This window comes from Ambystoma mexicanum, chromosome 7p, assembly GCF_040938575.1.
Source record: "Ambystoma mexicanum isolate Mex_15411 chromosome 7p, UKY_AmexF1_1, whole genome shotgun sequence".
NCBI lineage: Eukaryota > Metazoa > Chordata > Amphibia > Caudata > Ambystomatidae > Ambystoma > Ambystoma mexicanum.
The window spans coordinates 70,017,696-70,089,784 of NC_090939.1; positions in this window are offsets into that span (position 1 = coordinate 70,017,696).

Below are 72,089 nucleotides of genomic sequence, written 5' to 3' on the forward strand. Positions count from 1 at the left end.
GATAATAATAAGAAGGCAGCCCAGACTAATGTTATCACAGGCCCTCCCATTAAAGGATTCTATAAATGCTCACACTGCAACATGTGCAGGCATGCGCTTAATACTATTCAGTCGTAGGCTACCAGGAAGGGCAAAGTGGTCAAAATTGATGATTTTATGAACTGTAGAACCACATTTGTTAATTACATTATTGTATGTATTTGCAACAAATTATACGTGGGTAGCACCATTAGAGAACTCGGAGTGAGAATCAGAGAGCACCACGACAGCCTAACTGCCTCAGATCAGAAGACACTGCTGGCTGGACACAGGTTCAAAGAACATTACATAGAAAAAAGCTTGGACTTAAGATATTTTGCCATCAAGCATTTTCAAGTTGCTCCTGGTTGGGGGGTGGAGGGGGGTTTGGGGGGGATCGAGGAGCCATTCTCGTTAGGTGGAAGCCAGAATTATTGGCAAATTAAGAACCACCACAGAAGGACTAAACAGTGACCAGGAGATGCATGTTTTTCTTTAGGATCAAAAATAGAGCAATGGCCCGTGCATTTTTATTACTATATCCACGTTAAAAATTGAAGAGTGAATATTGTAGATAAAGCTAACAATTGGAGCTAATATCCTGGAGTAAACTCTAACCACAATCTTACCAGTGTTTGATGTTGGCTTATGTACAGAGGCTAAATATGCAGACATATAAGGCTTCTTGTGCAACACAGTGGGGTGCAGGTATCAATAGTGAGGTAATAGGTTCACCTGATGCTAACAAATATTCATGTATATTTCAAGCATTCAATGCAAAAGTTTGAATACAATTTTTTGATTTTTCTTTCCTATTGTGAGCGTAACAGTATGTTTTGACTGGGGTTATTTATAATGAATATGCATGCAGATATTTAATTGGTTTCATTGCAACATAATATGACGAGCTGTACATATTGAGAGATCCAATTTAGGAGTTATCAGCAACATTTTCTACGTCACAAATCATTATTCTATTGACGGTGTACGTCATGATGGTAAGGATACATGACGTCATCAAATAAGACTGTTTTAGTAGGATAATTTCTCAAGAGACCTGATGTTTACTGATTAACTTCAAATAAGAATATATACTGATGATGTAAAACAATAAAATCCAGGTACTATATTTTTGTAATTTCAGTCAAATCATTTGGGAATAACAAATAGCGGGAGTCCTTATTAGTAGAAATACTATTAAATATCTTCTCTCTATATACAATTGGTCTCACGTTCACCGATTCCAGGGACAAGTATTCAATGTGAACTATAAAGTTATTGAAGACGAATACAGATATTGTCAAGATCCTTCAAAATCTTCACTGTACACAATATTTATTGGACAAAGATCATGACTGTAAACTTATCGTGGTCTCTTTTTGTTTCCTTTATTCTTTCCCCGCTGTTTCTCTTGGTACAATCATGGACAGTGATTGATGTTGATATTCATATATTGATGATTTATGTAAACTAATTCATCTAACACGATTAGCATGTACAAAAACATTTAATTGGCTGGTTCGTATGAGCTAGTGCCTTGATAAAGCCTGCACTTGGATGAAACATATGTGCGTGCCTCATTTGGTTCATGTTTGCACCATGAGACAATGATACATTGTATATGGTATTTTTTGATGGTTGCAATATAACACATGTATTACTTGTGTGAGTGACACATGAAACTTAGGCTCAAATTAAATCGAGTTTGGATCTTTCTTACTTGCCTGATTTGAATTATTCTTGCCAATAAGTGAAATCCAGCGCACATTGCTTAATTAATTGCAGTATATTCTGAACTTACTGTCTAGTGGATAACAGTCTTTATTATGCATCTGCAGCAGGACTTAGATGCTTTCTTAGGGAAAAATGTCATTAAAAGATTGTACATTTGGATCATGGGTAGGCGCCCTGCTTAATATTCACTTGTACATTGAATTGCCTGCTCTCACCTTGCCTTACATACCTTGTATTTCGGGTAACAATGTGTGGTGATTATTTTATATAAAGTATTGCAGTATTATAGTGTTTCTGATGCCCCACACACCTCCCTAAGCGGTGAGCCTTGGCTGTTTGACCACACCTACCCTAGGTGAGTGGAGCGCACTTAAGGGAGGCCACCCCTTGCAGTGGGGGCTCGCAGCCATACAGTAGCGCGCTCAGCGTCACGTCATTTATGTTTTACCATGTTGCAGGCAGAAGAGATGGTCACCTGCATCAGCCGTTATCCGCATTTACACTCGGCTCAAATACATCCTTCCTCCATTTTGTTTTACCCTAAAGAAATTCCTGAGCTCCATCCATCTATGAATCAATCTATCTACCTACCTATCTACCTGTCAACCAATTTACCCATTCCAACACCGTACCTTCTAAACAATCTACCTACCCATCTAGTCTGTCAAGCTACCTACCTACCTGTCAACCTATCTACCCATTCCAACACCGTACCTTCTAAACAATCTACCTACCTATCTAGTCTGTCAAGCTACCTACCTACCTGTCAGCCTATCTACCCATTCTAACACCGTACCTTCTAAACAATCTACCTACCTATCTAGTCTGTCAAGCTACCTACCTACCTGTCAGCCTATCTACCCATTTTAACACCCTACCTTCCAATCATTCTACCTACCTATCTAGTCTGTCAAGCTACCTACCTACCTGTCAGCCTATCTACCAATTCTAACATCCCACCTTCCAATCAATCAATCTACCTACCTACATAGTCTGCCAAGCTACCTACCTGCCAGCCTATCTACCCATTCTAACACACTACCTTCTAATCAATCTACCTACGTATCTAGTCTGTCAAGCTACCTACCTACCTGTCAGTCTATCTGCCTATTCTAACACCCTACCTTCCAATCAATCTACCTACCTATCTAGTCTGTCAAGCTACCTACCTACTTGTCAACCTATCTACCCATTCCAACACTGTATCTTCTAAACAATCTACCTACCTAGTCTGTTAAGCTACCTACCTACCTGTCAGCCTATCTACCCATTCTAACACTGTACCTTCTAAACAATCTACCTACCTATCTAGTCTGTCAAGCTACCTACCTACCTGTCAGCCTATCTACCCATTTTAACACCCTACCTTCCAATCATTCTACCTACCTATCTAGTCTGTCAAGCTACCTACCTACCTGTCAGCCCATCTACCCATTCTAACATCCCACCTTCCAATCAATCAATCTACCTACCTACATAGTCTGCCAAGCTACCTACCTGCCAGCCTATCTACCCATTCTAACACACTACCTTCTAATCAATCTACCTACCTATCTAGTCTGTCAAGCTACCTACCTACCTGTCAGCCTATCTACCCATTCTAACACCGTACCTTCTAAACAATCTACCTACCTATCTAGTCTGTCAAGCTACCTACCTACCTGTCAGCCTATCTACCCATTTTAACACCCTACCTTCCAATCATTCTACCTACCTATCTAGTCTGTCAAGCTACCTACCTACCTGTCAGCCTATCTACCCATTCTAACATCCCACCTTCCAATCAATCAATCTACCTACCTACATAGTCTGCCAAGCTACCTACCTGCCAGCCTATCTACCCATTCTAACACACTACCTTCTAATCAATCTACCTACCTATCTAGTCTGTCAAGCTACCTACCTACCTGTCAGTCTATCTGCCTATTCTAACACCCTACCTTCCAATCAATCTACCTACCTATCTAGTCTGTCAAGCTACCTACCTACCTGTCAACCTATCTACCCATTCCAACACTGTACCTTCTAAACAATCTACCTACCTATCTAGTCTGTCAATCTACCTACCTACCTGTCAGCCTATCTACCCATTCTAACACCGTACCTTCTAAACAATCTACCTACCTATCTAGTCTGTCAAGCTACCTACCTACCTGTCAGCCTATCTACCCATTTTAACACCCTACCTTCCAATCATTCTACCTACCTATCTAGTCTGTCAAGCTACCTACCTACCTGTCAGCCTATCTACCCATTCTAACATCCCACCTTCCAATCAATCAATCTACCTACCTACATAGTCTGCCAAGCTACCTACCTGCCAGCCTATCTACCCATTCTAACACACTACCTTCTAATCAATCTACCTACCTATCTAGTCTGTCAAGCTACCTACCTACCTGTCAGCCTATCTACCAATTCTAACATCCCACCTTCCAATCAATCAATCTACCTACCTACATAGTCTGCCAAGCTACCTACCTGCCAGCCTATCTACCCATTCTAACACACTACCTTCTAATCAATCTACCTACGTATCTAGTCTGTCAAGCTACCTGCCTACCTGTCAGTCTATCTGCCTATTCTAACACCCTACCTTCCAATCAATCTACCTACCTATCTAGTCTGTCAAGCTACCTACCTACTTGTCAACCTATCTACCCATTCCAACACTGTATCTTCTAAACAATCTACCTACCTATCTAGTCTGTTAAGCTACCTACCTACCTGTCAGCCTATCTACCCATTCTAACACCGTACCTTCTAAACAATCTACCTACCTATCTAGTCTGTCAAGCTACCTACCTACCTGTCAGCCTATCTACCCAGTTTAACAGCCTACCTTCCAATCATTCTACCTACCTATCTAGTCTGTCAAGCTACCTACCTACCTGTCAGCCTATCTACCCATTCTAACATCCCACCTTCCAATCAATCTACCTACCTACATAGTCTGCCAAGCTACCTACCTGCCAGCCTATCTACCCATTCTAACACACTACCTTCTAATCAATCTACCTACCTACCTAGTCTGTCAAGCTACCTACCTACCTGTCAGTCTATCTGCCTATTCTAACACCCTACCTTCCAATCAATCTACCTACCTATCTAGCCTGTCAAGCTACCTACCTACCTGTCAACCTATCTACCCATTCCAACACCGTACCTTCTAAACAATATACCTACCTATCTAGTCTGTCAAGCTACCTACCTACCTGTCAGCCTATCTACCCAATCTAACACCGTACCTTCTAAACAATCTACCTACCTATCTAATCTGTCAAGCTACCTACCTACCTGTCAGCCTATCTACCCATTTTAACACCCTACCTTCCAATCATTCTACCTACCTATCTAGTCTGTCAAGCTACCTACCTACCTGTCAGTCTATCTACCCATTCTAACATCCCACCTTCCAATCAATCTACCTACCTACATAGTCTGCCAAGCTACCTACCTGCCAGCCTATCTACCCATTCCAACACACTACCTTCTAATCAATCTACCTACCTATCCAGTCTGTCAAGCTACCTACCTACCTGTCAGTCTATCTGCCTATTCTTACACCCTACCTTCCAATCAATCTACCTACCTATCTAGTCTGTCAAGCTACCTACCTACCTGTCAACCTATCTACCCATTCCAACACTGTACCTTCTAAACAATCTACCTACCTATCTAGTCTGTCAATCTACCTACCTACCTGTCAGCCTATCTACCCATTCTAACACCGTACCTTCTAAACAATCTACCTACCTATCTAGTCTGTCAAGCTACCTACCTACCTGTCAGCCTATCTACCCATTTTAACACCCTACCTTCCAATCATTCTACCTACCTATCTAGTCTGTCAAGCTACCTACCTACCTGTCAGCCTATCTACCCATTCTAACATCCCACCTTCCAATCAATCAATCTACCTACCTACATAGTCTGCAAGCTACCTACCTGCCAGCCTATCTACCCATTCTAACACACTACCTTCTAATCAATCTACCTACCTATCTAGTCTGTCAAGCTACCTACCTACCTGTCAGCCTATCTACCCATTCCAACACCGTACCTTCTAAACAATCTACCTACCTATCTAGTCTGTCAAGCTACCTACCTACCTGTCAGCCTATCTACCCATTCTAACACCGTACCTTCTAAACAATCTACCTACCTATCTAGTCTGTCAAGCTACCTACCTACCTGTCAGCCTATCTACTCATTCCAACACCGTACCTTCTAAACAATCTACCTACCTATCTAGTCTGTCAAGCTACCTACCTACCTGTCAGCCTATCTACCCATTCCAACACCGTACCTTCTAAACAATCTACCTACCTATCTAGTCTGTCAAGCTACCTACCTACCTGTCAGCCTATCTACCCATTCTAACACCGTACCTTCTAAACAATCTACCTACCTATCTAGTCTGTCAAGCTACCTACCTACCTGTCAGCCTATCTACCCATTCTAACACTGTACCTTCTAAACAATCTACCTACCTATCTAGTCTGTCAAGCTACCTACCTACCTGTCAGCCTATCTACCCATTTTAACACCCTACCTTCCAATCATTCTACCTACCTATCTAGTCTGTCAAGCTACCTACCTACCTGTCAGCCCATCTACCCATTCTAACATCCCACCTTCCAATCAATCAATCTACCTACCTACATAGTCTGCCAAGCTACCTACCTGCCAGCCTATCTACCCATTCTAACACACTACCTTCTAATCAATCTACCTACCTATCTAGTCTGTCAAGCTACCTACCTACCTGTCAGCCTATCTACCCATTCTAACACCGTACCTTCTAAACAATCTACCTACCTATCTAGTCTGTCAAGCTACCTACCTACCTGTCAGCCTATCTACCCATTTTAACACCCTACCTTCCAATCATTCTACCTACCTATCTAGTCTGTCAAGCTACCTACCTACCTGTCAGTCTATCTACCCATTCTAACATCCCACCTTCCAATCAATCTACCTACCTACATAGTCTGCCAAGCTACCTACCTGCCAGCCTATCTACCCATTCTAACACACTACCTTCTAATCAATCTACCTACCTATCCAGTCTGTCAAGCTACCTACCTACCTGTCAGTCTATCTGCCTATTCTTACACCCTACCTTCCAATCAATCTACCTACCTATCTAGTCTGTCAAGCTACCTACCTACCTGTCAACCTATCTACCCATTCCAACACTGTACCTTCTAAACAATCTACCTACCTATCTAGTCTGTCAATCTACCTACCTACCTGTCAGCCTATCTACCCATTCTAACACCGTATCTTCTAAACAATCTACCTACCTATCTAGTCTGTCAAGCTACCTACCTACCTGTCAGCCTATCTACCCATTTTAACACCCTACCTTCCAATCATTCTACCTACCTATCTAGTCTGTCAAGCTACCTACCTACCTGTCAGCCTATCTACCCATTCTAACATCCCACCTTCCAATCAATCAATCTACCTACCTACATAGTCTGCAAGCTACCTACCTGCCAGCCTATCTACCCATTCTAACACACTACCTTCTAATCAATCTACCTACCTATCTAGTCTGTCAAGCTACCTACCTGTCAGCCTATCTACCCATTCCAACACCACACCTTCTAAACAATCTATCTACCTATCTAGTCTGTCAAGCTACCTACCTACCTGTCAGCCTATCTACCCATTCTAACACCGTACCTTCTAAACAATCTACCTACCTATCTAGTCTGTCAAGCTACCTACCTACCTGTCAGCCTATCTACTCATTCCAACACCGTACCTTCTAAACAATCTACCTACCTATCTAGTCTGTCAAGCTACCTACCTACCTGTCAGCCTATCTACCCATTCCAACACCGTACCTTCTAAACAATCTACCTACCTATCTAGTCTGTCAAGCTACCTACCTACCTGTCAGCCTATCTACCCATTCTAACACCGTACCTTCTAAACAATCTACCTACCTATCTAGTCTGTCAAGCTACCTACCTACCTGTCAGCCTATCTACCCATTCTAACACTGTACCTTCTAAACAATCTACCTACCTATCTAGTCTGTCAAGCTACCTACCTACCTGTCAGCCTATCTACCCATTTTAACACCCTACCTTCCAATCATTCTACCTACCTATCTAGTCTGTCAAGCTACCTACCTACCTGTCAGCCCATCTACCCATTCTAACATCCCACCTTCCAATCAATCAATCTACCTACCTACATAGTCTGCCAAGCTACCTACCTGCCAGCCTATCTACCCATTCTAACACACTACCTTCTAATCAATCTACCTACCTATCTAGTCTGTCAAGCTACCTACCTACCTGTCAGCCTATCTACCCATTCTAACACCGTACCTTCTAAACAATCTACCTACCTATCTAGTCTGTCAAGCTACCTACCTACCTGTCAGCCTATCTACCCATTTTAACACCCTACCTTCCAATCATTCTACCTACCTATCTAGTCTGTCAAGCTACCTACCTACCTGTCAGCCTATCTACCCATTCTAACATCCCACCTTCCAATCAATCAATCTACCTACCTACATAGTCTGCCAAGCTACCTACCTGCCAGCCTATCTACCCATTCTAACACACTACCTTCTAATCAATCTACCTACCTATCTAGTCTGTCAAGCTACCTACCTACCTGTCAGTCTATCTGCCTATTCTAACACCCTACCTTCCAATCAATCTACCTACCTATCTAGTCTGTCAAGCTACCTACCTACCTGTCAACCTATCTACCCATTCCAACACTGTACCTTCTAAACAATCTACCTACCTATCTAGTCTGTCAATCTACCTACCTACCTGTCAGCCTATCTACCCATTCTAACACCGTACCTTCTAAACAATCTACCTACCTATCTAGTCTGTCAAGCTACCTACCTACCTGTCAGCCTATCTATCCATTTTAACACCCTACCTTCCAATCATTCTACCTACCTATCTAGTCTGTCAAGCTACCTACCTACCTGTCAGCCTATCTACCCATTCTAACATCCCACCTTCCAATCAATCAATCTACCTACCTACATAGTCTGCCAAGCTACCTACCTGCCAGCCTATCTACCCATTCTAACACACTACCTTCTAATCAATCTACCTACCTATCTAGTCTGTCAAGGTACCTACCTACCTGTCAGTCTATCTGCCTATTCTAACACCCTACCTTCCAATCAATCTACCTACCTATCTAGTCTGTCAAGCTACCTACCTACCTGTCAACCTATCTACCCATTCCAACACTGTACCTTCTAAACAATCTACCTACCTATCTAGTCTGTCAATCTACCTACCTATCTGTCAGCCTATCTACCCATTCTAACACCGTACCTTCTAAACAATCTACCTACCTATCTAGTCTGTCAAGCTACCTACCTACCTGTCAGCCTATCTACCCATTTTAACACCCTACCTTCCAATCATTCTACCTACCTATCTAGTCTGTCAAGCTACCTACCTACCTGTCAGCCTATCTACCCATTCTAACATCCCACCTTCCAATCAATCAATCTACCTACCTACATAGTCTGCCAAGCTACCTACCTGCCAGCCTATCTACCCATTCTAACACACTACCTTCTAATCAATCTACCTACCTATCTAGTCTGTCAAGCTACCTACCTACCTGTCAGCCTATCTACCAATTCTAACATCCCACCTTCCAATCAATCAATCTACCTACCTACATAGTCTGCCAAGCTACCTACCTGCCAGCCTATCTACCCATTCTAACACACTACCTTCTAATCAATCTACCTACGTATCTAGTCTGTCAAGCTACCTGCCTACCTGTCAGTCTATCTGCCTATTCTAACACCTTACCTTCCAATCAATCTACCTACCTATCTAGTCTGTCAAGCTACCTACCTACTTGTCAACCTATCTACCCATTCCAACACAGTATCTTCTAAACAATCTACCTACCTATCTAGTCTGTTAAGCTACCTACCTACCTGTCAGCCTATCTACCCATTCTAACACCGTACCTTCTAAACAATCTACCTACCTATCTAGTCTGTCAAGCTACCTACCTACCTGTCAGCCTATCTACCCAGTTTAACAGCCTACCTTCCAATCATTCTACCTACCTATCTAGTCTGTCAAGCTACCTACCTACCTGTCAGCCTATCTACCCATTCTAACATCCCACCTTCCAATCAATCTACCTACCTACATAGTCTGCCAAGCTACCTACCTGCCAGCCTATCTACCCATTCTAACACACTACCTTCTAATCAATCTACCTACCTACCTAGTCTGTCAAGCTACCTACCTACCTGTCAGTCTATCTGCCTATTCTAACACCCTACCTTCCAATCAATCTACCTACCTATCTAGTCTGTCAAGCTACCTACCTACCTGTCAACCTATCTACCCATTGCAACACCGTACCTTCTAAACAATCTACCTACCTATCTAGTCTGTCAAGCTACCTACCTACCTGTCAGCCTATCTACCCATTCTAACACCGTACCTTCTAAACAATCTACCTACCTATCTAATCTGTCAAGCTACCTACCTACCTGTCAGCCTATCTACCCATTTTAACACCCTACCTTCCAATCATTCTACCTACCTATCTAGTCTGTCAAGCTACCTACCTACCTGTCAGCCTATCTACCCATTCTAACATCCCACCTTACAATCAATCTACCTACCTACATAGTCTGCCAAGCTACCTACCTGCCAGCCTATCTACCCATTCTAACACACTACCTTCTAATCAATCTACCTACCTATCCAGTCTGTCAAGCTACCTACCTACCTGTCAGTCTATCTGCCTATTCTAACACCCTACCTTCCAATCAATCTACCTACCTATCTAGTCTGTCAAGCTACCTACCTACCTGTCAACCTATCTACCCATTCCAACACTGTACCTTCTAAACAATCTACCTACCTATCTAGTCTGTCAATCTACCTACCTACCTGTCAGCCTATCTACCCATTCTAACACCGTACCTTCTAAACAATCTACCTACCTATCTAGTCTGTCAAGCTACCTACCTACCTGTCAGCCTATCTACCCATTTTAACACCCTACCTTCCAATCATTCTACCTACCTATCTAGTCTGTCAAGCTACCTACCTACCTGTCAGCCTATCTACCCATTCTAACATCCCACCTTCCAATCAATCAATCTACCTACCTACATAGTCTGCAAGCTACCTACCTGCCAGCCTATCTACCCATTCTAACACACTACCTTCTAATCAATCTACCTACCTATCTAGTCTGTCAAGCTACCGACCTACCTGTCAGCCTATCTACCCATTCCAACACCGTAACTTCTAAACAATCTACCTACCTATCTAGTCTGTCAAGCTACCTACCTACCTGTCAGCCTATCTACCCATTCTAACACCGTACCTTCTAAACAATCTACCTACCTATCTAGTCTGTCAAGCTACCTACCTACCTGTCAGCCTATCTACTCATTCCAACACCGTACCTTCTAAACAATATACCTACCTATCTAGTCTGTCAAGCTACCTACCTACCTGTCAGCCTATCTACCCATTCCAACACCGTACCTTCTAAACAATCTACCTACCTATCTAGTCTGTCAAGCTACCTACCTACCTGTCAGCCTATCTACCCATTCTAACACCGTACCTTCTAAACAATCTACCTACCTATCTAGTCTGTCAAGCTACCTACCTACCTGTCAGCCTATCTACCCATTTTAACACCCTACCTTCCAATCATTCTACCTACCTATCTAGTCTGTCAAGCTACCTACCTACCTGTCAGCCCATCTACCCATTCTAACATCCCACCTTCCAATCAATCAATCTACCTACCTACATAGTCTGCCAAGCTACCTACCTGCCAGCCTATCTACCCATTCTAACACACTACCTTCTAATCAATCTACCTACCTATCTAGTCTGTCAAGCTACCTACCTACCTGTCAGCCTATCTACCCATTCTAACACCGTACCTTCTAAACAATCTACCTACCTATCTAGTCTGTCAAGCTACCTACCTACCTGTCAGCCTATCTACCCATTTTAACACCCTACCTTCCAATCATTCTACCTACCTATCTAGTCTGTCAAGCTACCTACCTACCTGTCAGCCTATCTACCCATTCTAACATCCCACCTTCCAATCAATCAATCTACCTACCTACATAGTCTGCCAAGCTACCTACCTGCCAGCCTATCTACCCATTCTAACACACTACCTTCTAATCAATCTACCTACCTATCTAGTCTGTCAAGCTACCTACCTACCTGTCAGTCTATCTGCCTATTCTAACACCCTACCTTCCAATCAATCTACCTACCTATCTAGTCTGTCAAGCTACCTACCTACCTGTCAACCTATCTACCCATTCCAACACTGTACCTTCTAAACAATCTACCTACCTATCTAGTCTGTCAATCTACCTACCTACCTGTCAGCCTATCTACCCATTCTAACACCGTACCTTCTAAACAATCTACCTACCTATCTAGTCTGTCAAGCTACCTACCTACCTGTCAGCCTATCTACCCATTTTAACACCCTACCTTCCAATCATTCTACCTACCTATCTAGTCTGTCAAGCTACCTACCTACCTGTCAGCCTATCTACCCATTCTAACATCCCACCTTCCAATCAATCAATCTACCTACCTACATAGTCTGCCAAGCTACCTACCTGCCAGCCTATCTACCCATTCTAACACACTACCTTCTAATCAATCTACCTACCTATCTAGTCTGTCAAGCTACCTACCTACCTGTCAGCCTATCTACCAATTCTAACATCCCACCTTCCAATCAATCAATCTACCTACCTACATAGTCTGCCAAGCTACCTACCTGCCAGCCTATCTACCCATTCTAACACACTACCTTCTAATCAATCTACCTACGTATCTAGTCTGTCAAGCTACCTGCCTACCTGTCAGTCTATCTGCCTATTCTAACACCCTACCTTCCAATCAATCTACCTACCTATCTAGTCTGTCAAGCTACCTACCTACTTGTCAACCTATCTACCCATTCCAACACTGTATCTTCTAAACAATCTACCTACCTATCTAGTCTGTTAAGCTACCTACCTACCTGTCAGCCTATCTACCCATTCTAACACCGTACCTTCTAAACAATCTACCTACCTATCTAGTCTGTCAAGCTACCTACCTACCTGTCAGCCTATCTACCCAGTTTAACAGCCTACCTTCCAATCATTCTACCTACCTATCTAGTCTGTCAAGCTACCTACCTACCTGTCAGCCTATCTACCCATTCTAACATCCCACCTTCCAATCAATCTACCTACCTACATAGTCTGCCAAGCTACCTACCTGCCAGCCTATCTACCCATTCTAACACACTACCTTCTAATCAATCTACCTACCTACCTAGTCTGTCAAGCTACCTACCTACCTGTCAGTCTATCTGCCTATTCTAACACCCTACCTTCCAATCAATCTACCTACCTATCTAGCCTGTCAAGCTACCTACCTACCTGTCAACCTATCTACCCATTCCAACACCGTACCTTCTAAACAATATACCTACCTATCTAGTCTGTCAAGCTACCTACCTACCTGTCAGCCTATCTACCCAATCTAACACCGTACCTTCTAAACAATCTACCTACCTATCTAATCTGTCAAGCTACCTACCTACCTGTCAGCCTATCTACCCATTTTAACACCCTACCTTCCAATCATTCTACCTACCTATCTAGTCTGTCAAGCTACCTACCTACCTGTCAGTCTATCTACCCATTCTAACATCCCACCTTCCAATCAATCTACCTACCTACATAGTCTGCCAAGCTACCTACCTGCCAGCCTATCTACCCATTCCAACACACTACCTTCTAATCAATCTACCTACCTATCCAGTCTGTCAAGCTACCTACCTACCTGTCAGTCTATCTGCCTATTCTTACACCCTACCTTCCAATCAATCTACCTACCTATCTAGTCTGTCAAGCTACCTACCTACCTGTCAACCTATCTACCCATTCCAACACTGTACCTTCTAAACAATCTACCTACCTATCTAGTCTGTCAATCTACCTACCTACCTGTCAGCCTATCTACCCATTCTAACACCGTACCTTCTAAACAATCTACCTACCTATCTAGTCTGTCAAGCTACCTACCTACCTGTCAGCCTATCTACCCATTTTAACACCCTACCTTCCAATCATTCTACCTACCTATCTAGTCTGTCAAGCTACCTACCTACCTGTCAGCCTATCTACCCATTCTAACATCCCACCTTCCAATCAATCAATCTACCTACCTACATAGTCTGCAAGCTACCTACCTGCCAGCCTATCTACCCATTCTAACACACTACCTTCTAATCAATCTACCTACCTATCTAGTCTGTCAAGCTACCTACCTACCTGTCAGCCTATCTACCCATTCCAACACCGTACCTTCTAAACAATCTACCTACCTATCTAGTCTGTCAAGCTACCTACCTACCTGTCAGCCTATCTACCCATTCTAACACCGTACCTTCTAAACAATCTACCTACCTATCTAGTCTGTCAAGCTACCTACCTACCTGTCAGCCTATCTACTCATTCCAACACCGTACCTTCTAAACAATCTACCTACCTATCTAGTCTGTCAAGCTACCTACCTACCTGTCAGCCTATCTACCCATTCCAACACCGTACCTTCTAAACAATCTACCTACCTATCTAGTCTGTCAAGCTACCTACCTACCTGTCAGCCTATCTACCCATTCTAACACCGTACCTTCTAAACAATCTACCTACCTATCTAGTCTGTCAAGCTACCTACCTACCTGTCAGCCTATCTACCCATTCTAACACTGTACCTTCTAAACAATCTACCTACCTATCTAGTCTGTCAAGCTACCTACCTACCTGTCAGCCTATCTACCCATTTTAACACCCTACCTTCCAATCATTCTACCTACCTATCTAGTCTGTCAAGCTACCTACCTACCTGTCAGCCCATCTACCCATTCTAACATCCCACCTTCCAATCAATCAATCTACCTACCTACATAGTCTGCCAAGCTACCTACCTGCCAGCCTATCTACCCATTCTAACACACTACCTTCTAATCAATCTACCTACCTATCTAGTCTGTCAAGCTACCTACCTACCTGTCAGCCTATCTACCCATTCTAACACCGTACCTTCTAAACAATCTACCTACCTATCTAGTCTGTCAAGCTACCTACCTACCTGTCAGCCTATCTACCCATTTTAACACCCTACCTTCCAATCATTCTACCTACCTATCTAGTCTGTCAAGCTACCTACCTACCTGTCAGTCTATCTACCCATTCTAACATCCCACCTTCCAATCAATCTACCTACCTACATAGTCTGCCAAGCTACCTACCTGCCAGCCTATCTACCCATTCTAACACACTACCTTCTAATCAATCTACCTACCTATCCAGTCTGTCAAGCTACCTACCTACCTGTCAGTCTATCTGCCTATTCTTACACCCTACCTTCCAATCAATCTACCTACCTATCTAGTCTGTCAAGCTACCTACCTACCTGTCAACCTATCTACCCATTCCAACACTGTACCTTCTAAACAATCTACCTACCTATCTAGTCTGTCAATCTACCTACCTACCTGTCAGCCTATCTACCCATTCTAACACCGTATCTTCTAAACAATCTACCTACCTATCTAGTCTGTCAAGCTACCTACCTACCTGTCAGCCTATCTACCCATTTTAACACCCTACCTTCCAATCATTCTACCTACCTATCTAGTCTGTCAAGCTACCTACCTACCTGTCAGCCTATCTACCCATTCTAACATCCCACCTTCCAATCAATCAATCTACCTACCTACATAGTCTGCAAGCTACCTACCTGCCAGCCTATCTACCCATTCTAACACACTACCTTCTAATCAATCTACCTACCTATCTAGTCTGTCAAGCTACCTACCTGTCAGCCTATCTACCCATTCCAACACCACACCTTCTAAACAATCTATCTACCTATCTAGTCTGTCAAGCTACCTACCTACCTGTCAGCCTATCTACCCATTCTAACACCGTACCTTCTAAACAATCTACCTACCTATCTAGTCTGTCAAGCTACCTACCTACCTGTCAGCCTATCTACTCATTCCAACACCGTACCTTCTAAACAATCTACCTACCTATCTAGTCTGTCAAGCTACCTACCTACCTGTCAGCCTATCTACCCATTCCAACACCGTACCTTCTAAACAATCTACCTACCTATCTAGTCTGTCAAGCTACCTACCTACCTGTCAGCCTATCTACCCATTCTAACACCGTACCTTCTAAACAATCTACCTACCTATCTAGTCTGTCAAGCTACCTACCTACCTGTCAGCCTATCTACCCATTCTAACACTGTACCTTCTAAACAATCTACCTACCTATCTAGTCTGTCAAGCTACCTACCTACCTGTCAGCCTATCTACCCATTTTAACACCCTACCTTCCAATCATTCTACCTACCTATCTAGTCTGTCAAGCTACCTACCTACCTGTCAGCCCATCTACCCATTCTAACATCCCACCTTCCAATCAATCAATCTACCTACCTACATAGTCTGCCAAGCTACCTACCTGCCAGCCTATCTACCCATTCTAACACACTACCTTCTAATCAATCTACCTACCTATCTAGTCTGTCAAGCTACCTACCTACCTGTCAGCCTATCTACCCATTCTAACACCGTACCTTCTAAACAATCTACCTACCTATCTAGTCTGTCAAGCTACCTACCTACCTGTCAGCCTATCTACCCATTTTAACACCCTACCTTCCAATCATTCTACCTACCTATCTAGTCTGTCAAGCTACCTACCTACCTGTCAGCCTATCTACCCATTCTAACATCCCACCTTCCAATCAATCAATCTACCTACCTACATAGTCTGCCAAGCTACCTACCTGCCAGCCTATCTACCCATTCTAACACACTACCTTCTAATCAATCTACCTACCTATCTAGTCTGTCAAGCTACCTACCTACCTGTCAGTCTATCTGCCTATTCTAACACCCTACCTTCCAATCAATCTACCTACCTATCTAGTCTGTCAAGCTACCTACCTACCTGTCAACCTATCTACCCATTCCAACACTGTACCTTCTAAACAATCTACCTACCTATCTAGTCTGTCAATCTACCTACCTACCTGTCAGCCTATCTACCCATTCTAACACCGTACCTTCTAAACAATCTACCTACCTATCTAGTCTGTCAAGCTACCTACCTACCTGTCAGCCTATCTATCCATTTTAACACCCTACCTTCCAATCATTCTACCTACCTATCTAGTCTGTCAAGCTACCTACCTACCTGTCAGCCTATCTACCCATTCTAACATCCCACCTTCCAATCAATCAATCTACCTACCTACATAGTCTGCCAAGCTACCTACCTGCCAGCCTATCTACCCATTCTAACACACTACCTTCTAATCAATCTACCTACCTATCTAGTCTGTCAAGGTACCTACCTACCTGTCAGTCTATCTGCCTATTCTAACACCCTACCTTCCAATCAATCTACCTACCTATCTAGTCTGTCAAGCTACCTACCTACCTGTCAACCTATCTACCCATTCCAACACTGTACCTTCTAAACAATCTACCTACCTATCTAGTCTGTCAATCTACCTACCTATCTGTCAGCCTATCTACCCATTCTAACACCGTACCTTCTAAACAATCTACCTACCTATCTAGTCTGTCAAGCTACCTACCTACCTGTCAGCCTATCTACCCATTTTAACACCCTACCTTCCAATCATTCTACCTACCTATCTAGTCTGTCAAGCTACCTACCTACCTGTCAGCCTATCTACCCATTCTAACATCCCACCTTCCAATCAATCAATCTACCTACCTACATAGTCTGCCAAGCTACCTACCTGCCAGCCTATCTACCCATTCTAACACACTACCTTCTAATCAATCTACCTACCTATCTAGTCTGTCAAGCTACCTACCTACCTGTCAGCCTATCTACCAATTCTAACATCCCACCTTCCAATCAATCAATCTACCTACCTACATAGTCTGCCAAGCTACCTACCTGCCAGCCTATCTACCCATTCTAACACACTACCTTCTAATCAATCTACCTACGTATCTAGTCTGTCAAGCTACCTGCCTACCTGTCAGTCTATCTGCCTATTCTAACACCTTACCTTCCAATCAATCTACCTACCTATCTAGTCTGTCAAGCTACCTACCTACTTGTCAACCTATCTACCCATTCCAACACAGTATCTTCTAAACAATCTACCTACCTATCTAGTCTGTTAAGCTACCTACCTACCTGTCAGCCTATCTACCCATTCTAACACCGTACCTTCTAAACAATCTACCTACCTATCTAGTCTGTCAAGCTACCTACCTACCTGTCAGCCTATCTACCCAGTTTAACAGCCTACCTTCCAATCATTCTACCTACCTATCTAGTCTGTCAAGCTACCTACCTACCTGTCAGCCTATCTACCCATTCTAACATCCCACCTTCCAATCAATCTACCTACCTACATAGTCTGCCAAGCTACCTACCTGCCAGCCTATCTACCCATTCTAACACACTACCTTCTAATCAATCTACCTACCTACCTAGTCTGTCAAGCTACCTACCTACCTGTCAGTCTATCTGCCTATTCTAACACCCTACCTTCCAATCAATCTACCTACCTATCTAGTCTGTCAAGCTACCTACCTACCTGTCAACCTATCTACCCATTGCAACACCGTACCTTCTAAACAATCTACCTACCTATCTAGTCTGTCAAGCTACCTACCTACCTGTCAGCCTATCTACCCATTCTAACACCGTACCTTCTAAACAATCTACCTACCTATCTAATCTGTCAAGCTACCTACCTACCTGTCAGCCTATCTACCCATTTTAACACCCTACCTTCCAATCATTCTACCTACCTATCTAGTCTGTCAAGCTACCTACCTACCTGTCAGCCTATCTACCCATTCTAACATCCCACCTTACAATCAATCTACCTACCTACATAGTCTGCCAAGCTACCTACCTGCCAGCCTATCTACCCATTCTAACACACTACCTTCTAATCAATCTACCTACCTATCCAGTCTGTCAAGCTACCTACCTACCTGTCAGTCTATCTGCCTATTCTAACACCCTACCTTCCAATCAATCTACCTACCTATCTAGTCTGTCAAGCTACCTACCTACCTGTCAACCTATCTACCCATTCCAACACTGTACCTTCTAAACAATCTACCTACCTATCTAGTCTGTCAATCTACCTACCTACCTGTCAGCCTATCTACCCATTCTAACACCGTACCTTCTAAACAATCTACCTACCTATCTAGTCTGTCAAGCTACCTACCTACCTGTCAGCCTATCTACCCATTTTAACACCCTACCTTCCAATCATTCTACCTACCTATCTAGTCTGTCAAGCTACCTACCTACCTGTCAGCCTATCTACCCATTCTAACATCCCACCTTCCAATCAATCAATCTACCTACCTACATAGTCTGCAAGCTACCTACCTGCCAGCCTATCTACCCATTCTAACACACTACCTTCTAATCAATCTACCTACCTATCTAGTCTGTCAAGCTACCGACCTACCTGTCAGCCTATCTACCCATTCCAACACCGTAACTTCTAAACAATCTACCTACCTATCTAGTCTGTCAAGCTACCTACCTACCTGTCAGCCTATCTACCCATTCTAACACCGTACCTTCTAAACAATCTACCTACCTATCTAGTCTGTCAAGCTACCTACCTACCTGTCAGCCTATCTACTCATTCCAACACCGTACCTTCTAAACAATATACCTACCTATCTAGTCTGTCAAGCTACCTACCTACCTGTCAGCCTATCTACCCATTCCAACACCGTACCTTCTAAACAATCTACCTACCTATCTAGTCTGTCAAGCTACCTACCTACCTGTCAGCCTATCTACCCATTCTAACACCGTACCTTCTAAACAATCTACCTACCTATCTAGTCTGTCAAGCTACCTACCTACCTGTCAGCCTATCTACTCATTCCAACACCGTACCTTCTAAACAATCTACCTACCTATCTAGTCTGCAAGCTACCTACCTACCTGTCAGCCTATCTACCCATTCCAACACCGTACCTTCTAAACAATCTACCTACCTATCTAGTCTGTCAAGCTACCTACCTACCTGTCAGCCTATCTACCCATTCCAACACCGTACCTTCTAAACAATCTACCTACCTATCTAGTCTGTCAAGCTACCTACCTGTCAGCCTATCTTACCTGTCAGCCTATTTACCTATCTGCCCATCTACTTCTTCACACGACCTACCTATTCTTTCTACTTACTTACAAATCTATCGTCTCATTCACCATTCAAATATATGTATTTTTCCGGATATTCTGTATTTCCTTAACAGTCCTCTGTAACAGGCATATTAGGTAACAGAAACGGGAAGCACGGCTGAGCTGAGATCAAAATAATGCCTTCATCCATATGTGTGCGCGTATTCTACCCACTGCCTGTAATGGTGAGCAAGCCCAACTGGGCTGCGTCGTCTAAAAGTGTTTCAAACAGGTCACAGCGCCGAGCCACAACATAGCGCTGTCCGCTTCTGCTATAAGCATTACGTGTACATAGAAAGCGCACATTTCCCCCAGCTGCACGACTCAATGGTGCTCACTTGAGGTCCTTTACATGCAGCTCCTGTAATAACGTGGTGAAAGCAATGCACACACGCCTTCTGTGTGTTGATAGCCCGCGTTGTTGTGAGAGCTGGGAGTTTCCTGTAGGTTCCTATGGGCACAAGCAGCTGTCCTTTTGTGGCCACTGGGGGGCGCCAGTGCACCAGAGACGGGCTCTGCAGCTTGTCTGGGAATGCTGCCGCTGGCGCCAGAGAGCCTTTCCCGCCTTCGCCTCACCTTGACTGATGGCCTGCTGCTGGCGTGAGCTTAAAAGGAACTGACAGTTTTAAAGGGGCAAAGCCCCTATCCCCACGGCGTCTCGTTTCTCAGATTCCACCCATCTCCCACGGCGCGTCTGCTTTAAGAGGCGAACACGTTATACTTTGTGGAACCCCCAGGGAGAGTTCTGATAACGTTTTAAACATGCAACCTTTTCCAAGGCCTCTCCAAGATGGATGACGGCTCCAGTGCCCAATAAAGGGAATGGGAGCGGGCAGATCCCAGGTTTAGCATGCTGGCTGGAATCCTGCGCGTGGCAATATGTGTGTCTCCACGCTCAACAGGCGAGAGTCTTGCAGTGCAGAGAGGGCACAAGCCTGAGCTCAGACTAGAAGGCCGCACTCATGTCATCCGTGCCACCCTCCAGAACGCAGGTCGTGTTTCCACATGGAGATTCGAGCGTGGCCAACACTTGACCCAATATTGTAAAACCTCATGGAACTGTGACACTGGAAGTGATTTGCCCAAGACCACACAATTTAGCGAAGTGGTGAGAATTCTCCCTCCATACCTCCTGATTTCAAAGTGCACTTTACCTCCAGTCACCACTTGGGTATTTCCTCTTGGGCATCAGGGTGCCTCCTTTTTCACCAAACAGAAATGCCTGGGCTCTCTGGAATTCCTTTGCTCTTCCCAGAGACTGAGTTGCACCCCTCTTTGTACTTTTGATCGCTGTGACCCTTCACTTGTGATAGTGACCCTTCACTTGTGATAGTGCTCCCTCGCCAGCAGAACCCCTTCCCCAATGTCAGAGTAATGTAGCTGTCTCAGCCATCGGCGACTCTGTCATCCGCCACGTGTCTTTGGACACCCCTCTTTAGTGAAGTGGCACAGTCACTGGAGGAGTCCAGCTGAGTGAGATCATTATTTGCCCATACTCAACCGAGGGAGCAGCGGTGCTTCCACAGTGGGCTCTTCCCCCCCCTCTCCATGCATGCACTGCTCTCTGCAGGCATTACTACACTTTTGTCCATGGGCTGTATATGTAGCATAGCCATAGTAAAAATACTCCATCACCCTACTCCAAGAGTCCATCTCTCTCCAATTCCACCAGAGTTCCACCGTGTGAAGGAGGGAAACACTGCAAGCGAACAACCCCAAGTAATGTCTGGGCTGTTGGAATTCCTTTGCTCTTCCCAGAGATCGACTGAGTTGCACCCCTCGTTGTACTTTTGATCACTGTGACCCTTAATTTATGATAGTCTCCCCCCCTCGCCGCCCGACCCCCCCTGCCCTACTTCCCCAATGTCACGCTAGCCACTGCAGACGACCAATAAACGGGGTATCCATCTGGCTGCCGAACTTCACTGCCACAAGACACTGGCCAGGCCTCATTCTACCAAACCAAGGAAGCGATTGAGCCCTTACCTTACCCTTTCCTCCCACCCCGTCATCTCTCACTAACTCCTCACTTTTAAAATCTGGCAAGTTTACTCCACTCTCACTCCCCATCAGACGACCCACTAGGCCTTAGGTACTAAAGAAACTCCTACCCTGTCCATCTTCTATCAACAATCCCACCAAACCCATCACTGCTTTCTAAACCAATGGGCCTACCTTACAAGTAACCCGGCGGGTGTATACCCCACCATAGAAGAAAGAGTTTCCATGCTGGCACACAGCTAATGGGTACTTCCAATCAGCACTAGGCAGACCACAGAAGGCCTTTCCTTAAATGTGATTGTGCAGCAATGCTTTGCCTCTTACTGCGAGTCAATTTCCTGTGGGAGCAACCCGCTTTAGAAAGCTAGCGCGCTCTTCATGAGGGCAGACATCTTTAAGGATTTCCGAGGGATGTTGATTTGGTGATGTCACTGCGAGGGCTCCTTAATTAACACACTGCCACAACAGGGCAATCCTTTTTCCTACCTGGAATACAGGGGTGCATTTCTTGGCGTACAGGCGGGGAGGTTCTGGAACACTGGCACACCAGAGGTGACCTCCCAGCATAAGCACCAACTTTTCTGAAACTTCTGGTAAACTGATTAATCTGCCGGACCACGTCCGCTTACTCCTCCCGCCACCAGATATTGCAGCATTCATGTCCAAATGTTGCGGCAACGAAAAGGAAATATTGGCAGTGGCACATAAATAGCTGGGGGACCTGCCCCCGTAATTTGGGGCGTTTTCCTAGCTTCCAGGATAGAATGACTTTTTTGCGTTTTCATTTTAATTGGCTGGATACAAGAGATGTATTGATTGATTGGTTATTTATAACGCGCCTATACCCAAGCATTTCAAGGCGCAACCATGAGAGGGAGGGGGGAACAAAGGGAGGACAAGACAAACGATCTTACTAGGCCTCGTGTCGCTGAGATCGTGCAAGTGCGCAACAAGAAGTACAGGGGGCGGGTACAGAGCAGCAGAGCCCTGAGTTAAGTGCAAGGAAGCTGGGACTACAGGGGGAGATCCCAGCCCGGTAGTGCAAGGGTAGCCAGGCGGCAAGTGCAGGGGGACTGGTCAGAGGGTGGCCTGGTGTCCTGTAAGACTCAGACGACACTGAGCGACCAGTCAGCAGATGGAGCAGGAGCAAGGGAAGTTTAGCAGGGGAGAGAGAGCGAGAAAGAAGTGGGGGAAAGGTAAGTCTTGAGCTTTGGGAATTTAAGGAGATCTGGCTGAAGGCAGAGAGCGGCACAGAGGCCCTTCCAGAGGGAGGCACCTGCGTAGGAGAGAGATATACCCCCTGTTCTCTGCTTGGAGAAGCGACTCGCCCGCAGAAAATTACAAGTAGACGAGCAGAGTTCTCCAGGAGGAAGGTACTTAGGAAGAGAGAGTTGAAGGCAGTGAGGGCCACAGCCCCAGAAAGCCTTGTGGATGATACAGAGGGTCTTAAACTTGATCTGTGCCGCCACCGGGAGTCAGTAGGGGGATTTCAGGGTCGGAGAGATGCTGTCCCTGGGCTTGAGGCCAAGGATACGTTTTGCGGTCCTGTTCTGGATGAGCTGAAGAGGGCGAAGAGTAGAGTCAGGCTGATTGAGAAAGAGGCTGCTGCAGTAGTCCAGCCTAGAGAGGGCCAGAGCTCTGGCGACAGTGAGCTTCCGGGGGAAAGTGAGAAAAGGGAGAATACCTCTGAGGAGGTGCAGCTGGAAATGGGCCTTCCTGGCAAGGTCCGTGATGTGTGTAGAGAAGGAGAGAGTGGAGTCAAAGATGGCCCCAAGGTTTTCTGCCTCACAAGAGAGGAAAAGCGGGTGCAGGGGTCCCAATGAGAAGGATCTCCGTCTTGCTGGCATTAAGGCAGAGATTGTTAGAGGCACACCATGCCTGAATAGCGGATAGACGGTCAGGGATAAGAGAGGAGGAGGCCGAGGGTGGCTAAGTGTCATCCACATAACACTGAATGTGACGTTGCACTGCAAAAGTACACTTTGCATCGCTCAAATCAAATTTGAATCAGGGTGTTTGTTGGCAGTGCAAAGTGACTTTGCACTGCTCAAAGAAATTCCATGAATCAGGCCCTAAGAGTTCAAAAATTGAGGCAGGGATGGAAAGCTCACCTGGGATTTAATCTTTCTTTCATTGTATGTGTGTGACGGGAAGAGGGATGAAGTGCAAATACTGCTAACCTAAGAAACATAGCGGACAAAGGCATTCCAGTCTGGCTAGATCTTTGGGCGCTGACACGGGAGCAGCTTGCACTTCGAAGGCACCACTCCTGTGGCAGCACTTAGAAGCTGGAAGGGTCGGACATGAAGCGATATATAAGAACCCTATTATTATCATCGGCTAGTGAGAAAAAAAGGAGCTTCTTCAGGGTGTCACAAACAGGATCCCGCCAAGAACATTTGGATCCTAGGTGAATGACACTGTTGGAGCCCCTCCCCAGAACAGCAAAATGAAGGGCTGCCATACTTCTGGTCAAATCTAACAGCAATCTATCTAGTTCTCAGCCAGAATGTTCAGTCTTACATAATTTGGAAAAATCCAACATCTCTGCGGCCATTTCTTCGCAGTGGAGATCTTGGTTCTGATTCACAAGTATTTGCACTGGAGCAAATCAAGAGCGGTTAATTTAACCAGCTGCTACTGCCCCCCCCCCCGCTCCCACCAACCAGAGACACGTGAGATCCACCCTCTCACACAGAATTCAAAAGGGGATTGCAAACCAAGTAAGAACTGGGATACGCTGATTACAGGCTAAGAAATTATCCTGGGAAACCATCTACTATGAGAACTCTAAAAACTTGAATGCCACCAGAGGTCCAAACGAGCTTTGAAATCATACTCCTTAATTTAGGCCTATTAACTCTGTTCTCCAACTTCAGGCGTTGTCAAACACTGGCTCTTGGCTAAACTCTTTTTGAATTAATTATCTTTTCATAGTGCCGGGATTGTTTTTTTTTCTACAACTGCAAAAGGCCTATTTCGTACCGACCCTCCCCCCGTCCCTCTATATCATGTTCCCTTTCCTTTTCTTTGTTGGCTCCTGCAAGCGATTTGTCCTCAGGTTTGACACGTCACAAACCAAAATAAAATAAATAAACACGTGAAAGAGTTGACCAAAGAGACCGACCACCAAGCACTATTACCAATGGTAGGAAACCCCAAAAGCAAAAACTTCACCTTCAATTGAAAAATAGGGCATTGGCCTGGAAGAGTAAGCCTTTGTGATGATAGAGAGTCAGTGAAAAGAACACCGTCTGACAGACAGCATGCCACTTCTCCCGCAGGAGACCCAGAGAACAGACTTTTCTCTAGCAGCGGTGTATCTGGGCTCTGTGATAGAAAAGCCTGCTCCTGCTGAAGTCCTACTGGTAATGATTGCAGAAAGAAACGCCACAGATGTCGACTTGGCAGAACTAAATAGTTTAATGGGCAACCCAAAGGATCTCAGAGAAACCTTGATGCTGATGTGAGATGGACATTTTGTGGTCATGGCCTTCTTTTGGTGAGTATACGTGTTAAGGTTGGATGCATTATGGTCAGATACATTTTAGGGTACATTTGCTGAGATTTAGATTTCTGTCATGCACCAACTCCCTAAATCCGGCCTTGGCAGCAAAGTGATTATTATTTGCTCTCTACAAGAGAAAGTGAAAAGACAGCCTGTAATAGCCAATCAGATCCCCACTGTCAATACTGAGTTGCTGCATGTGATAATTCTGGCAATAAACACACTCTGGCAAACCCGGCTGAGAAGACCCACACTGGCATTATTCTAGTGATCCACCTAGCCGCTTGTGAGTACGCATCCATCAAACACTTCCTGGTCCATCCTGGCTGAGCAGGCCCACAATGGTGTAGTCAGGGGTCCGCCACTTAGAGCATAATAAAAAACCACATATTCAATAAGTAGAGCAAACACCGGGCAAGAAGCAACACTGCTTATTACAGCTGGCTGAGCACAGCTCAAACAGAACAGTGGATAGGCTCAGATCGAAAGGCTGACATCTGAATGGAATACGAACCGTAGTTTTCTACCAAGAAATACAATGATTGGAAATCCATCGAAACACTTGCAAGTTGGAGAATGTACTTTTTCTATGTTTCCCTGTGATTTAATTGGTTTGTGGACATCACCTCCTCGATTTTTACATTGATTAGTGAAGCGTAATTGAAATAAACAGTTTAACAGTTTCCCATTACAATGCCTCACCATGTGGTACCACATTTATTCACACCCTACCCCAGAACAACTTGTTATTACTGAAGTAACATTTTTGCTGACCGCCAGTAGTTCATTACACTGCCATTAGTCAGCACCATTGAGAACAGAACACGAGACACCCTGCAGCTGGTGCGAAAGGGGACATTCACAATACCTGTTGGATGATGACCTTCGCAAACTCTGCGGTAGATATTTTGGAGGCTTGCCAACTCCCCAGAGCTCAAGAACTTACTGTCTGATTGGTTCTCCCAGGAATGCCACTCCGTCCAGTGTTCCTGTCCCACAGCTGCCTGCCAATGGGCAGCAGTGGTCATATGACCGGCACACTGGTACAGAGCCATTTTTCCCAGCTGCCGTACTGGGCGGCTAGTTTAAAATTACATGACTTTGTTGTAGTTATGCTGTATTTTTCGTAATGAGTAGCTTAAGCCCCACCCCCTTTTTGCAGATCTCTGTTATACTGGTCACGTGTTTCAGATCGTGATTTCCTAGGTCCAGCCCGCCCGAGGGATTTATCACTATGCAGGTTTATGATGGTGCTATTTTTACCCTTCACCTTCTTTAGTTAATCATAGGGCAGTGTCTTGGACTGTGTGTACAACTAATGCATCATTACTGCCTACCGTTCCCGGTGAAACTCTTTGTGCGGGGCATCTGTGGCTTAGAATACCTGGGTCATTAACCATGTAGATGCCCCCACTGTCCCTTTTCTTTACTCTCACAGTTGGCAGGTGCGTCCCCGTATCTGGTGCTGAATTAGCACCATTAACACATTCCCCCCTTCGATAGATCTTTTGATTAACATTTCTGTCCCTCTCATCCCTTTTCCCTTTTCCTTGCGCACCCACACCCTTGTGACCCTGGTCATGCCCTCTTCGTCCTCGTATCCACCCAAATCTTCCCCAGAAATCAGTATCTTTGTTCCATCTGGTGAACACTCTCCCCATAATGCTTCGTAATTTTCCAAGTCTGGTGAGGGTGCTGTGAACATTATTTCTACTTCCATCTATCATTCATACTGGTGTGTTCTTCACCTAATACCACCTGTACCATAATTTTTTGTAATACCATATGTAACCGTTCTTACGTTGGCCTTTACATCAATGGACGATCATTCGACTGATGCAGGTGTTGAGGAGGATTGCTACGAGTACAGGGACAGTTATCTTAAATGCTGCTACAAGCCAGTTGGCTGCCCAGGTGAATAATGAATCCAGCCAGGTTGCCGATTAAATGTCTTGCCTTTCTTTTGGCTTTCTCTCGTGTATTGTTCTTATTTCCTGTACTGTGTCTGCGATTGTTCCATTTGCAGCATCATTAGTGGGAATTGCAGTACAGCACACGCTCCCTATATTATGGCACACCCCTCCCTCCATCGCCGTCATAAGATCCAAAATAAAATGATTTTGGAGGGTCATTAATCGTAGGGCCTGCAGCTCTTCGCCCACCGCCTTGAGTCCCTTTTTGGTTGTATTTGCCAGTTGAAGCAGTTCGTAGCCCGTGATCTCCAACCACTTTGCGTTGGCTGCCGTTTGTACCCAAGGAAGCAGGAGAGAGGTAAAAAAGACAGATGCTGAGCTGAACAATTTAAGATGTTCTCTAGGATCTTAGTGGATTCCGCCGAGATGTAGTTTCTGCTGGACCTTTTCTCCCTTGTTACCTTGTGTTTGTTTGTTTGCATTTATGCTGGCACTTTTTCTTTATAAGCAAACAACTGATTACAAGTAGGCTGGTCTGGAAATAGCGTTGTCGGTAGATCCGTACCGGCACCTTTTTCGGGACTGGCATAGTATGAGTTGTGATGCCAGTAACACCGGCACTGCAAGTGACCCACCGGTGTTGCTGGAATCTGCAGAGATACGCGGCAGCTGTGCCTGACATACCGGCATGCCGTTAGTAAGTGCACATTCTGAGGTGCACGGACACACAATTACCGGCATTGACATGCCGGTAGCAATGCGAAACCGATGCCGGAAACCCCGGCATCGTGGACCAGACATTAAATAGATTCAGATGTGTAGAAACATGCCACAGTTGCACAAAATCAGCACAGTGCTACAGCACAAAAGGACCACTCCCACGCCCCTTATAACACCACAATGCTAGCAGTAGCAGTACCGGAGCTGGAGGCCATGCCTGCAGGCCTATTACTTGATGAGGCAGGGAGGCAGAGGATGCAGTAGAGGCACTTGAGGAGAAGGAGGGCCATCATGGCCCAGCAAAACCCCAATGTCCAGCAGGTTGCACCACACAGACAGCTACCAATCCCACACTTAAGGGCCACACCTTTCAACCTGAGCCAAAGCCAGATCCACACCCTGTACCGGCTAGACAGGGACACCATCGCCGCAATAGTGGATCTGATCCATGACTGCCTCGTCATCCCACGATTCAATCTCCAAAGATCAGGTGGAACCAGCTTCCCCATCATGGCAGCTAAATTATGGAACTCACTCCCTAATGAGCTGAGAGCAGAACCTTCTTTTCTGAGATTCAAACACCTTACCAAAGTTTGGCTGTCCTCCCAAGACATCTAACACTGGCGCACTGCTTTCTTGTACTTTGATGTACCCTTGTATATACACTCTGCTTGTCTTCTTTTGTTTTTAATCTGCTTGTAAACTATGTAATTTTACCTGTAAACATTGTAAGTACTGCCATGTCTGCTTTATCTTGTTGTATCCAAGTGATGCGCCCGGTTGCCCCTGGGCCTGGTGCGCTATAGAAATAAAATAAATACAAATACAAATGACGACCTGGTCAGCCTCATAAATATCCGCACAGCCATCACCCCCTTGCTCAAGGTAGTGTCTGTGCTACACATCCTTGCCACAGGCACATACCAGCACACTGTTGGTGAGCTGCATGGGATATCGTAACCCTGTTTTTCACGTGTCCTATTCCAGGTCATTGATGCACTCCTGCGTCATGTTCGGGACCACATCAGCCTACCCAGGACAGCTGAACAGGTTAATGGCATGAAAATAACCTTCCATGCCCTTGCAGGCATGCCTAACGTCATCGGTGCTTTGGACTGCAAACATGTGGAGCTGCTGGCCAGGCATGCTGTGGAGGCAGTGTACCGCAACAGAACACATTTTCATTCACTGAACATGCAGATGGTGTGTGATGCACGCCACCTCATCACCCATTGCTGCGCAAGATTTCCCGGTTCAACCCATGACTCCATGGTGCTGCACAACTCCATGCTGCCTCACTACATGGCACGTCACTGTGGACAGCGTACCTGGCTGCTGGGTGAGTCTAACTACAAGGCCATGTGCAAAACACCATGAAAGTGCACAGAGGCTGGATAGGGAGGTCAAAGGGGAAAGTAGACCATGAATTACTCAAGGTGCAACACAGTAACATCGTGCCTGAGTGCAAGGTCTTGACAGGCGTGTCTCAATTTAGGAAAAAGATCCAGTGCATGCATGACAACATCAATTCAGTACAACAATAAACAAAAGAACTACATGTACCAGAATGCCCCGCACCAAAGTGACAACAAGAAGCACAAACACAGTCAAGCAAACCTACAAAACCCGATGCACAGACCGAGAATACTTATGCTCCCACCCATATAGCACCGTCTGTCTGCACACCAATTGGCCAGGTCCCCTGCCTGTGAGAACCACACAATAACACATGCATCTCATTAGAAATCTAAATGTACCCTAGTACATGGACATCTTGGTAGTATTTCTTTTTAACACAATAATGACATTGACATAAACAGCAGTTCCATTAGTGTCAGTTGTACTAAAAGGGTCAGAGGTCAGGTTGTCTGTGAATGGGACATGTGAATGCCACTGCACACCACACACCCAACACGCATTCTGACAAAGTGCATTTCAGGTACCCTGAAAAAGGACATATTCTAGCTAAACAGCATTTTTCATGTGCATGTTTGTCTTCTCAAACTATGAACACTATACAGCCTGTGCCAACATGATATGCCCAGAAGAATGACATTGTACAGTTTCTGTTTCTCCCGTGCAGGTAATGCTGGTTATCCCCTGATGCCATGGTTGATGACTCCCGTGAGGCAACCACACAACATCCACGAGCAGGCATACAACCGTGCACATGTACGTACTCGTTGCACCATTGAACAGACATTTGGCCTGTTAAAGGCGAGATTCCGCTGCCTGAGCAGATCGGGGGAGCACTAATGTACAGCCGTGAAAAGGTGGGAAAGATAATGCTTGCCTGTGCCATGTTGCACAACATGTGTATCAGGCGCAACGTCCCCCTGCCCCCCGACATGGGCATGCACCCACCAGAGGCTGAGGACGACAGTGATGATGAGCTGGCCATTGCACAGCGCCGTGATGGCATGGATGGACTACTTCTAATCACCTGTCACACACGCGGCACAGGCCAGCTAGCACACGGGGCACTGTACATGAATGAAATCACTCACACTGAAAAATCAATGTCCAGTCATTATTATTTTGCAACACCAACTATATTTTGTGATAGGAAAATATATACAAATGTGAAATAACTTAACTCTCAATACTATACTCCCCACCTATCACTCCCCCTCTCCAACTATCACTCCCCACTCCCCCTCGCCACTACCCCTTCCCAACTGTCTCTAGCCAACTCCTGTCATGTTTTGTTATGTACATTAGCACGAGACACAGACAAGGCACGTATGCGTCCATGGCCTATTTGCGTCCCCTTTTTGGCTCCGGTGTGCGACTGTGTTCAGGGCGGGACAGCTGCATGGAACGCCGCCTTGGGTTGCTCTGCATAGAACTAGAACTATCTGGTGTTGTGCTTGTTGATGGAGCGGTTGATAGTGCCATGGGCCGTTGGTTCAGGAAAGCCTGGAGCAACATGGCCATTGTTTCGGCGATGGAAGACATCACGCTGTTGCTCTCCCTTAGCCCCCGCGACATCTGGACAATGGCATGTGTGCAGCAACCAAGTGCACATGCATTATGTCTGGAACTGGCCTGCACGCTCTCGCGCATTAGCTGGGCCTCCTGAAGGTGCTGCTGCACAGGGATGTGAGAGCATCCTGCCGTTGCTCCATCCTGGTGAGGTAGCCTTCAATATCTCTCACACTGTGGAGTGGGAGACGTTGGGGGCTAATTGGGCCCATGGAGCTGAAGGGCAGGGCCTCCACAATGCTCTGGTCTGTCGTGTCTCCAGTTTCCAGATGGCCCTCATCTGCTGTGTCATCTCCAAAGCACGCATGTGCACAGCCTTGTGGCAGTGGTGGTGGCGGCACTGCTGTTTCTGGGGCTGCCGGGGTGGGTGCGGATTGTGGGGCCTGCAGTGGCAGCGCTGGAGGGGCCACAGGGGCCTGTGGTGGCAGTGCTGAAGGAGCCACAGGGGCCTGCGGTGGCATGCTGGAGGGGGCCACAGAGGCCTGCAGTTGCTGGATGGATGCAGCTGGGGTTGCAGTTTCACGTCTGCCTGTTGAGGCTGTGGACTCCTGGGTTGAGGTGGTGGTGGTCCTTCGGCGTTGACGCCTGGTGCCCCTTGATGTACTGGGATGGCCATCCTCAGTGCCAGACGATGTACCTGAGGGAGTCAGAAAGGCAGGGCGTCAGTGATAAGTGTGGATTGATGAGGCAGACATTGCTTTGGCTTTTTGATGACAGTGCTGTGTCAGGGACATGACGGGGGACATAGCATGGTGCACACATGCTTTTGTCATGGATACTCTGCGGGTGGATTTGTGATGTACCTACATGGTGTGTGGTGTGCCGGAGATACTGTTGTGGTGTACTTGTAATTTCTGGGTAGGGTGCTAGGGGTGTGGCACACAAGCTGTGTGATGTCGTGTTGTGCCATGGATGGGGTCCCCATGTTCCTGCTGCCTGTAGCACTTACAGCGTTGGTGACTGGGACGAGGGAGTCACATGTTTCCTTGGTGTGTGACGCTGGTCATTTGTGGGTGGTGTAGGTGCTTGGCACTGACGTGACTTTGTGCCTGGGCTAGCACGGCAGAAGCACCACAGGAGCATGTTATGTTGGTGATATAGGGAGCCTGTGCTATGTTCTATGTGTGATTGGGGTATGAGTGAGGTTTGGGGTGAAGGTGTATGTCGCTTTGTGCAACCAAGTTGCAGGTGGGTGGGCGGCAGGACTGTATTGGTGTTGTGCACAACGCACTTGACATGTTTTGCAGCTGTAGTGTGTGCAGGGTGGACAGGGAGGTTGATGTGACATTGGGGTTATGTGTACTCGCCAGCCTCCTCGGTTGTCATGCCTCCGGCCTCTGCTGCCACAACTCCTTCTATGGACTCAAGGTGCAGCACACTGCTGTACATCTCCTCCCAGGGCTGCAGGTGGATGGGGGAGGCGCTGCCGCCACCTGTGGCCATACCCTGGGTGCGCTGGGCTGACAGGAGGTTGCGCACCCTCAAGCGCAGGTCATCCCACCTTTTGTGGCAGTCACGCACAGTGCAGGGGGTTGTGCCAACTCCTGTTACTTTCAGGTAGTCTTCTTTCTCCATTGTGCCTGCCTGCGTTGTTCGGTGGAGAACAGTTGGTCTGCATGTTCCACAATGGTGTCCGCCAACATGTTTAGTTCTGCCTCGCTAAAGCGTGGCTTGCGCCTCCGGGTTGCGCAGACTCTTGATGTCATCTTGAATTAGCTATATCTGTGCGCAGGATATGGGTATGTGTCTTGTGCTCTGAAGATTGCAATGGATTGTGTTTTATTAATGGCCACTGGTCGATTTCCTGTTTCAACGATCAATGTATTTCCGGTCACGGTAATTGGGCACCGTTGTTAACGATGCCAGTGGAACCGGGAGCATGATGCCAGAATTGGAGTCACCAGTACCAAGGGTGCCAGTGTTGGCATTTTGGGGGAGGGTTGTTGGAATTACCGGCATGCCGGTGCCACCATATCCGTATCCGGCATGCAGGAATGCACGTGCACGCCAACACAGAATCAGCCAGTGTTTCCAGCAGCTGGAGTTCATGGACACGGTAACACCAGCATGCCGGTAATTATGATTTCTTACTGGATAACACGTAATGAGGCCCATTGAGTGCTTTCAAGTCTGCACAGGGAACAACTAAGGTAGGATTATGGAGTGTTCCCAGTGCACACACACCCTTCCAGTCTGGTGGCAGCTGTGCGTATGCTCTCATTCCACACGCCCACCAGGTGTGCATCACTGCTGCAGTCCCCTTTTGCAATGTCACGATGTCCATCGTCCTCCTGCAACCGGTATTTATCCCCAGCATTATTGTTCCATTGCTCTGAAAAACAAAGAATACTGTGTGAGTGGTGTTATGTTTTCTGGACGTGTGTTTTCGTTTATCCATCTTAAAGCATGTACATAACTGTTCCAAATGTTCTTACACCCTGAATTTATTTTCTTAACCACCCTTTCTTCAAAGCCCACGAGTCGTTCTGCGTGGCACTGTGCCATACCCCTTTCCCACTTTCCATTGTGCAGCACCAAACCCTGGATTTGCATCAAGGGTCTGGTGTGGCACAATGGCGTTCCATGGAGTGCTTGCAGTATATTCTTTTATGGACAGTGGGCACTTGTTTTTTCCTTTTGTGCCCCCTCTGTTACATATTCCGAAACCAGGTGCTCACTCTTCTCCTGGGCCATACTTTCTGGCTGTATGAAGTTGTCCTTATACACTTCCTCCCCCTCATCAATCCACTTTACTTCAACTGTATGCCTCTGGAACATATCTCTAGTCCTGTTCAAGGCCATATGTACCAGACATCCTCCCTCTTCTGCTTTCTCCTCTTGTGGTAAGAATTGCTTCAGGATTCCTGTGAGGTGTGGGATGAGTGAGCACACATGGCATGTATCATTGGTGTTCCCTGCCCCCACCTTATTCATTTCCCCATACAATAGGTTTTCTGAGGCCAGGTCCACTCCATCCCTGATAATCTTGTAGAATTCTATTGGGCTAGTTATACTTCGCTTAGTGCGTGTCTCCCTATCACCACCCCCTGATGGGCCCAAGTTATCCTTATGTTCTAAATGCCAGAAAAGAAAGAGACAGAAAACAGAGATGCTGAACAATACACCACATTTTAAATGTACCCCACTCTTCTTTTTAATCCCACCCCCTCTTCCTTTTTCTTGTCTGTCCTCCATTTCTATTGTGGGTCTTCTGTAACACATTATTATAGTACAAAATGTTAATGTAACTTCACTAATACTCCCCATCAAGTAATTCTTCCTCTTTCCGATGTGCTGCTGGTATCGCGACATACGTCTGAGTGATGAATCCATGCACGTCGTTCTTTTATTTTCGCTGCCATGGGTGTTGAGAAGACCACTTCAAAAGGACCACAAAACCGAGGCTCCTTCCACTTTCTCACTTTGTTTCGAATAAGTTCTTTGTCCCCTGGATAAAGAGGCTGCATTTGTGGAAAGGTTTGACGGCTTGTGCACACTCTTCAGTTTTCGTTCACTCACTAGATTGCTGGACCTGGTGGGAGATGTAGCGAAGCACATTGGTCATCTCAATTAAATAGTCTTTCATTTCATTGCCAAGGATTTCTGAGCTAGGGTTAGCATCTGAAATTGAACGTGAAGGAGTGACTGGTGCATGCATTCTCCTACCTGTTGCAATATAATGCGCAGTAAGGTGGTGCTCCGCACAAGGTGAGTTTCGAAGGACGAAAAGTGCAAGAGGGAAGCAAAAAAGCCAATTTTGGCACATAATAGTTGTTAGCTTAGATAAGTGCTCTTTTAGTAATACATTAATTCTTTCCACAATCCAATTTCACTGTAGCCAGTGAACCGTGCAAAGTTAGTGTTATCTCCTCGAAGAAGTTGTTGGCAAAGTGCTGTCCATTATCTGACCACATCTCCTCATCTATGCCCCATCTTGGGAATACTTTCCTCACTAGGAACTTCACCGCAGATTTTGCATCATTCTTTGCACAGGGTTCCGCCTTCAGCCAATGCAAAAGAATTGACAGACCACTACGATTAGGTACCTATAGGAGGCCCATCTTTCTTGCATGTCAACATAATCGATATGCAAGTGCTGGAATGACCCTTCCGGCCGTGGTATGGTTCCCTGCAAAGTTTTTAAAGTATGGCCAGACAGAAACTGTTTGCAAACCATACATTTCCCATGAACTAATTCATTCACTCATGCATTTTTGGAACGTACCATCCCTCACTCAGCTCTGCAGCTATGCTTTCTTTTGACACATGGGTGGGGAAATGTAGTTGTTCTAAAGCTATGTGTTATCATTTGCTGGGCATTACAGGCTATTTCACCACCAAATCAGGTCTGTTGGTGAAAGTGAACATCCTCTTTTTATCCATAGTTATTTTTCCTCTTTTGGCACCTCTCCTTGTAATTCTAGTATGTGTACCATGGGGATCGTGTTAACGTTGGCCTCCCTTTCTTCCTCCCCCCTCTTCTTCCTTTCTCCTGGGACAAGTGCCACCTTTTCCCCTTCCCTGGGGTATCCCTGAACCCCCCCCCTCCGGTAAACATACTGCTGCTTTTGCTGCTCTGTCGATCATTTAGTTCCCCATTGATATCCTGTCTTATTTTCTTGTGTTTGTGGTGCATTTTATTATCGCCACATCTACTGGATCTTTTAGGGCCTCAATGGATTATTTTAGTAGTTCTGCATGTTGTACAGAGATCCGTCACTTATTTTGAATCCCCTCCTTTCCCACCGTGCCAGTCCTGAATGGATAGTGGATGTGACAAATGCAGAGTCGGAAAAGATATTTTCTGCATGCCCTTGCATCATTTTTAGTGCTCTTCTCATTGCCAATTATGCTGCCTGTGCTGAATAATGCAAAGGTAGTTGCAGTTGAGATGCTATTGCATGTTTCCCGTTTATGCAGCACAATACTGCTGCACCAGTATGTCTCATTCCTGTCTCTGGGTTGATACTTGATGACCCTTCAATATAAACCATGTCTGCTCCTGCTATTTCCTCCTCTTTTACCTGTATGTTAGCATTTTTCATTGTAATTTGGGGTAGCTAACACGGTGCATTCGCCAGTGCCTCTTTTAGTTCTGCAAAACTCTCATTCATGTCAGATGTCCATTTTATGTCCCTCTTCTCTTCTTGTGCTTCCTTAAGGCCCTGCAATAGGAGTTTCGTGAATGTGGCATAATGAAATGGCCATGCTCTGCAGTAATTGCATAGACCTAGTAACCTCTGCATCTCATTCACCGTTTGTGGGCAGGTGGTGGAATTAATGGCCTGGGTCCTTTCGGGTGTTATTCTACGCCCTTCAATGGATATTATTTGACCCAGGTACACAACCTCTTCTAGGCCAGACTGCAACTTTGCCTTATCCACCTTATACTCTTTCTCTGTAAGTAGTGACAAAACGTGTACTGAGTCTGTTCTACACCCTTCTTCTGTATCACTGCATATTAGCTGATCGTCAACATACTGAATCACAGTGTTTGATGTTTGCACATTGCATGAATCCATTTGTATTATCCTATTGAAAATACTGGGAGATTCAGAGTACCCCTGGGGCAAAAGAGAGAGTTCGAATCTTGTTCTGCGATACGTGAAGGCGGTCAGATATCTTAAGTCTGGGTGCAAAGGTATAGAAAAGAAGGCATTTTTCAAGTCAATGACCGTGAAGTACTTTGCCTTCGCTGGGATATTGCACAATGTTGTGGCAGGGTTTGCACCCTAGGAAATTTTGCTTCCACCACTTCATTTAGGGGGTGCACATCCTGGATGAAATGCCATGACTCGCCCATTGATTTCTTTATCAGATAGATCGCCGTGTTACATGTTGATGTAGATATCTGAATTATGCCTTGCTGCCATAATGCTTGCAAAGTGGAGTATATCCCCACATCTGTTTCTCTGGTCAATGGGTATTGTTTTGCCCGGGGCAGCAGGGCCCCTTGTTTCAGTTTTATTTTTACTGCCAGAATCCCTTTCAGTAACCCCACATCGTGAGGTCCCTTGGTCCACAACTCATCCGGCTCCCTTTTGAGATCTCCCTCTGTGTGTTTATTTTCCTTCTTCACTAATTGTGTCAAAATGGGCATATTATTTTCCAATATCTGAATTAGGCAAGGTTTTTGTATCTGGAACACCATCTCTCCTTCCTTCTTCTCATCAGTGAACAACTGTTCATCCGATACTCTTGTAATTATGAAGGTGGGCTCAACTGTTCGCCACTTCATTGTGTCATCGTCTGTTCCACACACAATCACCATGTCTTTGCGTATTACTGCTTCTTCTGGTTGTAGCACCATTGTTTTCCCCTTTAAGTCATCCTTGTGGCACTGTGGTCTGAATAGGAACCAATCGGAACACCTTCCCCTGTATTCCCGGGACCCAATCTAGTAGAACTTCCACCCGGTACAGGAATATGCTGTTGTATAGAGGCTGTGCTCGCAAGGTGCTTTGTAAATGTCGGCTGTGGAGTACACCATCCCTTTCTCTGTGAATGATTTAGTTGCATTCAGTTTGCTGAGCAGGTCTCTCCCCAAGATATTGGTGTGTCTTTGGAGTATAGTAGGGGAGCTACGAGGTGTTGTGTCTCTATTAAAAGCCCTGTATAGCCATCACTTTGTTAGATAACGGGAATCCCCCCTCCCTGATGCAGGATTTAGTTGCTCCTATATCTATGAGAAACAAGAACTCTCTTGGTCCTATTTGCCACCTCGGGTTCCTCTTCAGGGTCGTCAGTTACTGCCAGGACTGGGCACGCCCTGACTTTCTGTGGGCCTCTATACTGCTGTGTGTTATTCGGTGGGAAGAGGAAAAGGTTCCATCCTACCACGCTGACCCCTGTGTAATGGGGCACCACGTTTTACCCTAGCATCAATGAGGTTCCGCCTGCTACTGTGGGTTGCTCAATCATCGCTGGGAGTGTTATCCCACTGTCAATTGTCCTTTCTTGGGGCTGCACTCCTCCCTGCTGTGCTGGCACCTGTGCTGATTGTAACTGCACTCAAGCACACTGCATCTGATTCCACTGGAGCCCCTGCTGTTGCACTACTTGGGTTGACTGTGCCTGTTGCATAAATGGACAGGTACGTGCTACGTGTCCCATGTTCTGGCATATGTAACATGGTCAGAAAACCCTGTATCCTGCTGCTCAATACCCCTCTCATCTCCGTTGTGAAAACCCTCTTCCTATATGGAAGTATCCCCCATGCATGTAATTCTCCTGTGGAGGTGTTCCCCATTGTGGTCCATACTGCGGCTGCATGTGCCCTCCTTGTTGTGGCGTTTGTCCTACGGGAAACTCTGCCTGTGGTGCTGGCACCACAGCAGCGGTGTCTGGCACCAAAAGTGCTTGTTGCATGATATATGTGGCCAGTTTCTTTTGCACTAATTTGTTTTCTGCCTGCAGCATTCTCTGCTGCTGGCCTCTCGCTCTCCTGTTTCCTCTTACAGAAATGTACCATTGTTGCTTGTATTTCAGGCCAGCCCTTAGCTTCTACACCCACTACCTTGTCTAAGGGAGCCTGTTCTTCTTGTTGGTGGTCCTTTTACTAGTATATGATACCCCTGATGATGCCATACCCTTGGCTCTTTTGCAGGAGTCGTCGCCTGATATAATTAATTTCATCACTTCTGCTGTCAACATCTCTTTCACGACAGGAGCTATACCAGGCCCCATCAAACACGCTTTAGTTATTCCTCTGTTGAAAAAGCCTGAGGTATTGGCCTACTACCACCTGTTAGGAAAGATTTCATAATTGTCTGTAATGTTCTCTCCATGTGTCAACCCCCAAACCTTTTGCTGCTGTTTAAACACCATTGACTGACTTTGCCAGAGAAGCACAGCCCTCAGCTGCACTCCTCTGGGCTTTCGCTCACTTTTATGGGAAAACTGACATGCCTTTAAAGGAATGGTTCGCTCAAAAAATTTTATTGCAAAAAAAGATGGGCAATAATAAAAAAAATAGATTGGCACTTTTTTTTTAAGTTCCTATGTAAAATTTTGAGCAATTGAAGCTCAAAATTTACAAAAGCAAGCACATGGGGGCATCCATTTTGTGAAATGGATGCCCGCCTGTGCTCGCGTTTGCTTTTGCGGCACTAATGAAGGAAAAGCCAGCCAGCTGTAGTTGTGTTTCAAAAACGCTGCAGTTTTTCTTTCTAAGTTTCTCAGGCTCCTCCGAAAACCGCAGCGTTTTCAAACACAGTAACGTTGTATTTATGTTTGCGGTAGCTTCAAAAGCTACCGCAAACATGAATACAACGTTTTTAAAGCTGCGGTTTTATTTGTGCTCCTCCAGCCCAGAAAACTTAGAAAAAAACCGGAGCTAGTGCTTATTTTTTTAAAACATAAATAGCACTTACCGAGATGCAGCTGCAGCATTTCTGCCTGTAGTCTCCGGTCTGCGTCCTCCAAGTCCCGGCACCAATGAAGGAAAAGCCACCAGTGGTAGCTTTTGTTTACTACAGCTGGCTGGCTTTTTCTTCATTAGTGCCGCAAAAGCAAAAGCGAGCACAGACGGGCATTCATTTCACAAAATGGATGCCCCCATGTGCTTGCTTTTGTAAATGTTGAGCTTGAATTGCTCAAAATTTTACATAGGGACTTAAAAAAAAAAGTGCCAATCTATTTTTTTATTATTGGCCATCTTTTTTTGCAATAAAATTTTTTGGCCGAACCATTCCTTTAAGACAGTCAGTACTGGGAGACTTTGTTTCACTTAGTCCTTTCCACGTGTTGCAGCTTTTGTGCAACATGTAACAAGTGTGCAATGTATCGTAACATACAGCACACTTGGGTTTCTAGTCATTTCCAAAGGCCCTAGAAACTCTCGCTGGACTTTTTATGAACTGTGCAGATGTGTCATGAAAAGGACTGGTGGCAGCTATCGTTTTCTTATATTTTTAACCCTTTCTTGCCATGTTAACCGCGTTAACCGCGTTTGGCATGAATAGGTGGCCTAGCTCCAAAATGGCCATGCCACAAAGTACTTTGTCCTGTCCTTTGGCCATCTTGCCCCTTCACCTTCCCCAGGTCGAGTCGACCCAGGTCAGTCCTTATTTGGTCATGCACTTTCCCACGAAACCCAATGCTTTTGGGGGCTTCTGCATGCCTTGTGTGTGTGCCACCGGGATGTGGGCTGGGATGTCTGTTCCCAATACACATCCTGGATGCCAGAGAGTCTGGAGTATCCTGAATGCCTGGGACCACCGTGGTCCATGATTGGTCCACGTATGGAGTGAGCGTTTGTGAGTAGATCTCCCATTGGGTCCCCTACGTTTTGGCGCAAAGGGAACTTTGGATAAGTGGAGGCTGAAAACACCACTACCATGTCGATCTCCTGAGTTCACACCGAATAAAGGATAAGGTGCCAAGTATCCTGCAACAAGAAGCCGAGTCAAGGAACCGCTGGTGACCCGCTGGAAGATTTGGCATCCTGAGCCTGCTGTCGTCCCGTGGGACCCCTCTGCATCTGATCGTCCTAGAAGGTCTGCGAAGACGCTTCGGCCCATTGGAATAGTGGGATCAACTATTCTCGGCACCTTCATCAAACCCTGCAAGTAAGCCTCTTCGGAAGTGTCCCTGGGCCAACCAGTGGGCTGACCAGTTTACACAGGACCTTTGCTCTGTCACCACCGCTGTTTCGAGGAGGCCCTCGAAATTTGGTATACTGCTAGCTCTGTGTCCACGGCAGCCTCACACCGAATTTTGTGCACTTGGCATTCCCAGGTCTGAAGTGAGACGAGTGCGCCCGGACCGGAGTAAACGTGGTTACCGTGTTGCCCTGCTAAGGCAACAACCTGTGCAAGTTCGCTGCATTTGTGACCCCCTTGCCCCTGAAGCCTGCTGCAGTGGAATTGGGCCGATTCCTCCACCCTCAGCGGAGAAATCGCCACTGTCCCGTTTGGGAATCCTCGCTGCAACTCGGGAACTACACAGTGTCGAGACGTCCTGATTGTCGCAATCTAACCTGCCAGCGAAGTGGACTGTACTGGCGAAGTTTGGGTCTGCCTGCTTCGGGGACCGGTGAGTAGTCCTTACCCCAACCGGTGGCCCCTAGTGCAGGAGCCCATTTGTACGCATGAGTGGCCCCTGAGGACCCCTTTCCTTTCCACAGCTATTGCGAAATAGCGACTCCATCCCGCACTCTCAAACTGCCTCTGCCCTAAAGTGGAGGTCCTGATTGAATAGTGGGAACGTGTTCTTCAGCGCCTGATCCACCTTCCTGAGCTACTAGAGACCCTTGAAGAGACCCTGTTTTGTCCATTGGCACAAGCGCGTGCAAGTACTATTGAGCATAAGGCTCCTCTCTTCGTAAGGCCTGGACTGCCTCTTAGTTAGGTGTATCCTTGATGTGGAACTGGGTCTAAAGATTACTTGCACTTAGGGGTGTACCGAACTTTGGCTTCGAGTAAGTATTCGGCCGAATTTCGGCAGAAAAACACTTATTCGGCTTTGGCTGAATGTTTCTGGAATATTTACTCGAAGACGAAGCTAAAAAAAAAAAATTTAAAGTATTTTTTTTAGTCCTCTTTCTATGATTAGCGATCTTCTCTCGGTGTGAGAGACGATAGCCAATCCTAGAAAGTAAAACTGTGGGAAAGCAAGAGCAGCCAGTAAGGAGTTGGCCTACTGGCTGCTGCAGGGACAAATACCCCGAAGCATTGGAACAGCACCGCGACGCGGAGAAGACGACCAGAAGAGGATCAAGGAAAGATGGTCATCGAGGCGGCATCAGGTAAGTGTCCACCTTTTAATACTGTGTACTTCCTCAGTTTTTCGTACAGCGTGATTGTTTATCATGCCCTGTTAGGAGGAGGCCTCGCGGCGCGGCTCCCCAACACAGGGAACTTTCACAGATCCCGCTGTCTGCGAGCGCCATTAATCTCGAATGCCAATCACATGGATTAAAGGACACGGAACCGTAGGCTGGCAAAGCATGTTCTCCCCTTATGTCACGCTTTAAAAAATATATATTTCCGTTTCTCTGTGCTTTGGCGGCTTCGCCTTGTGTAGGCTGCTTGTCTTCTTTTAATCAGTGACACATGCTGGAGATGGGCGCAGACATCAGACCGAGGCCATCCTGGGTGTTTATGTGGCCTATGAAGGTTGTGACATGTTGATTGCATTATTACTGGAGAATAAGCCTGGAATCTAGCGCTGGGCTTTGTATCTCAAGGCGAAATCTACCAGCCAATGACAAACAAATCTAGTGTATTTATTCTGCGGGGCACGAGGAAGCAGCAGCACAGCAGGCGGCTTGGTGCTGGAAACATTGTGCAAGGTGTGTGGAGGTAACGATTCCGGCCGCACACACCCACACACACGTGGGCACTGAAGTAACCACTCACAGGTTAGGGTGGCTGGATGCTGGTGAATTACCACAGTGAACATTTACAGGCCAGTTTGAGGTATGGGGATGGAGAGAGATTTCAGGGCCCTTTACTGTTACTGGCTAGTATATGTACGTCGGACACCGCAATACCAGTGACCACGATAAAATGCATTCAGCATGTTGATGGATTTCAAATTATTTTCAGAAAAGTAAACATTAATGATGCTGCAAAGATGCTTTTTGGAAACAGAAGACGCTCGATTGAACTGCATGTCATAATTGGATCTGCAGGGTGTGTGGAGTTTTTCCCTCAGTAATATGTCTTCTGCAATATCAATAATTGCAGATTTAGTGCTTTTAATTAATGGCATTTTTCAAGATCTGTGACAGTGTGTAGATTCACACAGGTCCAGATGTCATGAGCAATTATGACAGCTTCTTCTTTTTAGTATGCGTTGCCTTTTATCTTTGTTTGTATATTTTTTGTGTATATAGTGTGCGTCACTTAACTTTGATGCCTAAAGTGAAATCTTGCTCCGCAACAGTCTGCCACAAATACAGCGGTACCATTAGTCATGTGTGGTTGTCAATCAGTGATGTATATACTATTGCAAAAGTATCACGCCTGTGTGCTTTACATAGAATCAAGCGGTACACAAATGTGAAACTCACTCAAAATCAAAGTCCTCTCAAATCGAGGACAAAAGATTAGATAGGAAGAAGGGGGTCTTTGAGTCTGGATTTAAAAAAGAGAGAGATTGGGTGAAGACCTAAGAGACAGATGTTTCTCTCCCCACACTTTCCAATATGGCATTCCCTTGTTGGTTGTAGATCCCCAGCCTCGATTTTTCCTTCACCCAATTGAAACATATACAATATAAAAGCAAGCAAGTTAGGCCCCCAGTCACATCACATAAACCACCTCACACCACCAACTCTTTTACTCAGGAGCACTTATCTCAGATGTAATCATAATCAAAGCACACACCACGGCCCACCCATTAGCTCCTGTACACACATACATGAACACACAATATGTGGGCGCGACAACACAGAAACCGTCCCTGAACAGAAACTTCTAAGAGTTAACCAACTATTCGTCTCACTATTCGGCTTCGGCCAAATATTTTGGCTAACTATTCGGTATTCGGCCGAATAGTAAATGTCCTATTCGGTACACCCCTACTTGAACTGCCTGTTTTCCTCCCCATCTAGGTGGTCAACATATTTTATGCTTTTAACCCCTTAGACCCCATTGGTCTTGTATATATATGGTGCTGGTTGTGATGTATTGGTTTAATCTAGTGTTACTGTGATTCTTTGCTATGGTCTATGTTACAAAGGCCTTGTAATAAATGTGTCTATATTTTTAGTATGACACCTGTCTGGAGTAATTTGTAAGTGTCCTTGCTTTGTATGCTCATTGAGGTCTTTCAGTCACCCTCACCCCTCCTGAGACTTAGTCTTGACTGCCTGCCATAGCTACCCTGATTGGTCTGGCTTGTCCAGAGGTTACCCTGTTCCATGAAACTGGGTTGGCCTTCTGAACCTCTGCCCCTCCAGGTCAGAGTTCAGAAATCCTTCTTAACACTGCCCGATTTCTCTTCTTCCATTTTTAATGAAGGTTTTAGATGTGCTGGTGTCGCCCCTTCTTTCGGCATTTTTGGAATCCTCTCACTTTCTTAATCCCTTCCAATCAGGTTTTCGGCCTGGCAGAGACACTGAGTCAGTACTAAACTCAGTTATGGACGACCTGATGTGTCTGGCTGACCAGGGCGGTTTCGGGGCAGTCCTGTTATTAGATCTCTCGGCTGCCTTTGACACCATCGATCATGCTCTCCTTATCTCCTGGCTCTCTGAGGCTGGGATTGATGGCCAAGTGCTGAAATGCTTTATCACGTTCCTGGCGGATCTCTCGTAATCAGTATCTCTGCCCCCCTTCCGTTCTGCCTCTGTTCACCTATCCTGTGGCGTTCCTCAGGGATCAGCTCTATCCCCTATTCTATTTAATATCTAAATAAGATACCTTCTGCTCCTCATTGCCTCACATGGGATCCGCTTTTACTCCTATGCGGATAACACCCAGATTCTGGTCCGTCTTGACCTAACTAAAACCAAAACGGCATCTCGCCTCAGGCACTGTCTTGAGGAATTAGGTATACGGATGTCACAAAATTGACTGAAACTTAACGGTAGCAAAACCGAGCTCCTCGTTGTATGCACCTCCAATCCACAATCCTTCTGGACTGCAGAGTTTTGGCCTCCCTCCCTCAGTTTCTTCCTTTACCGGTATCATCGGTATGTAACCTTGGCATGCGGATCTCAGACACACTGACCATGGACAAACAAGTCAGTGCGGTATGTAAATCCGGCGTTTTTAAACTTAGGATCCTCCGAAAGGTTCTTCCATTTTATTCCAGCCGCTAACCAGGCTCCTGTGGTTGCAGCTTTGGTGTTGTGTGCTGGATTACTGCAATTCGCTCTATCTGGCGCAACCTGCCCATCTGACAGGACGGGTACAGCTTCTGCAGAATGCACCTGCCAGATCCATTCTCCATCCCCCTTTTGGCGCCCACATGCCCCCATTGCTGCGTCAGCTGCATTGGCTTCCAGTTGCCCAGCAAATTATGTTTAAATCGATGTGCATGGTACACAGGGCCTTCTATGGTATTGGAGCCGAATACCTGCAGGCTAAATTTCCTCGATACCAACCCACTCGTGTCCTCCGCTATCAAGGGACATGTCGATTGACGGTGCCGCGCTTCAGACTTGCGCGTAAAGGTGGACGCTCGTTCTCAGTAGCAGCCGCTAAGGGATGGATTAATCTGCCTCTCCCCCTGCGTGAGACCATCGACCATCTCACCTTCCGGCGCAATCTGAAAACTTTGCTGTTTAAGTAGTTTTCTGCTCTCTGTCTGCTTTTTCCATCTTCCTCCCTCTCTTTTTGCACCATGATATCCTTGGGTGTACGTGCGCTTGATACATTTCAATAACATAACATAACACAATGGTATGCATTCGTCCCAGGGCCTTCGCGTCTCTTGGGTCCATAACTGGAATCGCTTTATATATTCAGCTGAGTCATCATCACCTTTCATTTTATAAGCCATCACTGTCCGCAGGTCATAGCTGTCTGGATACATGCTTCTTAGAACCTCCCAAGCATGTGCTTGACAATTGTTAAATGGAGCTCCATCATGAGCATTGGTGCTCAATTTCACTCCTTTATAGACAGCCTGATTTCAAATTGTGTCTGCCTGTTCTCCTATGATTGCGTCAAACAAACATTTCATATCCCCTATGGCCAGCGTCATCCCTGCTGTCTTTTTCTTGAGTGCCTGTATTAATTTACTGGCCCCGGCTACGAGGCAGGGCAAGCTACATATTAGGTTGTCCCGGTCCATTGTTTGCCAGGGCACATAATGGGCTTCCCCTCGTCCCTTGTGTAGTAACAGCATTACTGGTGTCTTAAGTCCCGTCCCTCCCTCTCTGACAGCTTGTGTTAACCCCATTTGTACTTTCGCTGTCCTACTACGTAAGGAGGTGGACCAGTCCCTATCACAACTGTCACTGTCCTGTCGATTCCGCTCTTTTCATCCCCTTCTCCTAAGTTTGTCGGGTGTCCATTCGTCACTGTCGTTCTAATAACCCTTCATCTGAGACTTCGTCTTCCTCATCCCCTTCATAATTTGTCTTTGTTTCTTCCTCTTCGTCTTTCCCATCTAATTTGAATTCTATTCTCCCTGATAGCCATTCTCCCTTGTCCCGTTGCTCTTCCTCTTCATCTCCTCCTCCATCACTCGTTCTGCTTCACTGAATAACGCATCCACCTGTTGGCGTGTATTCTTTTCGATATCTGCTAGATATTTTCTTTTGCCCCGTATGTGCACCTCCTCTCTTTGTGCTTCTATCTCTTTGTCCACAATTGCTTTCCTCTCGTCTCCCTTTGAGGTTTCCTGCATAGGGTTAGTATACCCTGCGGCTGGTCCCAAGCTGGGATATAACCCATAGGGTGGTATCAGTGAGCTTGGTGAGCTCTCTCCCACTGTTTCCTCTGCTTTCTTCAATGTATCCCCTTTAGTCTCCTGGTATAATTTCCAGAGACCCAATATATTTTGCCTGCTTTTTAGTTTAGAGCCTTTATATTTTGTTAATAGGTACGAGAACATAGTTTCTATTATCTGACTGTCAAATGTCCCTTCCCCTGGCCATGCATAGTAACACTGCCCTGCAGTCTCCCCGGCCCACTGAAAATGAAATTTCAATTCTTCATTGCGATACTGTGGGAATTTATGGCACATATGGTCTAGGGGGCTGTCCACATAAGCCTTTATTTCCTTTATTTTTATTCTACTACCATGTTCTCCCCCTCACCTTGTTCTCCCAACTCTTCCCTTTCTTTCATTTCATTTTATTCCCAATCACACCCCTCAACATTCACTTTGGCCCTCTCTGCAGGCCCCACCAGGAACTCCACTCTTTCGCAAGGGTCCTCTCCACAGGCCTGATCACTCACTGAATATTAGTACTTGACGGCATTCTCCGCAGGCTCACTGTTCCCTGTGTTAGCGCAATAGTGTCCAGTATCTAACCATGCATCACCGGCACACTCTTGCTGTTGAAATGCGAAAGCCTGCTATTTTACACAAGATACCTCTTAGCGCTGACTCGTCCGCCACAAGCCCTCACCACTGAATGTCTCTAACTACCACACACATGTCCCGTTCTACAACAAAAAAACAACACAACTCCCAATGACGCAACTATACAATCGCCTGCACTCCTGTCTAACAGAGTTCGCCACCCAATGACGCAACTATACAATTGCCTGCACTCCTGTCTAACGGAGTTCGCCACACACTACTCACATCACCTGCTCTACTGCAGGCATCCCCACACCACCGTCCCCTCCGTATTGGGTGGTACTTTCTAATATCTACACTACTACGGCCGATCGTCCTCCCTTCTCCGAGGATGCGTCCTATACACCGTAAAAATAATGTATCCCTCCCCAACCATAGGCATGCACTATTATGCAGCGTTTTCTTGCACGGTTATACTCACATCCTGGATACTCTCGAGTCACCTCGGCACTGAGCCTCCAGCGTGGGCTCACCCTTCCACTGAGTGCGGGACAGCGCTCGGGACCTGGCAGACCTTTGCGAACTCGCCATCTGCCTCCTCAGTGATGCGCAGTGAACAGGTTTGTGGTTGCCAGAACCACGCCCCAAGGCAATGCGACCTGGATACCCTCAGTGGACAGACACATATCCTCTCCAGAGCATGCATATTAAACTCCTGGGAGAAGAGCTAGGGTTATCCGCTGTCGTTTTCCCCTCTTTGCCTGAAACATAAGTGACAGGCTTGAATGCTTCCCAGTTTACCGAGATCATGAAGTAGGCAAAACTAGAATAGTTATGTCATTTAGGGGTGTACAGGGGTCGCAACTGTTACCCCTGAGGTCTCCCTTGCTACCCCTGTGGTCTCTCTTGCTACCACCAAGAAATATATATTTTTTAAAAGGTATATATATTTATTTTAACATTGAGGTTCATGGGCTGTGCCCAGCAGCATATGGCTCTTTGTTTCTGGAGTGGCTGGTTTTCGGATGGCTATAGCTGATAAGATAGATCAGTGGGTTGAGCGCTGGCTACTGCAATGTGTGTGTGATCTGCAGGTTGCAAGTTCGACTACCAGCAAGGTCAACTCAGCCTGCTGAAGTTGATAAATGAGTACCAACACAGGTTGGGTGATATTGTATGTATATGAAGCACTTAAGCGTAAGTACTATATAATAACACATCATTATCATTTGGCATTGGACATCTGCTTGCATTCACAGTGATTTGGTAATATGCGCCTTTACGCACTGGTATTAATGATACATATGGGACAACGTGGTGCCCGGTTCTCTTAGCACTTGCCGTCTCAGCTTGCCGGAGGAGCATGCCTGGATGAGCATTGTTCGTATCATGTCCTCCGCATCGCCCCATGCAAATGCCAGCGACAGGCGCCTGAGGCAGCCATAAAAAGTGTCCAAAGTCTCATCTTCCTTCTGCCTTGCAGACAGCATCACAAACCTTTCGTAGTCCGCATTGGCGAGCGGCAGAAAATTAGCCTGGAGGGCTGTCTTTGCCAACGCATAGTTGCCATCTGCTGTTTGTAGCGACTCGAAGATCTCCTGCACCGTAGGTCCTGCCGAATACAGCATGGTCGCCAGCATGCTGTCATCGTCCGTCAGCATTGTGGCCCTACAATACATGTCGAGGTGGTCCACCCACCTCTTCCATCTGGGCCCCAGGCTGGATGGTGGGCCTGAGACATCGAACTCAGGAATAGGCTGTAAAGCCGCTGGGGCTCGTGCTTGGGCCATGACAGGAGGTGGTGGTTGAACAACCGGTTGTGCCACTGGTGGCGCCTGAGGTAGTGGAGCCTGAACTCCTGCTATGGCCTGAGGAGGCTGCTGTTGAACTGCTGGCTGGCCACCGTCCTGAGGAGGCTGCTGTTGAACTGCTGGCTGCCCACCGTCCTGAGGAGGCTGCTGTTGAACTGCTGGCTGCCCACCATCCTGAGGAGGCTGCTGTTGAACAGTTGGCGGCCCACCGTCTTGATCACCAGGCCCGTTCATAGGCTTGAGCGCACAGGCACCCCCAGCGTGGATCTCAGGGGCCGCAACTCACTCCCACCACCACAGCACAGTGCAAAGTCCAACCTGGCAGTGAAGATGATGATGGCAGAGAATCCACCTCCACAGAAAGTCTCATGCACAGACACAGCAGCTAGACATGATGATGAAGAGGATGAAGAACATGGAATTCCCCAGCAGCAGCAGCTCGTTATGATGATGAAGAGGATGACGAAGATATGAATCCTCAGCTGCTTTAGTGCTGTGTTCAGGCACAGATGGCCCAAAAATTAAGCCAAGGAGATTTTGGGCTAAGCAGGCTCAGCCATTTCAGCCCTTCCCCTCGCTTTCACTCGACGTAGGAAGCCCAAATATCAACAAAAATCTGAAATGGATATGCAGGTATACTGCCTGCTAACAGATTGTCAAAAAATTTGGCCTGGATGCCTCTCACCGTGCAAACCGGAGCTCAGTGAGTGTCCACGGCCGAAATCCAAGATGGCCACCTGCCGCATGGTAAATACACGGCCTACGGCATGAAACGAAAATCTCAACAATCTCGGTTTCAAGAAGAAAAATTGACGTGACTTTCACTGCCGGGCCCAGGCATTCCATTGACCTTATCGCCACTGTTGTGGGTGTCCCATGACCCCCACTCGCGATGCCCGTAAACCCCCAAGCACAACAGACTCACACGGAGACGTCCGCTCTGCTCGGGCTTCCCGGTCCCATCACCGCGACCGGGAATGCCCGCTTTATTAATACTGCACGTGGCGGCATGCAACGTCACGCCGCCTCGTGCACATCCCGCAAAGGGGCAGCGCCACAGTGGTCCGTTCTTGCATGAAATGTATATCACTTTACAGTAACCATATTTTCGTAGTGCACTCAGAAACAATACTATGTGATGCCACTTCCTGTTTTGTCGTGGGGTGAAACGTCGTGTTGCATCGCTTCACGTGATGTCACTTTAGGATGGGGTCAAATGACACCACTTCCTGTGATGTCATCAGAGGTCAAGGGTTGTGTGATGTCACTTCTGCTTCCCCCAGCATTTTGGTGAAATTAAGTGCCTGGGTTAACACAAGCGCCCTTTCACAGCTGTGAGATACGTCATCCTTCCCAGGAAACAAACCAGGTAGAAAAGAACAGGAAAGGAGAAAACACTTGTGGAACAGTACAGTGATGCTACCCGCCTCTGTGGATCGGTAGATTGATGAAGACAGGGATAGATTCCATATGGCTCAGGAATTAGGCCCAAGCCTTTGCCATGCCATGGATTGTGCCTACGTTGGGGTGGTAGGCCAGGAAAGGGACCCTGGTTCCTGAAAGAAAACGGTCTCTACTACAGGGTCAGAGAAGAAACTGGTAAATAACCAGTGAGACAAATGTTGGTCCCATGTAAGTATCAAAGAATGGTCTGGGAAGCTGCCCACAATCAAGTTGGAGAAGGACACCAGGGAACTGAGAAAACTCTCTAAAATGTGATGCAAAGATTCTTCCGGCCTGGGGTGCACAGTGAAATCGCAACATACTGCCAATGTTGTGTTGAGTGTAACTGAAGAACAGGGCCAATGTCCTACCAGCACCACTTCAAACCATGCCTCTATCAAGGAATCATTTCAATGCATAGGCATGGCCATTGTGGAACCCCTTGACCCAAGCAGCAGAGGGTATAAGTATCTATTAGTAGTGCTAGAATATGCAACGAGATTTCCAGAGGGGTGCCGTGGCCTGCAGCCTGCAATATGGCTGTTTATCCGCACAGCTCCTGATCCCCCTTTCACTTCCCTCAGACTGAAATCCATTAAAAGAAATGGTCTGCAAGAACTAAATGCATGTTGGGCTCTATGAGGTTCTGGTGAGTGAGTTGACGCTAACAATATAATTTGAAAGGACCTGATTCGCCCGAAACAATTAAGAAACAGCAACGTGGCGTGTGGTGTGAAAGCAGCGAGAAGGATAATGGTGGACCGAAGTCGCTGCGGCAAGTAAGTACCCAGGAGAGAACGCACAGCAAAGTGGGATTGATCCGGCGGCTGGAAGGAGTGCGTAGCAAGAAGGCATTGGAGGACTGCTGGTCGGCTGAGCCCAGTGGGGTGCGTGGTTTAGAAGCAACAGCGGAGTGGACAGACAGGGACAGTGCAGCGATCCTGTGCATAAGAAGTAAAGCAATGGAGGCGGGAGGTCGGAGCACCCCGCGGCACAGAACCAGCTCAGCGAGCCGGCCTGTTGAGAAGGAGTTACCGCCGAGGGGAGAAGGCACAAGGTGGAGGCAGCCGCAATGGGAAAGAGACCAGGCACCTGAAGCCGGCGCTTTCTTGCGTAAGAAAGGGCATTGGGTGCCAATGAACCGAGAGCCCCAGCAGGCTAATAGAAAGCAACACAAGGGGCACAAACAAATTAAACCTGGAAGATGTGTGCCTGAAGGATATTACCAGGCTGAGAAAGATTGTGAGCCCGGAAAGCTTCATGAAGGATAAAAGCTTCAGACCCTAGCAGACGCACTACACCATCGTTAAGCAGCACATGAAGTAGCACCAGCCATTATTGGTGGGAGAACAGAGGTTTGGCAGTCTTCTCACCTGAAGAGAAGTGAGGAAGTGGAGGCAGCACTCTCTGAAGGCGGCTTTCTTTTAAGAGCTGCTACTCCATACGCAGTGGACAACCTTAGCACGGCGGTGGGGACACAGAGCTTCTGTGTGCTGGGCAGCTGCTGGGCATGCACCTTAGTGGTGCCAGAAGGCGGCGGTGAAGGAAGCAGCCTGAGGGCTGAGAGAAGAAGGGGTCTGGAGGTGAAGCAACGCAGGAGAGCGGGCTGAGTGGCTGGGATACCGTTGCAGAGGTGTTTCGAAGGATCAATGTCACCACGTAAGCAGGGGTGGTGAAGGAATAATGCAGGGGTGATCAGAAGCAAGGATGGGCCACTGACAAACACAGAGTGCATTGGTGAGCAGCAAGGAGGGCAGGGGTGGATTGGTCTATAGGGAACTCTGGAGATTTCCCGGTGGGCCTCTGCACCACGGGCCTCTTTTCTGTTGAAACCTATTTTATTTCCAAATGTTCTCATAAGAAAAGGGTTGAGTTTGCTGAGAATTTGTAATATGGGGCCACTTTAAAATTATTTCCAGGGCCGCTTTTGGTTCCCAGTCCGCCCCTGAAGGAGGGTGCTTGGCAAAGCAGAGCATTTCCCCACAAGATGAGCTAGGCATTGGAGGAAAGTGGCAACCAGGAGCTATATCTTTAGGGGTAGGCTGGCATGAGCATGAGACGGAAGTTAGCCGGAGGGTCACATCTCCACACATCTGCGGTATAGCCGCCCACAAGGCCGTCGGACCAGGAAGACTAAGTGAGTACATGAGGGAAAGCTAGAAACGGAGGCAGCCCATTTTACAGGAGCTGCTCGAAGGGGGAAAAATACAGCTTGGAGGATATTTGGCACCAGGCGAGGTGAATCTGAAAATTGACGGCAGCACTGAGGGGGTGGAGATTGCAAGCACCAGGGGTGTTGCTAGGCCTGGAAAAGACCCGGGGCTATGCTGATGTCAGAACTGTAGGGACTGGGGGCTAGCTAGCCTTTTGGTTGTAACTCCTGAGATTCTATCCGGGGCTACAACCAAAGGATCAGGGGCTATAGCCCCTTTAGCCCCCTCCTAGCAACGCCTCTGGCAAGCACAATGCTGGGACAGGGCAATAATGCTCAGGGATAGAAGAGTAGGCGAGGACAGAGGAACATGGATTTGTTTCTGTAATCAGGGAGAAAGGCGGGAAAACAGTGAAGAAGACTGTGCAGAGCAGGACTTGGGGACTGCTGTGGCCTTTATAAAAGTAGAGATGGAGTCGCCAAAACTAGATTTGATTCTACAGCAATTTGCGAAGCTGAATGAGGCCATTGTATGTATGGACGCTAGTGTAAGAGACACGCACACTGAAGTGCTGGCAGTAAAGACGCACATGGACAGGTTGGGGAACAGGCAAACAGAGATGAAGGAGAGAGTGTGGTGAGGGGAAGAGGTGGCGGACAAGATATATACAATGCAGGTGCAACTCGAAGAAGTGAAAGCGTTGCACAATGAGTTGGAGGATAGAAGCAGACGATGCAATGTACTCTTCTTTGGGTTCCGGGAGAAAGTAGAGGAGGGAGACGCAGTGCCGTTTCTAGAGAAATGGATCCCAATGGCCCGAAAACTGGAGCTGAGTAGGCCGATGGAGATACAGACAGCACACACGGTCAGGAGAAGGAACGGAAGCAACATAAAAGCACCCCGTCCACTCATCACATTCCTGCTGTGATACCAACAGGTCCGTCAGATACTGGCATTGGCTAAGAAGGAGAACCCCACAATGTGAGAAGGCCATAAGATCTATATATCAGCTGACTACTCCAAAGAGACAATGGAAACGATGAAGACCCCAACTGAGAAAGCTGGACATAAGACATGGACTGTTGGATCATGCCACAAATCTGATAACAAAGGGACAGAGGACGCTGGAGTTTAGAGAAATGAGGCGCTGTGGGACTTCCTGCAAGAGCAGACACCACTGTCTATAGATACGTCTCAGCCAGGATGCAGCAGAGAAGTGAGGCACCATGTGAGCACCACTGGGGAAACTCAAAAACAGAGGAAGTGGGGTTCCTCATAAAGAATAACAGGGTGCAGGAAGAATTTATTGTCTGACAAACCCCCAGCACAAAGTGCGCCTGAAGGGGAGAGGCCGAGCGAGAAGTCCAGGTCCCAGATAACTCCCCCACCTCCACCCGTGAAGAGCGAGCAGAGAAAATGGACTGGAGGAAAGGATAGATGGTGGAGAAGATGGATATGCAATCGTGGGACAGATGCGCAAGTATGGTGGCGGAGGGGGGTTGAAATAGGAGCGGATGGAATGTCTGTTGAAGGGTGGTCAGTGGGGGCAGGTGATCCACGGCCCTAAGGTAAAGTGTGGTAGGAAGAGGCATAGGAGGTTCCGCAACAAGTTATAAAGGAGAACTTATGGTGACATCAATATGTACAAGGGAGGTCAGGAGGGGCGGCTATGAAGCCTTGGTGGCTGTGGGGTGATGTAAATAGTTACTCAGCAAGGGATTCAACGCATATCTCTTGGGTGCACCATCCTTGGGAGCCCAGGTTGGTGGGGGAACAAATGGGGATGGAAGCAGTTGAGGGTTGTCACAAGGATTAATCCCACGGTTGCGTTATAGGAGGTGGGGGGCCAGGGAGCAAATCAGAGTGGGTGATGATGGCAGATAAACTCTGAATGTCATCTCTCTGAATGTAAATGGTCTTAATCATCGCATTAAGCACAAGAAGGTGTTACAATATCTACATGCAAAAGACGCAGATGTGGCATTGTTACAGGAGACACATTTGTTGAAGGCAGAGGCTGAGAAGTTGCATCGCGGATGGGTGGGGAAATTTTATTATAGTTGCAGGGAGTGGGGGGATAAAATGCGGAGTAGCCATCCTTATTAAAAGGTCTTTACCTGCCAGGGTTGATAAGGTGTGGGCAGATGGGGAAGGCCGGATGGTATTGATCAAAGTACATTTGGAGGATGCCACGCTAGTGTTTGGGTCAGCATATGCACTGACAACAGATTAGCAACCCTTTTTTACATACCTCACTAGGACGCTGAGTGACATGAGCAACACCAGCATAGTACTGGGGGAGGGTGGTAACTGGAACCTAGCCCTCGACCCCTTCCTGGATAAGTCAGATAAGCATCTGTATGGGCTGAAGAGTGAAAGGGAAATTCTAAAGCAGGTCATTACAGACCACAGGTTAGTAGACGCGTGGAGGATAATAAACCACTCAGGCAGGGAATACACATTCACTTCTTGTGTGCATGGCGCGCAATCAAGAATATACTTCTTTCTAGTGTCACGGAGAGTGGTGTTAGCCTATTGAAGAACCCAAAAGGCAAAAAGGAAGTGGGAGACATGATATATGACTTCTATGCATGCAATGAGGGCACGGTAGGGAGGGCAGATACATTGTGGGCAGCAGGGAAGGCATGACTGCATAGGATGCTGATTCAGAAGGGGGCTCGGAAGAAGAAAAGGGACAAGGAGAAGCTTGTGGGGCTGGAAAGGGAAGTGAAGGAACTAACGCGCAAATATGAAAAGGAACCCAAGGATGACTCTTTGTTGGCACTGAGGAAAGCAAAATATGAGGTCAGCACGTATATCACTCAGCAGGCAGAGTGCTCCCTTTTTTGGAGACAGACCTCTTATTATGAGCAAGGGGAAAAGGCAGGACAGCTGTTGGCAGCACAGCTTAAGAAGAGAGAGGAACAGGGGGGATAACAGTGATTCAGTGTAAGGATACAGGGTAGCAGGTGACGCAGGCCGAGGAGAATCTACGGGAATGCCCAGCTTTCTACACAGCACTCTATACACAGCGGAGCCAGCGGATGATCTGACATCAGAACAGCGTTTCTAGATGCATTGCCCATACCGTAGCCAGAGGATCAGGGGATGTTGGGGGGGTGGGGGCACGATCAGGGCAGAGGACGTATGGGAAAGTATTATGAGTATGAATAGTTGAAGGTCACTGGGAGGAGATGGCTTACCAGTAGAGTTTTACAAGGTGGTGAGGTGTATAATGAGATGGTGGAGCGCGGGGGGGTTCCGAGAGGAGTTCAATGAGGCGCTAATAACCGTGCCCCCAAAGCCAGGCAGGGATCCCCTCTTTTGCAGCAATTACCAGCCAATATCATGCGGATATCAAGATATCTGCCAAGTTAATGGCTTCACGGTTGAAGAAGGTCATACCAACGTTAGTCCATGGTTTGTCTTGGGCAGGTCGGCTAGAGATAATATTAGGCTGTTGCTGCATGTGTCATGACAGGAGAGGGCAGGGACAGAACCTGGTACATCGCTTTCACTAGACACTGAGAAAGGTTTAGATCGGTTAGAGGAGGGGTATCTGTTTAGAGTAATGGCCTAGGCCATGGGTTCGTGTCAATGGTTTGATTGTTATATAGAAATCTCAGTCCCAGAGTAAGGGGGAATGGATTGGAATCGGAGGCCTTTAACATGAGTAGTGGGACAAGGCAGGGATGCCCGCTCTGCCCACTACTATTCATGCTGGCGCTGGAGCCATTATCAGTGGCCATCAGGATGAACCCAAATATCAAGGGGATAGACACGCTGGTGAGAGAGCAGAAAGTGCTTTTATATGCAGACGACATTATGTTGATAGTGTGTCGGTGGAGGAATTGATAAGAGTGGTGGGAGCCTTCTCATCCTTCTCCGGATATAAAATCAACTGCGAGAAGTGTGAGACAATGCCTTTAAATGTCAACACTTAGAGGGGATGCGTGCTGGAGATTCCAGTAAAGTGAGTGCAGGAAAGGCTTAAATACCTAGGAATACATTTGAACAAGGGCCCGGGGAGCATGATACGGGACAATGTGAGATGACATGGGGGAAAGCACAAGGGGAATTTGAGAGGTGGGAGGGGTTGAACTTGTCCATTTGGGGGTAAACTCAGATAGTTAAGATGGTGATGGTCGCTCGGCTGAATAATGTATTTAGTATGTTACCCCTGAAAGTGCCGGCAAGCCTGATGAACAAAAATAATGCAGGGTATCAAATCATTTGAGTGGGGAAGCAGGAGACCGCGGCTGAAAGTGGACAAGATGTACGCACTAGTGAGGGCGTGGGGGCTTGGGTTGCCCCGCATGGACGTATACGATGTAGCTCAGCAGCTATCCCGAGTGGTGAAATTCTTCCAAAGTGGGTGGGATGGGAGCAGAAGATTACGAAGAAGAAAGGGCGGGTTATTTTTGGGGCAGAGGGTGAAGACAGAGCACATCTGATACTCAGTGTGACCAGCATGGGAAAGGGCTCAGAAATGGCTCCAGTCAGATGGGTACTGGCATCTGGAGGCCCCAATCTGGCATAACAGGAAAATAAGAATAGAGGGGAAGCGCATGTCTACTGGAAGAGTTGAGAGAATGTCATTAAATGAAGCAAGTGAGGGATATCCTGTTGGGGAATAGTTGCAAGTCATTCCGGGAAATATGGACCCATGGGGTGCTGGGACCAGAGGAAGCGTGGAGGCCCAGGCAGCGGACTCATTGTCTACAGAGGAGCCTCAGGGAGAGTCAAGGGGATATAGGCAGTTCTCCGCTCATGGGATTGCTAGAGAGATGGAGTTGGGGCAAGTGACTTGTGGGAAGGCTCTACACGAAGATGATAGACTCATTGTATGCGATTAGTGTCAGAAACGGAATAGTGGATAAGTGGCAGAAGTTACTGGGTGAACAGTTCTCTGAGGAGACAATGCACAGCATCTTTCATAATTTTGAGATTGGGATGACAGAGGCAAGGCTGAAGCTAATACACTGTAAGTTTATATAGGGATGGTATTGGAACCCTGACAGACTGGGGGCAGCTCGATTAGCACAGGACGACAGGTGCTGGAGGTGTGGGAGAAGTGGGGGAGACCTAGGGCACATTCTGTGGTATTGCCCAGGGTTGCAGGGCTACTGGCTTGGAGTTTTGGGAAAGAGTGCAGAGTACCCTGAAATGGAGAGCTCAGATGAACCCAAGGGTGGGCATACTGCAGGATATGTCACTTGTGCCAAAGATAGCTAGGGAAGACGAGAAGTGGTTAAGCACAGTGCTGATGGGGGCAAAGCAGATGATCTTATGACTCTGGAAGTCAACCACAATTTCATCAGTGAACGCATGAAAACAGAAAAGGGCCAAGGTAGCCTCATATGACAGGTTGATATATAGGGCAAGGGATAGGGAGGCAGATGTTCATCTAACCTGGGAGACATTTCTGCACGGCACCTGAAATGTATGGGGGAAGCGAACGGGTAGACAGCGGGATGAAACGTGAGGTGGGAGGAAGAAATTGGGTATGGACATATTTATTTATTGTGCATTTGTAAGGTGCTTATACATCAAGTAAATTGTGTTTCAAAGCGCTCACATGGCAACAGGAGGGAACATGGGAATGAAAAAATATAACAATGAAAGATAGAGGCAGACCTACTAGGCCTTGTGAGCATTCAGAACGTGCAAGGGCAGAGAGAGAGAGAAGGGATGAGGGAGTTGGGGGAGGGTGGTAAGTGCTAGGTGTACCAAGAGGGAAGTGCTAGGGAGTGTGCAGCTGTAAGTGCCTAGGTGAGTGGTCAGCTGCCCATAGATAAGTAAGTGCAGGCATGTGGTGGCATAGGCCAGTGAGTGCCAAGACACGTGCTGGGAGCGAGCAGAGGCTGAAGGCGATTGGGTGTAGGAGGCCAAGGCCCAAGAGGACACATAAGGGCACTGGTCACCAATCTCAGCAACTGTGGAGTTTAGCAGAGGAGGGAGGAAGGGAAGGACGAGGTGAAAAGGAAGGTCTTGAGGATCTCCCGGTATTTGAGGTGATCCGGCTCAAGACGAAGAGGAAGAGGGAGGCTGTTCCATAGGAGGGAGCCTGCTGAGGAAAGAGATCGGCCACCAGCTTGCTGTTTAGCGAAGCGCTTGACACACAGAGTTGGTGCCAGAGGAGCGTAAAGATCTAGAGGGAGAGTATTTAGTGAGAGCAAGTTGTAGATAGCGTGGTCCCTGGCACCAGACAGCCTCATGGATGATGCAGAGGGATTTGATTTGATTGTTGCAGCAACTGGAAGCCAGTGGAGAGATTTTAGGGCTGGAGAGATGCGGTCCATAGGCTTGAGGCCAAGGATAAATCTTGCAGCCCTATTCTGGATTAGCTGGAGGGGTCGTAAAGAAGAAGAGGGTAGATTAAGGAAAAGGCTATTGCAGTCGTCTAGCCTAGAGAGAACCAGAGCTCTAGAGACATCGAGCTTCTGGGGGAAAGTGAGGAAAGGAAGAATTCCTTTGAGGAGGTGGAGTTGAAAGTGGGACTTCTTGGCAAGGTCCTGAATGTGACGGAGGAAGGAAAGGGCTTCAGATGAAGGAGAAGGGGGAGAGCCCATAGAGGATAGCCAGAGTGAGGGGAAGAAAGAGGGAGCAGGAGTCCCAATAGGAAGGATCTCAGTTTTGCTGGCGTTGTGGCAGAGATAATTGGAAGTACACTAGGACTGAATGGCAGATAGGCAGTCAGGAATGATGGAGGAAGTAAGGAGAGGGTCTAAGGAAAGTTTGAAGAAGAGTTGTGTATCATCTGCATAACAATGGAAGTTAGGGGAGAATGTGAAAATGAGGTGTGCAAGCAGAGCAAGATAGGTGTTAAAGAGCCAAGGAGAAAGGTTGGAACCCTGGGGGACACCGCAGGTGGAGGTAGTGGTGGGGCAGGAGAAAGAGCTCAGAATAACCTGGGATGGACGTGTGAGAAACCTGAAGGAGTCATCCAGATGGCCAGGACACGGCCATTGCTATTCGATACGGTTCCTGGGGGAGGATCAGTGCAGGAGAATCAGCTGGATGGGATGTCCTCGGGAGTGGAAGTGGGACACCAACGTGGAAGATGCGGTACCCGCTTCCCTATAACACCTTTTCCCATCCAACCCCGTAGGATATTCAGAGGTTCTAACCAACACAAACACTTTCCTACACTGTGACAGACAACGGACTAACACCAGAGCCGTTTACCTGACATGTCCCAATACAAGGGTCAGGCAATTGACAATAACTGCGCACACCTGCCGGCACTTTCCCTTCCCCACAGGGATAAAAGGGGGAGCATGAGAGCACACTTTGAGCAATGTTGAACGCATGAGGAAAGAGCTGCAAAACCGACCAGCAGTTAAAACAGAGGAGAAAGGCGGCAAGACCTGGTGGGATGGTGAAGGGGGAACTGCCCTCACCCTTTTCAACTCAGACCCGCAAAGCCTCTGAAAGGAAAATCATAAGACCGGGAAGTCCGTGTGGTGTGACAGGTGTCAACGGCACACGGGGCTCCCCCGCACTGATAGCCAAAGCGAAAGGAGGCGCTTGCCACCGTGGTGCTGTTCTTTACTCACATGACAAGAAAACTCTGACGGTTCAGCATAGCTGGTGAGTCGAAGAAGATAGATAATAAAACCAAACTGTGCTGGGCCCAAGTTTGCAGGCAGTGACCTTGTTGAACAAAGAACTTGTGTCGATGAACTTCAATGAAACCCCAGTAAAAGGTTCAGAAGCAGAGTAGTCAAATGGCGCGAGGCGCTCATTCGAAGTATTCTAACTGAAGCCTTTTTTGGTTGTATTTTTGTTTTGTTGAAACTACAAAAGCCAAGAGGCTTTAAGAGAGGCCAGAGAGAAGTGTCAAAGTGGTCCTACGAGGGTCGAGCAAAACCCCTTATACAATCGAAAGTCTTTGACATATTGGAGAAAGGTGAATGAACTGTGAAACTGACCAACGTGCAACCTGACAGAGGGATGCCAAACGGAATGAACTATGAAACTGGCAAATGTAAACCCGACAGAGGGATGCCTGATAATTGAGGGTAAACAGTGATATACCCGTGAACGTTGTGACGACAAGTGTGAACCCGGCTGAGGGATGTCCACAATGCATAGCTGTTTAAAAAGACATTGGCCCTCATTACAAGTCAGGCGGTGGACCATGGTGCTATTAGCACCATGGTCCATGCCGGATTCCGCCATGGTGGATGGCGGAATTACCGCCCCATTCCAAGGTGAGTGGGGCGGTAATTCCCCATTCACCATTTGCCCTTCCCCATTCCCATTTTTGCCCCATAGGGCATAATGGGGATGGGGAAGGTGCTAATTACGGAACCGTAAATGACGGTGCCGTAATGAGCACCAAGGTCGCTTAGCGCCTTGGACTTTAACGCCTGCAAAAAGCAGGCGTTAAAGTGTGAATCAGGCGTTAAGGGTTAACGGCGCCGACGGCGCCGTTAAACCCTTAACGCCTGACTTGTAATGAGGGCCATTGAGGCTTCTGAATGATATGTTTTTGAGTGAAAGAGGGATCAGAGCCCAGCTGAGGGGGATGCAAAGGGGCAAAGAGCAATTTCCCAATGTGAAAGATTACCAGAGGAGCATTTTTTTGTTTATTGTTTTTGTTCAGCCGTCCTTCTAAGACAAGAGACTTTGCAGGAAAGAGACTTGGCCCAAGAAGGTCCTTGGCATTGTTGAAAGGAACTGTAACCTCGTGCTATTGAGGTCCAGGAGTGTGCTGTGCTCAAAGGTCCTGCCTTGTCCCGTGCTAAAAACGTGGGGAAGGGAAACCCCACCCCTACAATCCTGACTTATCATTTGGCGAACACTTCTTTCTTTTCTTTACTTGTGAACATTATCCCACACTACTTTGTTATTTAGTTGTAAGGATTGGCAACAGTATCTTTTAGTATAGGCCCTTTTTATTTGACAAGATGCCACTAGGACTGCTTTATTATTTGCTGGTCGTATCTTGCTCCCATCTCAGATTTAGGTTTAGATTAGGCGTTTTTCTCTCTTGATCTTTTGTGTCTGTATTTACTGTTGCCACCATGAGTTCCTTACAACGGTCATTGAGGAAGGAGGTCGGCCAGTCCAGTGCCCGCTCCAAGATACCTAGGGTATCGTGGAGCCGTTTTATGAGTATGGAGTGGTTGACCATATCAAATGCAGAGGAGAGATCAAGTAGAATACGAACAGCTGGAGAGTTGGAATCAAGAGATGCAAGCAGTTCCGCAAGTTCAGTGTGCGGGGTCAGCTGGGGAAAGACCAGTTTCTCCAAGAGTTTCCCAACGAAGGGGGTGATAGATCTGGACAAAACGGGTCTCTAGCAGGTTTTTTCAGGAGTGGGGGAGCGCACAACGAAATGCTTGAGGGAGGAGGGGAAAGATCCAGCGGCGAAAGAGTGGTTGCAGAAATTACCTATGTCTGTGGTTGCAGAGTGGTTGCAAGAGCAGGGGCAAGAGGGCCAATATTGTCCTTAATGGTTCTTGAGGAACAGGGGCAAACCTGTTTGGAGGAGTATTTCATGGGGCGGACAACTCTGGTGACCTCGTCAGGTGTGATACGAGAGAAGAAGGAAAGAAAGGCAGAGGGAGGATGGGATCCCATAGGAGGCAGGGAGTGGGGGAAGTGGAGGAGAGGGACGCAGGGGTGCTCAGGATGTCCTGGGTTTTTGCAGTGGTGTGTGGCCAATGCATTGCAGAGGGCCTGGTAGGGAAGAGGTGAGGAGGAGACTGCGAAAGGGTTGGCTAGTTCCCTGCAGATTTTAAAGAATTCAGCCTTGTTGTTGGATGCACCAGAGACGCAATCCTGGATGTTAGCCCTTTTCTTGGTACAGATGGAAAGTCTGTATTGCCTTTGGAGCAGGCAACAGGTCAGATTGTCAGAAGGTGAGCCTGAGGTCTGCCACTTCTGTTCTGCAGCTCTGTACTTGCGTTTCAGGGCTGCAAGTTCCAAGCCGTACCAGGTGTTTCGCTTGGAGGCATGTTTCAGGGGGATCCTAATGACTGGGGCGAGAATGTCAAGGGTATTAGTAATGGCAAGACGGGGGTTGCTGAGAGCAGAGTCAGATGTAGAATCTGTAGTGGGGAGAGACAGGGGATGAAGGTAGATGCGAAGGCAGCAGCTGACACTAGTTTTATCGGACGGATGTTCATGAACGAGGTTGGCAGGACTGGGGGAGGTTTGGTCAGAGGGTGGGGAGAGGACCCAGGTGAGAGGAGGGAGTGGGCTGATCAGGAGAGAATTGTGATCAGTGGGGAGGACAGTGAAAGATCTGTGGATGAAAGCATCAAGAGTGTGTCCAGCCAAGTGGGTAAGACCAGAAGGGAGAATGGAGAGGAGAGCGAGGTGCAAAGGTCACGGAAGAGAGTGGATGCCGTGATTGAGGAGCCAAGGTGGATGTTGAAATCGCCCCCACGAGAAGGAGTTTAGAGGTGGTTGTGAGGAGAGAAGAGGAGAAATCGGCCCAGTTAGAGAGGAACATGGTGATAGAGCCAGGTGGCCTGTATATAGTGGCAATGGTCAGAGAGGAGGTGAGAGAGGTGACCAATTTACAGACTAGGTTCTAGAAGGAAGAGTTAGGCTGGGTGGGTTTGAGGGAAGTGGGGACCCACTCAGGGAAGATCAGAGCAACCCCAGCGCCAGAGCGGTTAGGGTGAGGCTTGGAGATGATCTTATAGCCATCAGGAAGAAGGGAGTCAAAACAGTGACTGAGCTGGCATTGAACCACAATTCGGTAAGGGCAAGGATATCTAGGTCAAAGTCTTCAAGGAGGAGACAGATGTCGGCAGAGTGTTTGATGGCAGAACAAGCATTAAGCGTGGCTAGGTACACAAGGTCTACGCCTTTGAAGGTCTTCCAAGGATGGGTACAGGAGCATGGTACACCAGTCAGGGCAGGGGGGAGCAGAGAGAGTGGAAGAAGGAGTAGCAGCTGTGGGAAGGAAGTTGATGATGGACAGCAGGCACCGGTCAAAGAGGAGGAGGTTGGGTTGAGAACCCTGTACCAAGATAGTGCCAGTGTGATAGACATTAATGATACAGCTGGATGATGCGAAATCTGCCAAGGGGACTTTCCATTTAGTGCCACCATCTATGGGTGAGGATGTGAGAGTATAGAGAGTAGAGATGAGATGAGTAGTCTATAGATCTGGAGAGGAGCCAGAAAAGAGGATATCAGTCAAGATCTGTCTGGAAGTTGCGCTAACATAGGTGTCTGCGATAGGTAAGCCAGGGTTAGTGGTTAGGATGTCTTTTTAAAGCTTTTTTTTTCCAGACTTAATTAGAGAGGCAGGATAGGTGATAGAAGACTTGGCTCTATGCCTAGGTGGCTCCCAAGCTCATACTTGCCAACCCTACCGATTTAGGCGGTAGGATACCGCTTTTTAAGCAGTCCAACCGCCTACCGATTTATTGGCAACAAATACCGATTTTTTTGCAAAAAAAAAATATATATATTTTTTTTTAAGTTATTCTGGAGTTAAGGGAAGTTTGAATTATTTGGAAAATAAAATTATTTTGAACTGATGAACGTTGAGAAAGTCATGTTTTGCTGCCAAATGACATGGTATGGGAGACTACTCTGTCCACAACTTAATTATAAGTAAGAATCGCATGAAACCTTGTGCATACATGTGATAGTAAATGTACCATGGTTATCTAAACAGACGATGGCTGAGGTAAGTCATCTCTGCTTATCGCTGCAATTCCTGAAGGAATTCTGAACATGCATGGGCACAGCTAATAGTGGGGCATTTGCTGCCTTTCGTGGCAGTTTGTTTTTTACTGGCAACGGGTAATAAGGGGAAAGGTGTAAAGGTGCGATTGAGGATCTGAGAAGGGATGCAGGTGAGCGAGACGACGAGAAAGGGGGGCGGTGTAAGCAAAGCAGGATGCCGGTGAGGGAGGCTGCCAGTAAGGTGGAGCATGAGGTGTTCGTGAGAGTAAGGGCAAGAGAGAGCGAGAGAGAGGGTGACAGAGAGGAAGGGTGAGAGAGAAATAAGGGCGCAAGAAAGGATGTGCTTGCTGAGTGTACAAAAGGGGATGCATGCATGAGAGCCAGGATGAGAAATACTCAAGATGCACAGTGCGAGTGTGAGTGTGCAGGCAGAGATGGAAGGTGCAGGGAGAGGGAGAGTGAGGTGTGGTTGCAAAGAGAGAGAGAGGGAGAGAGACAATAAAAGAGACCTCCAATAGATGCCCATTCCCAGACAATACACAGCTGTATTTTGCAACACAGTTTAGGCTAACTGTTTCCAAAGAAAAGCTGTTGCCTTTCTTAACAATATATACCAACATTGTACTATAAAATACTGTTTCATGCTGACTGTGGCCCAATATATGGTGGCATTGCCATTGTAAAACCTTTTCATGGTGGCTTTGCCCAATATTATTAGTATGCTATTGTAAATACGTTTTCACGCTGGCTGTGGGTGGCTGCATTGGGTAAGTAGGGGGGTAAAAATGATGCTGTGGGCACCCGTGTAGTTATAGAAATGTTCTGCATGCCGACAGGGTGACCTTTGGGGCCACAAAGGTGGATGTGTGTAAACTGGACGAACATGCATTTCACATCCTGCCAACAAAGAGCTGTGCAGAATCTGAAACTGATAATTGTTCTTGCTTTCTAACCGTTCCTAATACTGTCCTCCCATTTAAAATGGCAGCCAGTGTTTCGCCCTGCACCGAAAGTAACAAACCAAATAAGGCACAGAATGGGAGTGTGATGGATTTTTTCCTGCAAGGGTGGGACAGCCCAAGCTTTTTTCATTTTCATATAATAAAACGATGTGGGCAATTATGTCTCTGAAAAAGAGGCTTGCTAATCAGACTCCCTTTCACAAATGCTCCATGCCAAAGGTATGCACACATGTTACCAGTCTCCTGACATGTACAGTCCTAGATCTCTGGTGGCAAAGGTCAGGTTCAAAAGGCATATATGCATTCCTGACAGCTGCAAAGACAAAAAGTCCATGCAGGCAGAGGTGGCATTTTAACGCTCTGCACCTCTGATCTAAATTCAAATGATTGTGGAATCTAGATAGTCTAGGGTAACGTAAATCTGTAACTATAAGCCATGCCTGGTTTGGCATGGTAATCGCTAGAATTACAAAATTATAAAACCACTACAATTTGGTATCACACCATTGTCAGCTCTGTAAACAGGGCCTAAATATGACAGTACTGATGTATATTGCATTTAGGCTATCTCCACATCTGCCATGTGGAACAATAGCTAGGATTCTGCCACTTTAATAATCCAGTAGGAAGGGTAAGGGGAGTTTCTATCTCTAAAGGGTATAGAAATCTCCTCCAGGAGGTTTCCTGGGAACCATGCTTCAAAGGCAGGCACTAACATAAAAAGGTCTCCCTCACAATAGGGCGCCAACCTCTGGAGTCCTTTTGAAGTCATTGACGTTTGAGACTTTATTGTGAGTTCAGTCCATTCCAAGGTCTCCTGCCATAGAGTTGAAAGCAGAAGGCATAAAAGACAGAAGGGAGTTCTGCCCTCTAGCCATCCCCAGGGAACAGTGGGAGTGACTGCTGCAGGACCAAGACATCTCTACTGGTTGCATTGGAACTAGGCTCCTGTTCACTGGAGGTGTAGGAAGCCCTCTTGGCGCCAACCAAGCTCTCTGCAGTGGGAGTGCAGTACAGAAGGACTCTCCTTGTCCCTGGAGACCTTGTATTGGGGCTTCCAGCAACCCAGAATTCAAGGAACCGCTCTGGGCCCTGATTCCCACATTGATTTCCTTGTTAGCTACATCAACCAGGACACCTGTAGCCTGTTGCTAGTTTCTTTGTGCCATATGACGTTGCTGCTTGGACCACACTTCATGTTGGACCAGGTGTCTCCACTTCCCGAATTGACACCTCCTCAGAGCCAAATGCACCCAGACTCCCAGTTTGATGCCAAAAAGCCTATCCAATGCTGGTGAGCCCCCGTTGGACCACCTTTGGTCCCATAGTGACTTCTAAGCCACTCTTCTCTACATTTTCCTGCTAAGACACAATCTGGAACTTTGACATTGTGCCAATTAAGCGCCTGATGATCCCGGCTCATCTACCCAGAGTGCCCTTTCTCAAAAGTCTGCAGTCTGTGTGTTTCATTTACTGGGATGGGTTCTTCTAGTGTTTCCTTCTTAGTTTGATTGCATTTTATCATTTGATTAAACATGTATTTTATTATAGGACCTTGATTGGACATTCTTTTATTTTGGAACCATTGTACTTAATTTGTGTGTGTTGCTACTTTTATATCTCACACCCCTCCTGAAGATACAATCTACCCTTGGCCTGCGCTACCACATAAGGTGAAGGAGGTATAGCTTTCGGGCTATGCCTCTTTCACCCTTATGATTGGGATCACTTCTGGCTTACTAGTAGCGTGGGGCTGAGTAGGTACGCCGCTTCTTCTCCCTGTACTACTGTAGAGCAGTAGTCATCAGGGAGACACTGGGTTTTTTGCCTTTCCTCTGCAATGGGTAGTATTTCCTGCCACTGTAGCATATAGTCTTATAGTCGAACATGAGAGTTTTGAATGTGCTGCTGCAAGGCCTGACAAGGAGCTGCGCATCTTGTGAACATTTCTGAAGTCCTCTTTGGGGCAGCGCAGACACATACAAGCACACTCTTCGCTTCATTCTAGATTGCCTTACATTATCAGCTGACAATCAATGTTAAGATGGATTTCTGAACTCTGACCTGGTGGGCAGAGGTTCAGAAGACCAGCCTAGTTTCTTGGAACAGGGAAAACATCTGGACAAGCCAGACCAATCAAGGTAGCATTGCGGTGGTCAAGACTAGGTCTCAAGAGGGTGACTAAAAGAGTTTAATGAGCACACAGTGTAAAGGACACTTACAAATCGCTCCCAGACAGGTGTATCTATATTAAAAATATAAGTACATTTATTCAAGGCCTTTGAAGTTCAACACACAGTAATATCACAGTAATACTTTTAAACCAACACAATCCTACTAGAATACTGGCAGGAAAGGGTTAAAATTACATGAAATGATAAGCTGCCATCAGCCCTGTACATGACACATCTACACATCTCCAAAAAAGTCTGATGAGAGTATCTAGGGTCTTTGTGATTGACTATGAGACCCAAGTGCACTGTACTGTAAGGTACATTTTGCACTTGTTACATGTTGCAGAAAAGTTGCAACATTGGAAGAGGACTAAGGGAAACAAAGACTCCCAGTACTCACTGTCTTAAGGGCATGTCAGTTTCCCCATAAAAAGTGAGGGAAAGCCCAGAAGGCTGTAAGGTGTTTCAACAGCAGCAAAAAGTTTGGGGGTGTACAACTGGAGGGAAAATTACATATAAATGAAATATTTCCTAACACTCGCCCCTCCCAGACTAAGGACAGGGGGACTTAATCTACCCCTGGATGAGTTTCATGTTTCAGGTCGGTTAAACATTTGGACAACTGCTATGTAGGACACTTGGCCTATGCTCAATGGTGAAGTCATAGCTAGTAGTAGGATACCGCTTTTTAAGCAGTGCTACTGCCTACTAATTTTTTTTTTGTTTAACATTTTTATTTTTTGCCCACGCCAGCTCTGGGGAGTCTTTCAAGGGCACCCCCGAGCTGGCGTAGTGGAAGAATGTGCGGCATGTAGGCTTTTGATGTAAAAGACGCCCACGGCGGCGGCCTAAATGCGCCCCTCCGCTGTGGGTGCCTTTGACAAAAGGCGCCATTAGCACCTACCACACCAGTTCAGAGGAGTGCGCCTCATTGTCATTGAGTGCGGCGGCGGGCTCATTCAATGACAATGGGCTGCTGACGCGCCCTATTCCTATCATTACCTCCTTGCTGGACTATTTTTGAAACTTTAAGATTCCTACAGATTTTTGGTCACAGAATGTGGGCATGTATGCAAGTTCTGACAATAGAGCAGAACATTATTGATCTGACTGCACTTTAACTACCATTATGGCGCTGGCCATAATTGTGTATGATATGTCCGTTTACCTGTGTATATTTCACAGCCTCGTCTGGCCATGTGTGTGTTTGTCCCCCTGTTTTCCCAACTGTTCTAAGATATATGCAACAGTGGATACGGCAGTGTTTATTTCCATAAGAACAATGTAACCAGTTGAAACAGCGCGCTGATGCCCATGGGCGCTTTACAAATGCAAATAAATAAATAAGTGAAGCAGTTACAGGAGATGAGATGGTGAGTGCCATAGGGCCTGCATAGTTAGTTGGTAGAAAGGGGAGGGGCTGCACGGCACAGTCGAAGCACAAACTCACCATGCGGCTTAGTAGCTAAGGCAAACAAGCGAGCAGGTGCACTGGGAATACTGTAGTACTGCAGAAAAACACACACCTATGCTTCGAATTTGCAAAAAGAGACACAAAATGCAATGCAAAAAGGGATAAAAAGAAGTTTAAAAACACACACCAGGCTTCGAATTTGCAAAAAGAGACACAAGGGGCTTCAATACAGCTATGATGCTCCCGTAATGAAGGGCGCCGGTACAGGACCGGCACCCTTCATTACGGGATGCCCTATTACGAGGTTCCCTTGCGGGACCCAGTAAGGACGTCTGATAAAACCAGGCGTCCTTAGCGGGTCCCGCGAGGGGACCAGGGAGCTGATAATGGGCCTGTTATTAACGGGCCCGTTATTAGCCCCTACCCATTCCCATTGAGGCCTATGGGTGATCAAATGGGAATGGGGATGGGTTTTTCCAATGAGGACTTACCGGGTCCTCCATGGTTGGAATAGCCCGGTAAGTCCTCATTGGAGGAACCCGGTATGGAGGCAGCCAAGCCCTTATTAAGGGCATGGCTGCCTCCATACTCGTAATGAGGCCCAGAATGTGATGAAAGAAGGAATAAGTGAGAATAATTAAGACAAGGAAGGCATAATGCTGTAGGCATACCTTGGTTCAACAGTTGTTATGGTTAGTGGAGAGGTGATGACAATGTTCAGCCATCCCTCACAAGTATTCTGCAGGGTGCATGGAGTTGCAGAGGCCCAAGTTTGTGGGGCAACAGGCTGCCTGCCTGGAGACTGTTCCATGGTTTGATGCAGAGTGTAAGGGGGAGGGGAGCCCTCCGAGACCTCCTAGGCCCGGACAGGCGCAGACAGGGGCCATAGATGTGGACCTTCAGTGCTGGGGGCTGGCTTATTTGCCTGCTGGCTTCAGATTAGCTAGATGTAGTGAGCTGTGTGCCAATCAGTGTGAAGGTGACATGGTTTCTGTGGAAACCCTTAGTGCACTTGCGCTGCAATCCGCACGTTTGTTTTACAGTTTTCTGGGCTAAGGAGCCTTGTTGGCAGCCCATGGCACGTGAATACTGTCGCTGTGCAAATTTGGGTATTACACACCATAAACAAAGAAAGTGCAAATGTGTGTCCCAAGCCCAAGAAGGCTCACCTTGATGCTTGGCTCCCCTGCCAGAGCGAGTTTAAAGATGCTAGGAGGGTGGGGAGAGGTCTAAACACTGCCGCTATGCTCACTGTGGTGAAGAAGACATTGAGGGTAGGATAGGGGACTGCAACCAGGGATAGATTATAGGAATATTGCATGGTGCCGAGGTAACAGGTTTTTGTTCTTCACAAACACTGTTGTTCATTGGTTCTTTTTTATGGGTTATTTTTGTTCATGAAGTTGTTACCATAGACAGTTGTGAACAGTTGAGGTAAGATTGCGGGTACCCCTCTCAATATATGGTTTAGGGGGAAGATGATTGATGAAAAGGAGGAGAGAAGGTCAGATGTGAATTGATACTGTTCTTAGGAATCTACTTACCTGGAATTGAAATGTAGTAGGGTGCACCAGAATGTTTTGATTGGGTCTGCATTGTTGAGAACCAATTGTAATGAATTCATACAGTACTGTTCTTTGTTTTAATTGTAAAATTAATAAAAACTATAATGATAAAAAAATGATTACAAGAGTACTTTCCCTTGAGAGGAACATCCGCATAAAACATCTGTGACGTATTGCTACCCTTCATTGCCCGAGTCGCCATTCCTATGGAAATCGTGACCGATCAAGGGACAAACTTCACTTCTGCAGTTATAAAGCAGGTCTGCCGACTCCTCCTATCAGGTCAAATGAAGAACTAACACAACTTCACCCTGACCACGGAAGCCGAATGGAAGTCGAGCCTCCACCCTAGGTTGGCACGGGTTCCTGTTTGTCAGTAACAGGTCACTGCGTGGCAGCCAGCGGGGGGAAGAGGGTTAGGGAGAACTTAGAAACACCGGAAAGAGGGTTAGGAAATGTAAATGGGTGGGACGGGGGAGTATAGGAAAACTCATAGCATAGGTGAACAAGTAAGGTGCAATAACCATAAGCTCCTTGAATCATAGAACAACCAGATAGAGCCTGGAGTTAGGGCTCATACTGCCGGCCCTTCATTACTCAAGAGCCTCTTATCTGAAAACCTATACATTCCTGTCCTCCTGACAAACATGCTCAAGCTTTCCTTACACAACGCATAGCAGATGATTGCCAGACAATAGCACAAACATAAGCACATGTGATGAGCTCCGTCAACCCTGACATCAGCAAAACGAATACATATGCCACTGCGGACAACTTGGAAGCATGAAATTAGTGTTTAGTGGTACATAGAACATACCCAATCAATTGTCCCTCAGACTCTGTAGCATTCCTTGTATTGGCCTAACCATTAGTTCCCTTGCGTATAGCATGGTTTGGCCCCTGCACCGTTTCCCACCAACACCACTGTCACCGTACCCCGAGTGCCAACATTTACTTATCTTTGGTCCGAGGGACCGAGTGTGGTACCCTCAGGCGAACTTGGTAGCGCCTTGCACATGAAGCCGCTGGCTCAAGAGTCTCTCGGAACTTCTTGTGGATGCGTGGAGACACTGCACCTCAAGTTAGCGTGTGAGGCATGCCTTGCAACTGACAGCCGTCGGACTTGCAGATCGAGGCCGTGGGGAGAGAAAGCAAGCCCCTCCGACCCACAACTGCTCTCGGCTGCTTCTTGTGCTTACTGCCCCCACTGCTTCAAACCTGCGTCCCCAGCTGCTCTTGCTTTCAGCCTGTGCCTGCATAAATCCGTAATCACCAGCAAGTGGCACCAGCTGCGGCAGTGCATTAGAAGCCGACCCAGCAGCCTCTCTCTCGTGTGTCCCGTCAGTTGGCGGCCGCCGGCCTTGATGTGAAATGTAATTTCCTCCTGAAAAAAGCTGCTCCTACTGTCTGACAACGCCACAGCTTGTTGGCCCGGATAGCGTGGCTCCTTACACAGCATACCGCCACCACAACACCATCCCCAATGCTTACATTACCCCCTCCCTCAGGGCCCCTTCCAGGTCGGGGTTTGTCCGGATACAACTGATGAAACAACCTTAGCAGTCTTGGAGCAACCATTGCAGTCAGTTCCCACAATTTGTCCTCAGGACCGTACCCTGCCCATTTAAAAAGATACCAGAGCTGACTGCATCTCCTCCTGGACTCCAGAATTCGATGCACCTCATACTCTTCGTATCCATCCTCCACAAGTACCAGGGTGTCTCTGAGGTCAAGCAGAAGCAACTGCAGGTTTCACGAAGGAAAAAACTGAT